General features: G+C 53.9%; 1 protein-coding gene across 2 annotated transcripts; it reads right to left on the reverse strand.

Annotated features, from left to right (window-relative positions):
* Positions 1-2,585: 2,585 nt before the first annotated feature.
* On the reverse strand, positions 2,586-13,991 carry CCNQ (cyclin Q). Of its 2 annotated transcripts, XM_063084074.1 has the most exons (6): positions 13,874-13,922; positions 12,225-12,357; positions 11,013-11,196; positions 9,341-9,473; positions 7,121-7,348; positions 2,586-3,230 (listed from the first exon to the last, which is right to left on the reverse strand). In XM_063084074.1, the coding sequence occupies exons 3-6, from the start codon at positions 11,180-11,182 to the stop codon at positions 3,141-3,143; spliced, it is 621 nt and encodes a 206-aa protein (XP_062940144.1). In that variant the 5' UTR covers positions 11,183-11,196; positions 12,225-12,357; positions 13,874-13,922; the 3' UTR covers positions 2,586-3,140. The 2 variants fall into 2 exon arrangements, with proteins under 2 accessions (XP_062940144.1, XP_062940143.1); XM_063084073.1 differs by lacking the exon at positions 12,225-12,357 and having other exon boundaries at positions 13,874-13,991.
* Positions 13,992-59,019: the final 45,028 nt, after the last annotated feature.

Raw genomic sequence — 59,019 nt, forward strand, 5'->3', positions numbered from 1 at the left:
GGCTATGTTCCAGGCCCTTCTCTTAGCTTCTGGTGTGGCCAGCACTCCTGGGCACTCCTTGGCTTGCAGATGCATCACTGCAATTGCTGCCTCTGTCATCACGTGGCCTTCTCCCCTATGTCTGTATCTTCACATGGCATTCTCCCTCCATGCATGTCTGTCTCTGTGTCTCCTCCCCTCTTCTTAAAAGTCACTGCATCAGGGCCTACCCTAATGTCCTCACCTTCACTTGATTACACCTGCAAAGACCCTATTTCCAAACAAGATCATATTCACAGGGTCCAGGGGTTAGGACACAGACAGATCTTTTGGGGGACACAATTCAATCCATTATGGCCAAGAAGGAAGAGAGACGTGCCGGGTCCCTCCCAGAACCCAGTTGCCCTCCTCCTCCTTCCACTGGGTTTATAGGCCAAGTAAGGCTCAGCCACTTGTCACTTTATGGTAATTAAGACATGCTCTGGACTAAAAGCTCCTGGAAACTTCAGGTTCTAGAAAACCTTATCTCAACCTTTTATTGCTGACCTTTTTTAAACCTAAAATAAAAGAGATGGAAGGATGTATATCCTTAATCTCCATTATTTTTTGCAAAAGCCTTGGTAATAGGAAGCAAAAAACAATAAAAAAAAAAAAAAAAAAAAAAACACCTGTCACACTAACTTTAATTTCACGATGCAGAGGAACACCGAAATAGAACAAGGCTTCATCCACGCTGTTCCAAAAGTGAAACATCTGTCTGAATTCAAGTTGCCAATAAGCACATGGCCAAGGGCAGTGCATGGTCAACGCCAAAGAGCAGGACAGGAGAGGTGCTTTTAAACAGCAGAAGACGGGAAGGAAGGCGAGAGAGCACAGCTGCCCTCGGAGGCTTGCTGGCTGGCCCCTCAACATCTACACTCCACACTCGCAGCCCCTGCCCTGGGCCACCGTCCCCATCCTCAAAGGGCTCTGGTTGAACTGGGTGGACAGGTGTGGGAACAACACAGTGGAATAGGGGAACTCTGGGGGTGGTGGGGCCCAGGGGAGGTGCCATCAGCCCAGTCCAGGGCAACCTCTCATTCCCCACTAGAGATAAGTAGGAACAGATGAAGGAAACTTAGGGGCAGGAGGGCCAGGGCAGCAAGCACGCAGCCTGCAAACGGCACAGACTCCTCAAGGAGCGACAGGGACAAGGATACCACCACAAGGGTGGAGCGCTCAGCAGAGGCAGTGGCTTTCCATCTGCGTTCCTCCCTTTCACCTTTTCTGGCTTATCTGGAAGAACCACCCACGCCTCCCGAAGCAGGTCCATGGTGTATCACCAAACCGACGGCCCCAGTCACAGTGAGCACACCGAGAGAAAGTTCCAGGGGCCTTGCCCTCTCACAGTGCCTCTCAGGGCTCTAGTAGCCCGTGACAAGGCAGCAAAGGAGGCCGCCTTTGTATCCAGAACAATCCAGAATGACTCTCTTAACCAAACGTGCAGAGGCCTGGCCCCAGCTCCAGGCTGTGCTTGGCGTCCTGGGTGCCTTCTTTTCTCCTCGGCAGTTGTCACTACCACACTGTGGGTCTGCTCATTCTGTCTTGTCTCTCCCTCCTCCCAGGGAGAGTAAGGGGCTTCGTCTGCTTGCTTCGCTGCTATGCCCCCAGCTTAGACCAGGACCCACTGCATGGCAGCTGCTCAATAAATGTGGCTCCGTGACTGATTGGTCTCAAAAAGCTTACAACCATACAGCTGACACGAGCCCATGCTAAGTTTATAATCGAAACCCACAGAAGAGTTCCACTAAACAGAGGCCAGGCTGGCGAGGACAGGCCTGACCGCCAGCAGGGCTGGGACACTGGCTCGGAGTCCTTACACTGAGGACAGGTAACACAGTCCCTTTGTAATGTCCAGCGAGCCTGCTGCCTGACTCGTCACCAATGTGTGACTGCTCCGTCCACCCCCACCAGGGATGACAAATGAGACCCATGTGATGTGAAGCGCTCACCCAAAGCTCCGGGGACAACTCCCCCATACCTGTGGGTGTCAGAGCCCACTCTCCTGTGCTAGCAACACGGAGAAAGGTACAGAAGTTGCTGGGACAGTCCCTGGACACTGCACATCTTGTGCTGAATGTGTCAGGCCCAGTGGAGGAACCCGGGAGCACAGCCGGACTGTGTTTTCTCACACGCCCAGGAGAGGTCCTTTCCGAAGAAGTGGCTTTGGAGCAGGTTCAGAAGGGGTGCCACAGTTTTGACTCTCTCCAGACTCCCCTTCTAGATTGGCTACCTTGACATTAAAAACCCCCTCTTACTACTCTTAGTCGCACTTTGATCAGGTCTCCCCAGGCTTGCCACCTGATGGCAGTGTTCTTCCCAAAACCGATGCTCACCTGCGAGCAGGCCAGCTCCTCAGCCCTGCCATGTTCCAGTGCCACCCTGCCAGGCGCTGCAAGCCAGGAGGAGTGCGGAGCGTCCTGGGTCACAAGGGAAATCGAGTCTCTGCCGCTGCCCATAAACCCCCAATGGGCAGCACTGTCTACCAAGCAAAGACAGGGGTCTCCGCTGATTTATATCTTTTATTTATTTATTTATTTATTTTTTTTTTTAAAGATAACCGGTAAGGGGATGTTAACCCTTGACTTGGTGTTGTCAGCACCACACTCCCCCAAGTAAGCTAACTGGCCATCCCTATATAGGATCCGAACCCGTGGCCTTGGTGTTATCAGCAACACTCTCTCCCACTTGAGCCACGGGCCGGCCCTGATTTACATCTTTAATTACAGAAAACAAAATTCCATCTTTGTTGCACATCCATACTTTCTATAAATCTGGCTTTTAAAAAATCCTTAGGGGTGCAGTCCCAGCTGTTCTTTGATTTTCCTTTCAACAGCATCATGCCTCAACTGCAGTCAGAGTCCTCCCAAAGGACAAAAGCAGATGTGGCCACCTCGGCTCGGCTGCAGACAGTGCACTCCTGGCCCGCCTGCTGGAGGCACAGCTCCTGTCATCATCTGGACCGCGGCTGCTGGGAACAGTCAAAGCGGAAGCATCTCCGGCAGCACAACCGGTCCTCCCAGCCGGTCCTCTGGGAACCAGCCATTACAGCAACATGGTGGCACCATCCCCAGGCAGCCAACCATCCTGGGCTTCTCTTTGGACAGGCCTGGGCCAGGGCCTTAGGGGATCTCTGTGTCTATGGTATAAATCTGAATGAGATCAGACACAATATTACCAATGATTGGCTTGGTAAGGTCGTCACTAAACACCTAGAAAGAAGGAAAACAGGTTCCAATTAGACATCCTCTGTGCTCAACAAGGCACCAGCCACTATGTGCAGAATCACATTTCACGGGTGGGGAAGGGGGCATGGGGACTCAGCTATCCATGACAATGGTGGCTCTCCTGCAAAGCCTGTTCAGTTCCAGCCTGTTGAGGGTGATCAAAGACTTTATACTAAGAAGAGAACATTCCAGATGGAAGAGGCCTTGGTGATTGCCCAACCCAGGCAAGAGAGGAGATTTGTCCAAGGTCACACAGTGAGTTGGTGACAGAGCTGGGCCCAGAGCACAGGCTTCTGCCTCCTGCCTGGGGCTCTCTCAGGTCCAGGGTCTCTGGGGATGTTGGTGAGAGGAGAGGGCAGGGGTCCCATTTCCAGAAAGAGGCAGGCTTGTTAGCCAGGACCCCACCCCCACCCTAGCCAGCCCCTGAGGAACACTGGGACCTGCTCTACAGCCTAGACATCCAGACCAGGACAAGCAGCTAAATCCTCAGGGGCCCAAACCAACAGGGGTATGCAGCACGGGGCCAACTCACAGGCCTGGGGGCCACACCCTGCTCTTTGGCAGGCAGGTCTGGCCCCTGGGGGTAACCTCTGAGCCCCTGGAAAATCCTGCCTAAAGAGAGCATCTTCTGCACCTGGGGCCTCAGGCCTAACCAAGTAGTCTGCACCAACGACATAACTCAGGGTGGGGGCCTTGGGCCACGTGGTACCACCTGGACGCGTGGTTGGCTGGAGCCTGAGTGACCAAGGTCAGCCATACAGGCGCTCCACACCTACACAACTGGCCCCAGTAAAAACCCTGGACAACCCTGCCTGGATGAGGGTCCCTGGCTGGCAGTGCTCCACACATGATGTCATACACTGCTGCTCCGTTGCTGGGAGAGGAAAGCACTGTCCAGGCGACCCCCCAGAGAGGACACCTGGAAGCTCACACCGATCTCTCCTGGAGCCCGCCTCACGCACCCTGTGCCTTTGCTGATTTCCACCCGTGCCCTTTCACTGTAATGAGCCACAACGAGTGTGACAGCCGTCCTCAGTTCTGAGAGTCCTCCCAGAGAATCACCGAGCCTGAGGGTGCTCTTGGGGACCCCTGGCCACAAGAGAGATAAAAGCAAAGCAACAAGCCCCTGGTTGTAGCCACCCTGTACCAGGGAGACTGCCGCCTGGGGAACCAAGACACCAATCAGGTCAAGGTCTTGGGCCAAGCCAAGGCAAGTTCTGGACCTGAGTCTATTGCCCCAAACCTCTCAAAGAAAGCTAGGCCCCTCCACAGACTACAAACTCAGGTGGGAGACGGTGACCTGGCAACCCTCCGAGCCGTGGCTGGGGAATCACAGCCGTCTCACACTAGGCTCTGGGTGGAAACAAATCTTTCCGAAAAACAGGCTTGCTCATCAGGGTCCACTATCTGTGTGCTCCTAGAGACCCCAAGCCAAGAAATAACCATTAAAAAGAGTCTAGGGCCAAAAGGTGGAAGCAACGCCAAGTAGCCATCAATGGAGGAACAGAGAGAGAATGTGGTGCTGTACAGCCCTGCAACGGGGTATTACTCAACCGTAAGACAGAAGGAAACCCCAAAACACGCTACAGCACAGATGACCCTTGAGGACACTGCTCAGTGAAAGAAGCCAGTCAGAAAAGGACAAATCCTGTATGGTTCCACACTTATGAGTCCAATTCATAGAGACACGCAGTAGAAGGGTGGGAGCCAGGGACTGGGGGAGGGGCTGGGGAGTCATTGTTGGGGACAGAGGTTTGGTCTGGGAAGATGAACAAGTTCTGGAGATGGATGGCGGTGACGGCTGCACAATGTGAACATGCTTAATGCCACTGAGCTGTGCACTTAAACATGGTTAGCGTGCTACATTTTATGTAAGTTATATGTCACCACAATTAAAAACAAAAAGTCCAAGGCAAGTGACAACCCTGGAACACCTGGTAGCAGAAGGGACACAGCACCAAATCCTAGGAGGAGACACTGCTTGCCTCTGGGACCAAGAGCAGCTCAATCCGCCTGCTTGGGGACATCAACTTCCTATGCACGGATGGCACCTGTGCTTGTAGGACAAAGAGTAACTAACAGTGGCTGGAAGCAAGCAAATTCTCCCTAGCTGCAGGGAAAAGGCTACGGAGAGCACCTGGTGCAGCTCCAGCCATGGAAGTCTCAGCCACAACATGTGACAGCCTGCGACACTTCTGACCCCGCTGCCTTCCCACTGGTCTTGAAAGTCAGAGGCAATGCCTCATGTGCTTGGCACGAGTGCCCTCGGGTACAGGTGGGCTTCTCGCAAAGAAGTGCATCCAGGTCTTGTGCTGCGCCCATGGCAGACAAGGGACAAGAGAGGCTGTCGCTACAAGGGGTAACCAAGAGCACAAGAGGAGGAAAAGGGTTTCGAAAATCAGCTGTAAGCTTCCCAGCGCCTGGGCAGGTAGGCCTCCCCGGGAGCCACTCATTGCAAGGCATGTTGCCTTGCCTCACCAGCCAAGGGCACACCCAGACCCAGAAGCTCCCGGTACACACAGCCTGAGCCATCCAGGAAAGGCGAAGTCACGTGGGACAGGTTTTACGAAGAGCTCGGTGAACATGCATTTGCCACCCCAAAAAGTGCAACTTCTTCGCAATCTGAGCAATTGCTGGGCGAGTCTGTGCTGTCCAGAAAAGAGCCCCATGCTGGAGCCACTCCCCGGCTGCGCTCGGCCAGTCTGGCTCAGGCTCCCCTTGGGAGGGCTGAGCATGGGGCACAGAGGCGACGCCGGCACACCAAGTGAAGTCTCTGAGCATGTGAAGGAAGACAGAGCCAAAAGAGAAAGGGAGGTGAGCCAGCAGAGACAACAGGAAACAGGTGACGACACAGGAGATCCATGCGGCTCAGGGACCAGGACCACCACGCCTACCAGATGTCCTCAGAAAACAGAGCCAGGAAGTGGCAGCCCCTTCTGCTGCCACCTGATCCCAACTGACAGGGACACCGCAGTCATGCTATCTGAAAGTCCCTGAGCAGCTAAGCATGGAACAACACTTCCTGTCCACATGGATACCCTTTTACCCCCACACCCTGGAGGGGTTAACCTGGCCCAAGACTGGGACTATAAGCACCTACTGTGCGCAAGGTCTAGGCACTGGAGATGTGGCAGTAAACAACACAGACAAGATCCCCGGCCTCGGGCACTTACAGTCTGGTGGGGTGCAGGATCGGCCAGACAATTATCAAGAGAAACCAGGAAAGGCTGTGGTCTGCCACAGAGGGCAAGCAGGCCAGCGAAGAGGGCAGCTCTTCCACCGGGCAGATCTTAACACGCTCTCTACAAACTGCACTTCAGATTCAGTGGGTCTGAGGGAGGCGGAGAATTTACCAGTCATCTCACATCCACATATCTTCCTTATACATCTACCGCCTACCTCACCCGTCTTCTATCTCTCAACTATCTACCCAGCCATCCACCTGTCTCTATCATCTACCTGCCTACCAACCACCCAGCCACCTTTGGAGAGCAGCCCATGTGCTTCCAACAGGCAGCCAACTCTATGAACCTCTGACCCATGACAAACTCCCACTCAATTCAGTAGAAGTATCTGATGATCCGGGCTTAGCTCAGTGGTTCTCAACTAGGGCAACCCCATGCTGGGACATTTGGCAATGCCTGGATGGGGGCCAGGGCTGCTGCTCAATATCGGACAGCCCTGACACAAAAAATGATCCAAGGTGGGGAGCCCCTGCCTCAGATATCACAACGATATTTTCAAGCTTCCATATTCCCAAGTAGCCCATATCTTTCTTCACGGATAATTAATAAAAAGAAACTGCTGAGCACCCAGTGACAGGGACTTCTGAAGGGAAATGGGGTACAGTCCGGTGCCCCGAGCAGCCACCTCACCTGCCACCAGGGCTTCTCGGCCTCGGCCTCAGCGGGCACCTCAACTCCGTAGACCTGCAGGGCCAGGTAGAGCACTGCCACGGCTATGTGCTGAGCCTGGAAGCGGAGGCACAGCCCCCCATGGTAGCTGTCCCGCAGCAGGGCCCAGGCTGTGATGGCGATGGGGGTCCGCTGCCAGCTGTAGCGGTTCAGCCAGTTCTTCAGAGAAATCAGGTAGTGCAGCAGGTACTGCAAAGACACATGGCACATCAGCCCGTCTGCCTTCCAGTCTGCCTTCAGTCTCCCTGCCACACTGCTCCCTCTGCTTGCCAGCCACTCTCCCTCCCCATGCTGTCGCAATCAGGTCACCTCCTTGTTTGAACCCTCCAAAGGTTTCCATGTCACTTAGGGAAAAGCCCCAATGCCATATGCTGGCCACCAAGCCCTGCCTCCCTTCTCAGTCCCATTCCCCTCCGCCCCAGCCCCACCCTTGCGTGTCTGCACGCACCAAGCACACTGCACCTCGGGGCCTTTGCACCCGCCACTCCATCTGCCTGTGATCATCTCACCCCCATCCCAGCCCCCACCTGCCTGCCCACTCTCACCCTCTGGGTCCAGCTCCGGTGTAAGCCACTCAGGCTATTCCCAATGGCCACCCCCACTGCAATTCCTCTCCATCACAGGACTCTGCTCCAGCCACCATGGGAAATCATTCAGGGTATGGTGCTCTAGAGAGCAATGCCCTTATGTATAGAACAGAGGGCACTGCATCCCACATGCCCAGCCGTCTGCAAGGGCATATGCTTTCAGGAGTAGAGGCTGGTGACGGCATTTTTCCACTTAGTGCCAAGACCCTGATAAAGTAGTGCCATTCTCAGCTACGTCTTAACAACCTTCGGGCTGAGCTGTCGGCTCCTGCTCTCAACAGACAGACGCCCTACCCAAACCTCATGCAATACAGAGATGCTGGGGAGCGCACCCTGGAGAAGGGATTCAGGCATTACTTCTTACCCCATCCTGAGACTCTTGCCCTGACTAGAGGAAGGGGAGGGGCTGGCAGGCTCCCAGTAAGGCCGAGCCCCCAATTCCTGACCCCAGCACAGACCACGTATCCTCCGTGGCCGAGCACTGCTCTTTGCTAAGCCCCATCAACTTGACAACTCCAGCCCACAGCCACCAGTGCAGTGCCCACCTTCCTCCCACACACCAATCAAGCACTGTGCTGACTAAAACACCACTGAGTAGAAATCCAAGACCAGAGGTGTCCAGGGATTAGAGAGTGAGTGTGGAAAGGTGGGGTGAGATCAGAAAAGGGCAGATGGAATTGTTTTGTACCTTGACTATGATTGTGGATGCATGAAAGTAGACATGGGATAAAATTGTGGAGAACTAAACACACACACGAGTACAAGTAAAACTGGGGAAACTGGTAGACTGTGTCAGTGCCAACATCCTGGCTACGATACTGCAGTAGAATAGAATTTCAGAGGGTTTCCACTGGGGGAGCCTAGGCAAAGGGCACATGGGACTACTCTATGTTATTCCTTACAAGTGTGTGGGAATCGACAATTATCTCAATAAAAAGTTCCATTAAAATGAACAGAAATCGTAGTCCAGCGCCCCAAACCATGACTCCCCTCATCTTTCTCGGCAGGCCATCCTTCTGAACTGCCTGTGGATCTGAGGTATCCGAAGTACCACATCCAAGTGTTCCTAAAGTTGGACTTTTGCCTTTTGCTGATGTTTGAAATGGTTCTTCTGTTGAGACTTATATGTCCCTAGAAGTTGAGAGTGTGTCACTTAACTTGAGCAACTTGGCTTTTCTCATGGGTTTCTAAGCATGGCTGAGCTGGATGCGAGCTCCAAGGCAGAACAGCCACATATGGTGAGAGGGACATTGGCAGGTCACAAAACCAGCTCTACTTCCCCGAAGCTCAGCAAGCACACGCTTTATACAGGCCACGGGATTCAGGGGGCCGCTCAGATCCCAGCCTGTGGCCACAGGCGAGCAGGCAAAAAGGCAGAAGCTGAAATTAGAACAGCTGAGAAAACCCATGGGAGCCAGCCAGAGAGGCCAGCCTACCCAATCACTGCATGCAGAGGCAGGAGGCCAGTTCCCAGGTATAGCCTGCTCTCACTGAAGTGTTGTGCTCCCGGTATTAGCTGGGTTGCACTTTCATGATAAAGAACAGAGACCACAGTTCAAGCCTCTCAAAACAGTCACCAATTCCCAACACGTACCTTGTGTGGGTGCTGGAAGGAGACCTGGAAGCGCAGGACCCTTAGCATGAGGAGCTCACACTGCACAATGCTGTCTCGGAGCTCCCAGAAGCGGGAGTCCAGCTCCAAGGGCTCGCTACCTGGGTTAAAATACCTGGGCAGAGAAACGGCATGCTTACCGCGGCTGTCAGGTTTCCCCTGAGAAATGCGTGGCTCCAATTGGTCAAGCTCTTAAGTCACGTGATGGCCAGACACAAACTACAGTGTCCTCCTGCTGTAGATTAACACAGGGTCATTTTATTTATGCTTTATAAAATAATTCTTCATCTACACGTCTAGAGTACAGAATGAAAACAGTAGCCAACAGAAGACAGAAACTGGCTCCCAGTTTTTGCCCGATGGGCCATCATCCCCTGTCATTCAGCAAGGTGTCACGTGCAGAGATGGGCCCTTTGCAATGGTGCTGGAGGGACCAAAGCTCTAGCACTCCGAGGTAGCTGTGCTTCCTGTCACAGCCAGCCTAATGGTGGGGAGAGTCTTCATTGCCTGGGGTGGCAAATCCCAGGGCTCTCACTCCAGGCCCAGGAACAGATTGAAACATATCACGAGAATGAGGTACTCAGAAAAGTAAGCGCTTTTCAGTTTTATACTTCCAACACTGTCTTTCCTTCATTCCTTCCAGATCTTTCTGTCCTTACTTATACTGCATACGTCCACAACAGCCCCTCACCTCCACAAGATCCCCAAGATGGACATGAACAGGACTCACACTCAAGTGATCAAAACTCTCTGCCAATGATTCATCCTTCCAAGCTGCTTGCTCACTTTCCAGTGTCCCCACAGAAGCCCCTCTCCCTACCAACATATAATTAGGGCTGCACACAATTTCCCCTTCTGCTGTTCCTCCCTGCTGGGGACCAGACAATGACGGGTAGACTTCAGCCGCCCTCCCTAAGCTCCTTGCCTGTTTTTGTCTTAGTCTCTCCCTGTACACTGTGAACCTGTCATGCTTAGGGGGTGGGAAGTGCTCTTCCGTTACCTGCTTATTAAAAAAAGAACAAAATTGTTTTCTTTCCTAATGATCGAAGTTCCTGGAAAGACCCATGACTCACAGCTAGTTAGTAACTTTCCATAAATCCTGTCCCCCCACCCACATCCCAGGCCTTGTCAAAGCCCGCCCAACTGGCTGGGCCCGTGTCCTTCCCCGGCAGGAACATGACATGCCCACAGCAGGGCGAGAGAGGTTCATGAGCAACTAGGACTCAGTTTCTCACACCAGCTAAATAAGACACTGGGTCCACACCCTCCCCCTGTGGGACACATGGGACAACCCAACTGGGAAGGAGGTGCTCTCTCATGCCCTTCTGCCCCCAGCCATCCCTGTCCAAGACTCCAGATGAATCTTCTTTGACATGCCTCTCCAAGCTCCCTCTGCTCAACCTGCCTCTGCTCTCCATCTGGCCTTCAAGGCTTCCCATAATCTGGCCCAAGCTCCCCTGGGGCTCTTGACACCAGGCTCCTTCCACCTTTGCAGCTAGCGCTTCCGGCACTCATTCAATGCCATCCCAGTGGTTCCTTCCAAGCCTGACTGCTGGCAGCTGGAGGGCAGGGCTCAGTGGGAGCCTTCTCTGCCCTCCCCTCCAGGGTGGACACCAGGAAGTACTCCTAAATGCCTCAGCCCAGAAGCCATTACCTGTTGGACACATTGATGATGTCACGAGTACGCAGGTGCTGCTCCTCCACTTTGCCAGCCAAATAAATGGAAGACATGGCAACCAGGTAAGGGTCATAGGCGCCCAGGTTGATCTCACAAAAGAACTTATGGTAAATGGTGCAGGCGGTAGCAATGGGAATGGACTGCATCCCTAGCTTGATACCTGCAAAGGAAAGCAGACAGGAGAGTACTTCAATCAAATGCTCACCCACTGCTCAAATGAAGGAAGATGAGGGGTTAGGGGTGCACACCCACATATGCCTGCTCAAACAAGACCAAGAACTTTCAGCATAGCTGATAGCTGCTGCTGGGTCTTTCACTGGGTCCCCAGGCTTCTCAGACTCTAATGGGCTATTGAAGCCCCTGGGGATGGTGTTCAAAGGCAGACTCTCCTTCAGTAGGTCTGAGGCTCTGAGATTCTGCACTTCTGACAAGCCCCCAGTCACTTCCATGTTACAATCTGCAGGCCACACTCTGAGAAGCAAGGGGCCCGACTACTGCACAGTTAGCAACTGGCATATCAGCTTCTGCACAATTCTTGGAAAGGACCACACACTGCCGTGCATCTGTTGTCACCGCAGCAAGCATTTAACTACAGGTTGCCCACCACACAGCTTACCTAACCAAACCCTGCTAACATGACAGAAGGGAAAAGGCCTCTGAGCCATCAAACGGATGCCACAAATCCCCATGTTACAGTTAAAGATTATACTCAGCACTGGTTTCCTAGTCCAGAGATTAAAAAAGGCGAGAAAGGCAAGCAAGGCAACTGCTAAGGGCAACCACAGGCAGAGCAGAACAAAAGCAGCATTTATAGCCACAGCCAGGCACCAAGGAAGGAGACCTAACACGCTGAAAAGTGAACAGAACTCAAAAACCAGAGCACATTGGAATGGATTTATTTAGGGGTTAAAGCCCTTCCTCACCCTACCCCTGGACAGCTCCTAAGGAAATCACTGCACTGGGTCACAGAACCCAAAGTCACAATGACCAGGGTTAACAAGAAAAGGTTAAATGACATCCAATAGACTGATAGAAGAAGGTGGAGAACAACCAACAATCAATCGTCAAGATTATGTTCAGCATCCTCTACCTAACAAGGTGGATTAGTTCCCTATGGCTGCTGTAACAAATCACCACAAACTCAGTGGCTTAAAACAACACACATTTAAGGGCCAGCCCGTGGCTCACTTGGGAGAGTGTGGTGCTGATGGCACCAAGGCCGCGGGTTCAGATCCCTGTATAGGGATGGCCGGTTGGCTCACTTGGGGGAGCATGGTGTTGACAATGCCGAGTCGGGGGTTGGAATCCCCTTACCAGTCATCTTTTTAAAAAAAAAAAACACACACACATTTATACTCTTAGAATCCTGGAAGTGAGAAGTCCAAAATAAGCCTTAGGGGCTAAGATCAAGGTCTCAGCAGAGCTGGTTCCTCTTGGAGGCTCAGGGGGAGAATGCGTTTCCTTGCATTTTCTATCTTCCAGACGCCACCTGCAACCCTGGGCTCCTGGCCCCTTCCTCCACCTTCAAAGCTAGAAACACAGCATCTCTTATGTCTGCTTCTGCATCATGTGGCCTTCTCCTCTGACTTTGACTACTCCTGTTTCTCTCTTATAAGGACAGGTGTGGTTACTTCAGGCCCACCCAGTTAATCTAGGATAAACTCGCCATCTCCAGGTCCTTAATCCCATCGCAGAGTCCCTTTTGCTATATAAAATGACATTCACAGGTTCCAAGGATTAGGACAAGGGACATCTTCAGGGGACCAGTATTTAGCCACCTACAAAGGGCAAGAGTATATGCAGTATGTCTTATAAAAATGTCCTTTGAAAATATACCTAAAGAGCTTTTAGCATTTCAAGGTCCAAACTTCATTTGTACAAACAGTCCCTACATGAGACCCCTCATTCCAGGAGATGCCACATAAGTGGTGTTGCTGACATGAGCCTCCAAGCCTTGTTTTACATAGCAAACCCTGGTTTATTTACATGGACCCTTGAAGCAGATGGATGGTAGCAGATGAGGAGACACTGCCATCCTTAATATATTTTGCAACTTTTCTTGTAAGTTATATTTACAAATTACTGGGGTTAACGGTCCTGCACCATTTCCTCAGACCCTCTGCCCCCTTTGACTGGAAAGCGCACTCCTACGACCCCACAGGGTGCACACGAAGCAATAAAGGCAGGAGATAAACGGCCCGCCAGCTGAACGAGACACCACTGGCGGAGAAAGAGTGCTGCCACAGGAGTCGCAGAGGGTCACTGCCTCCCTTGGAAGCACGGCACCCAGCACCACTGTGGACGCCCTGGCAAGGTTCAGAACTCCTGCGTCCTCGGAGTGACGGGACCTCCCCAACAGCGTGCTCCAGAAGGCTCCGTGCGACCAACTGCCATACAGTCTCCCAGCAAGCAGGGACACAGGGGTGGCAGAAGGCATGGCACACTCCAGAGCCGTGGGAGCCCGGGCTCGGCCCCGCCTAGTCCCAGTCGTGTCCCTGCCCACGTCCTCTCTTTGGGCCTGCGCGCCCGTCTGTGCACAGGCGACACCGGAGTCCACCTGGCGGCTCAATGCCTAGCACACCGCGCGTGGCAGAGAAGGAGAGGCACGGGCCCTCGGCCCTCAGCCGGGCCTCCCAGCCTCCGCTGCGGCGGGCCACATCCGGAAGGCCCGGCCTTTTCCCTCTGCCCAGCCGCGCCTGCCCCGCGAAGCGGGCCCCGCACCGCCGGCCCGGCCCGCCGGCCCGGCCCGCCAGCTCGGCTCTGAACGCGTGGCTTCGCGGCCCCTAGCCTCCACGTGCCGGCCGCTCGGGGCCCGCCCTCGCCCTGGCCGCGGTTACCTGCCTCCATGATGAACCTTGTCACTCGGAAGTGCACTCTGGCCTCAGGCGCCGGCCGCCCCTCGGCCCCCCGCGCCGTAGCCCCTCCCCCGCAGCTCTCCTGGCCAACAGCTTCCATGAGACCCTACCCCGCGGCCCCACCACCCCCCACCGGAAGGAGAAGCGCCCCCAGTGCGCCGACGCCGGATCCAGGCGTCCTCGCGGCAGGCACGGCCGCCCCGCCCCGCTCCGCCCCTCAGGCCCCGCCCCGGCCCGCCCCGCCCCGGCCCCCCCGGGTGAGCGCGCAGCTGCGCCTCAGAAGGCGGCCCTGCCGAGCGCGCAGGCGCAAGCGCAGGCGCACAAAGCGACGCCGCCGAGAGGCTGGCGTGTACCCGCCCGCATTCGGATGCCGCGCACCCCGTCCCGGGAGGCGCACGCACCGCCTTCGGAAGGCACCCCAAGTCCACACGCCACATGCCCGCCCCCGGGGTGCCCACGCCCCGCCCTGAAGGCTCATGCCCCCTCCCCGGACGCCTCAAGCCGGGTCCCTGGGAGACTCAAGCTCTGCCTCCCGGACCCGGGAGCAGCGGAGCTGCCGGGAGGGCGCGGTTTAATCACAGGCTGATGGCCGGGTACGAGGGCACCTCCAGGCACCAGGGCCGCAAGTCCCCGCGGTCCGACTCAGGTGTCGCTCTGGGCTGGTGGCCCAGTGGAACTTAGGACGGGGAGAGCTGGCAGCGTCTGCCAAGACCTGGGCGAGGGGCGCTTATGGGAGTTCTCACTGAGACATCAGGGTCTGGGTAGGCAGGACCACTAACGGGAGAAGGTGCCGGTATCGTAAAACCCGTATCCAGATGAGACCCGAAGGAAGGGCCGTGCACAAAATGTGAGAAGGGCCTTTCCTCTTGGAGGCATTATGGGCGTCTGTGTCTGGATTTTCCACCGCCCCGGATCTGTGGGGGATCGAGTTTCTCTTGCCTTTCCATTCTAGCACACAGTAGGAGCTTAATAACTGTTTGTTGAGTGAATGTTGAATATCGAACTCATACAATCCCGTATTTCATTCGTGTGTTCCACCAGCAGGAAATTGTGCATCAGGCATTAAGGACATAGAGCGTCAAAGGAATTCCCAAGCTAGTGGCCATCCCTAGGATCATTCTGATACATCTGGATAATTGCTATGGTTTGAGACAGCTGGGAACGTCAAGGGGAAAAGCCACTGCTCCTTAAGCTCTCCTGCCCAGGTGACTTGTTGCCAGGATGATGTGGAATTCTCCACCTCCGACCCAACCCCCACCCACCCACACCAGCCTCATTCTCCTGCCTCAGCACCGCCTGCCTCCACCGAGCTCCCCACGTCCTCTCTCCATACCAGCTGGGTTAATTTTCTGGGGCTGCTGTAACAAATGGCCATAGATGGGGTGGCTCAAAACAGAAGAAATATGTCCTCTCACAATACTGGAGGCCAGAAGTCTGAAATCAAGGTGTCCACAGGACTGTGCTCCCTCCAGAGGCTCTAGCAGAGGACCCTCCCCTGCCTCTTCCAGCTTCTGGTAGCCTGAGGTGTTCCTGGGCTTGTTGCCACATCACTCCAGTCTCTGCTTCCATCTCCACGCAGACTCCTTCCCGTGTGTGTCTGTCTGTCTCTTCTAAAAGCACCTGTCATTGGATTAGGGACCACCGGATAATCCAGCATGGGCTCATCTCCACACCCACACCTTTTGCCAAATGAGGTCACATTCATAGAGTCTGGAGATTAGGACATGGGACATAGACATATCTTTTAGGGGGCTGCCATTCAGCCCACAACACCAGCTGCCAGAGTGACCTTCCTAAAATGCAAGGCTGACAGGCCCTACCCTGCCTAACACCCTCTAGGGCCCTTCACCTCCAGGAAAAAGCCGGAGGCCTCAGCCTGACATGCCAATCACTGTGGAGTCACCCTGTCCACAGGCCAACCTCGGGTCTCACCACCTTGCCACTCATGGTAGGGGCCTTGGGCAGCTCTCACAAAGGTTATGGTCTCCCAGCTCTGTGTCTTTGCACATCTGCCTGGTGAAGGAATTCCTGCCCCACATGCTTCTCCCCAGCTTGCTCTTGGCCGTAAGTGCATAGGTGTGCATGCGTGTGTGCATGTGGACAGGGGCTCAGGGCTCCCAGCCGCCTGTGCTGCTAACACCTGTTAGCTGTCTGTGCCCAGGCTGTGAGCAGCCTCCATCCACCTACCCAGCCTGAGGCTGAAAGCTGGGCAATCAGCATGCCCACCTCCCCTCAGTCCAGTGGGTCAAGGCCGGGTCCTGAGATCCACCAGACAGTGCCCTGGGCCAAGCCAGCTGCTGCTAGATCCGGTAGGTTCGAGTCCATGCCCCCTAAAGGGGCTATGAGCCTTAGGGATCAGGCTCCTGCCTCCCAGCTTCCCACCCCACCTCCCCCACATGTCCACACACACTGTACATGGCCCCTGTGCACGCACACACAGGAGCATCATGCATTCCCCCCATATACACACGCGCACGCACGCGCAGACACACTCCAAATCATCCCGCGCTTCCCTCTGGCCCCCAGCCCGGTGGCCCACCCATCCCCTCCACACCACACTATTTTCCGGTTAAACAACACAGCTTGAACCTCTCCTTCTCCGCTGGGCCTTTTGTGGTGTGAAGAGTCTGGGCTCAGCAAGCGATAGGTGCCTGTGAATGTGGGTCGAGGGAATGACTCAATGGACACATAAATCTTTAAAGCCCTGGGCCATGAGGCTCTCTCCTGGCATGCAGCCTCAGCGTGGTGGTTGATAAATGAATAATTCACTAGCCACCAACTGGAGCCAGCAAACCTCTAGGCAGTGCCTCCTCTCCCACTGGCAAGCCTGTCACCACTGTCCCAAGCGTGGCATTCCTCCCTCATGCTCCTGGTGCCCTAGTCCCCGGTTCAGCGAGTGAGCTCCTTGAGGGCCGAGGCCTGAGTCCCAGCAGCACAGAGTGATGCTCATGACGGCGGGGCGGCCACTCATGCTCAGAAGAGTGACAGTGTAACTTTGGCCAAGGCCTCCTCGCGCGGCCTCACCACGCACCCTCCACGTTAGAGCACAGCCCCTCCTGCAGCCGCGCTGCTACCAAGGGAGGGTCGCTCGAGCTGAGCTTACAGGCGATGCAGAGAAAGAGGGAAGCGACATCTGGGGGCGCAGAGGAAAGTCTGTTCACAGGCAGGGCCGCACAAGGCCTGGGTGAGCTTCAAAAGGTGCTCAGCCCTGCCCTAGCTTCCTTCCCAGCCTCGCCGAAGTCCATCATCTCCCCTTCTTTCCCACCTCTCCCCCTCTCCTCTGGCAACTTCTGGAAGCCACTCGAGCCTTCTCTCTCTCACCACCGGCCAGCCCAGCAGCCTCCATCTCCATTTGCCATCCACACTGCCTGCGGCCCACCCGCCCTTCTCGAAGCCACCTCTCTGAGGCTGCTGTGGCCCCTCCTTGCAGCTGACCGCAGAGTCTGATGTCTGCCTGCGGGTAGCCTTGAAGCCTCTCCCTCCTCTTCCCCTCGTGCCACCTCTGGGGGAGCAGATAAGAAAGCCTGGCCCGGCCTGCCCCCAACTGTGAGACTGCCCCACCGGTCTCCTGTTTGTGCCCTCTCAAGCCATTTGCAGACCAGCTTGGGAGGCCTGCCCTTCACCCCCCACCCCTGGAAAGACTCATTATGTGAGTCATTCTTGGGGTGGGGTGGCGCCATCCATCTCCACATCCAAGGCAAGTTTTGGATGGGAGTTCATCACGTTTCTGCAGAGTGACCACAACACACTCCCTCCTGACCTCAACACGTTCCTCTCATGGATTTTGAGACCCTGCTCTCCTGGCTTGCCTCCTACCCCCTGGCTACTCCTTCTCAGGACAGGTCTCCCCCTGCCCAGCTCCTACCCAGCCCCTGCCCATTGGAGAATGTACTCTGTGGCTACAAGGCTCTCGTACGGGCATGATCCCTAAACTTGCCCAGCCCCCAAGCCAGGCCTCACACCTGCGCCCCGGACCCACGCATCCCAGTCTCCGTGCCCATTCAGCCCGCCTGTGCTGACTGCTGCCCGCTTGCCAGGCTCGGGGCCTGGTGCTGGGAACGCAGCGGTGAACAAGCAGGCAGGGTCCCTTCCGCAGCCTCGCCCTCCTCCCGCACCCCCACGCTCCACACAGAGCAACCTTTGTCAAACCCCAGTCTGAGCATGGCCACGGCGGCTAGTAGAGCGCAGGTCTATTTACCTGGCACTTTGGCTTTGTTAAAGAAGGCGAAGTTTCCCCACAAGGGGTGGTGCTCATGGATTGTAACTCTGGTGAACCTACTGGCTTGGACTATCTCCTTTGTCAGAGATTTGAGTAAAAAGGGGCTCAATAGAGAGAATAATAGAGCAAGCTCTGAGCACACACGGGATCTTGCGTGTGGCCAAGATGGACCTAAGAAGAAGCTCTGAAAGCCGGGCATGAGAGTGAGAAAATCCGCCCCAGCAAGAGATCCGCAAGAGTGCTGCTACGCATCCACAGAGGCAGAAAGGAGGCTGGTACACGCCAGGGCCGCGGGAGGGGAAGGCATGCGTGACTGCTGATGGGTGTGCGGTTTTGGGGTGATGAGGGTGTTCTGGAATTAGATTGTGGTGATGGCTGCACAACTCTGTGAGTATACAGAAAACCGCTGAATCGCACCGTTTAAATGGATACATTTTATGGTATATGAATTATATCTCAACAGCTGTTATTTTTCAAAAGTTGCCATGGACAATTGTGCCATCAAAGACAAAACATTGCTGTGGGGGGAAGCGGTTTCACAAGGAAGAGCTGGAAGACTGGCCCGCAAAGAAAGTCAGAGGGCAGAGCAGCTGGGAGAGGGGTGGGCAAGTCGCCTGCAGAGCCAGAAAGAGGTTTGAAGGGCTAAGGCTGTGTGGACAAGCGAGCTCAAAGCCCTGAGAAGCTGGGGGGACTGGCAGGAGGACAGCTGCAGTCAGGGTGCAATGCTGTAAAAGCCCAGGAACTCTCAATGGCAAGGAGGTGGGGCACGAGGGACCAGTCGGGGGGCGGGGGTGGCCTCGAAGTCCTGAAACGAAGCGAAGCGAAAGATTTCGACTCTGAAACAAGGCTCCACTGTGCAAGGCCCCTTGAGGAGAGAGCTGGGGTGGATCACTGGAGGTGGGGGATGCCAGGCGTGGGTGTGCTGGTGGAGGACTCCGCTCCGTGGTTCTGCACACCCGGAGCTCACCAGCCAGAGCAGGAGCTGATGGGGACATTTTGACCTGCGTCAGTGTCACAGGTGGCCCCCTGACCCCATCCTGTGATTACTTCCCTAGCTCCATAGTGTATGTTCCAATGGATCTACTGGGCAGCTGACAGCATCCGCACAGTGTCTCCTTGGCTCAGGCAGTGAAGGCTCCTGCCATAGGAGGGGCCTCATGGAAGCGATTGTCCCACAGCCCCATGGTGACTCCACTCGCAGCTACTGATCCCACTGTGATCCTCCAGATGGATCAAAGTAGGAAAGCCCCTGGCAAATGACTCGCAGTTCCATTCTGATAAAAAGAGAGTTCCAGAAGCTTCTACCTACCCCAGAGAGCAGCAATTATGCCTTTACTATATTCCCCCCAAGGATACTGCAGCTCCCCGACTCCATACCACCATTCTGTCCCTAGGGACCTTGATCTCGCTGTCCGCCACGGTATCGCACCGGTCCACTCTATTCATGACAGCATCCTGACAGGATCTGGGGACCAGGAGACCCCAGGTCCCCTGGTGCCTTGATAAGACATTCGAGTACCAGTGGGTAGACCAGCTCCGCAAGCCGGGGAGACAGAAGATGGTGGTCAGAGAAGGGGACCCGTGACATTGAGACTCCGAGGGCAGTGCTTGTTGGTAACAGCGAGGCCTCGGGCGTGCCCAGGAGCGAGTGGCTGCGGAAGGGTGGCGGACACGGTATCCAGAAGAGAGGAAGGAGGACCGTCTGCGTGTGTCACATAGTGAATTTCCGGACGTTACTGTGGCCCCACAAGCCTTACCCTCACGTGGGTGTCGGTGCGAAGCTGTCAAAGCGCAAGTGGATTCATTCCTGTACGGCTTTCCTGTGGCTGTCGTGAAACTACAGAAATTTGTTCTCACAGTTCCAGAGGCTAGAAGCCTGAAATGAAGGTGTAGCAGGACCACGCTCCCTCTCACGTCTCTAGAGGAGGATCCTTCCTGCCTCTTCCAGCTTCTGGTGGCTCCAGGATTCATTAGCTTGAGGTCAAAACACTAATCTCTGCTTCCCTCTGCACGTGGCTTCTCCTCTGCGTCTCTGTCTACTCCCCTTCTTGTAAGGACACTTGTCATTGGATGTAGGGCTCTAGTCCAGGATGACCTCATCTGAAGATCTTTAACAAATTCACATCTGCAAAGACCCCTTTTCCAAATAATGTCCCGTTCTCAGAGTCCAGAGGGTCAGGACCTGATGTCTCTGGGGGCTCATTATTCTGCCTCCTACAGGTGTCTTACCTGAAGCGAGCCTGACCTCAGCCAGAGCAGTGCACAGACCGCACCCTCGGCTCTGTGTCTGTCCAAGGGTACAAAGGGTGTGGGAGAAGAAACAGCCACTCCTTGAGAGGCCGCTGGTGAAGAGAGACCTTCAGGGGACGTCCAGGTCTCCGTTAGTGCAAGAAGGCAAAGTAGACGTCCAAAGCAGAGGTTGAGGGTGCAGGTAAGACACCTGTAGGACTTGGGGTGGGTCGGACAGTGGATCAGACAAGGGGATGTGCCGAGCCATTCAGGGCTAGAGGGTGAGAGGCGGGGAGAGATAGGGAGGCAAGAACTTGCGTGATAACGTAGACAGGGGTAAATGGTGTCACAGGGTTAGTCCTGCTAGAGAATGCATTGAATTGGGGGTGTTTAGAATGAGTGGCATCCCCCCCAAATAGAACTGTCCACATCCTAGTTTCTGGAGCCAGTGTGACCTTAGTTGGAAAAAGGCTCTTTGCAGTCATGGAGTTAAAGATCTCAAGATGAGATCGTCCTGGATTACCTGAATGGCCCCTAAATCCAGTTCCAAAGCATCTTCATGAGAGACAGAGAGAGAAGAGGAGATGGGTCAAGAGTGATGAGGCCACAAGCCAAGGAATACGTGGAGCCACCAGAAGCTGGAGGAGGCAGGAAGGATCCTCCCCTAGAGCCTCCAGAGGGAGCACGGCCCTGCCACGCCTTGATTTCAGACTACCGGCCTCCAGAACCAGGAGAGACTAAATTTCTGTGTTTTAAGCCACCCAATTTTGATCCTTTGTTACGACAGCTGTAGGAAAGTCACACAGGGGGGTAAGCGAGGGCGTGTCTGAGCCTTCCCCTCCATGTCTGTTGATGAACTCAAGGCTGTCTAGGGAAATGGGTGTCACTTCCAATGCACGAGCCCCTCTTAGACCTGTGGGTGGAGGGAAGAAGTCCTGAGCAGACAGTCTTTATCCCAGAGCACTGGGAAGTAAAACAGGTGAGAAAACAGATGAAGAAATCAGGCCCAAGATCAGGTGGCTTCCTGAGGTTACCCAGTATGTCGTTACTACTTTGAACGTAAGGGTTTTAGCTCCTGTCCCAGTGCTTCCCTTGTTATCCCAAACGCCCTCCTATTGAGGTCGGAAAGTGAAGTCCTCGCCAGTTTCACAGTCCTTGCCAGGCCCCTTTCTCCTGTGGATTGTGCCACCCCTACTTCCTGAACTGCAGCCACTCGGTTGCTCCCACCTCCCTGGGTTCCTGTTGTTTGCATGGCTGAGGCTCAGGGCTAAACCCACTGCCTTCCCCACCCCTTCCAGCTTCCCCACTCCTGTGTCTTTGGCCATGGGACCAGCACATCCCAGACTTTTACTCGTGTGCTCACCATCACATGACTGACTCTGTATCAAAGGTTCTAGGTCCAGAGTGAGAATTTGATTGGATAAGCCTAGTTTATGAACACATCCCCCTGAAACAGGAAGCCAACTTTAATCCAATTAGCTGGGGCAGGGTCCCATGTATGAACCAAACGAGCATGGCTGTGACCAGGGATGTTCTTGTGGAAGGGAATGTGGGGAGGGAGGCAGTGACCTGCCATTCCAGTCCAGGAACCCAGGGACACCCACTTGGCAGGGCCACTCCAAGGGCACAGTGGGTCAGCTCATTGCTTCAGGTGTCACACTTTGTGCACTACCCTCCCTAGAAAGGGACATGGGGAAAAGGATGGGTGGGATCAGTCAGAGATCTTGTCTTTGCTCTTTGTTTGATGAGCAAGGGAGTTAACTCCTCTGTTCTCTAGGCAGGCAGGCAGGCAGTAGAGAAGGCCCAAACTGATAGCTGCAGAAGTAGCTGTGAAAACCGGTGTCTGGTGATATGGGGGTAACCATCAAAAGACTTATGATGTTAGGGTGAAGGCAAGCAAATGAATATAAACAAAATGCATCCAGATTGCAAAGGGAGAGATAAAACTATCTCCATTTGCAGATGACACAATCTTGTATGGAGAAAACCCTAAGGAACACATAAACCTGCGGTAATAAACGAGTTCAGCAAATTTGAAGCATATAAGGTCAATACCCAAAAGTCAATTGTATTTCTTTTTTTTTTTTAAGTTGACTGGTAAGGGGATCTTAACCCTTGACTTGGTGTTGTCAGCACCACGCTCACCCAGTGAGCTAACCGGCCATCCCTATATGGGATCCAAACCCGTGGCCTTGGTGTTATCAGCACCACACTCTCCCAAATGAGCCACGGGCCGGCCCCCAAAAGTCAATTGTATTTCTATACACTAGCAATGAACAACCCAGAATGAAATTAAGAAAATAGTTCTGTTTACAATAGCATCAAAAAGAATTAAATACTTACAAATAAATCTTTTTAAAAGGGGGCAAGACTTATGCAACAATATACTATCTAAAGAGACTAAAGAAGATGTAAACAAATGGAAAGACATTTCATGTATGTAGATCAAAAGACAATACCACTCAGACAATACTCCATAAACTGACCTATAAATTTAATGTAATCCCTATCAAAATCCTAGCTGGATTGTTTTGTAAAAAATGTCAAGCTGATCCCAAAATTCATATGGAAATGCAAGAAACCCAGAATAGCCAAAACAATCTTGAAAAAAACCAAAGTTGGAAGGCTCACACTTCCTGATTTCAGAACTTACCACAAAACTACAGGAATCAAGACTATGTGGTACTGGTGCAAAGCTAGACATACTGATCAATGGAGCAGAATCTAGAGTCCAGAAATAAACCCACACATCTACAGTCAATTGGTTTTTGACAAGGGTGCCAAGACCATCCAATGGGAGAAACAATAGTCTCTTTAACAAATGGTGCTGGAGGGCTGAACCCATGGCTCATTCGGGAGAGTGCGGCGCTGGGAGCGCAGCGGCACCAGCGCTGAGGCCGCAGGTTCGGATCCTATATAGGGATGGCCAGTGCGCTCACTGGCTGAGTGCGGTGCGGATGACACCAAGCCAAGGGTTCCGATCCCCTTACCGGTCACAAAAAAAAAAAAAAAAAAAAATGGTGCTGGAATAACTGGATATCCACATGCAGAAAAAATGAAATTGGACCCCAACCTCACACCATGCATGAAAACTAACTCAAAATGGATCATAGACCTAAATGTAAGAGATAAAAGTATAAAACTCTTGGAATAACACAAATATTCTTCATGACCTTGGATGAGACTATGGTTTCTTAGATATGATACCAAAAGAACAAGTGGCAAAAGAGAAAAAGATTGGACTTCATCAGAATTAAACAGTTCTGTGTTTCAAAGGACGCCATCAAGAAAGAGACAATCCACAGAATAGGAAAACCTATTTACAAATCATATAGCCGATGACTGACATATCTAGAACATGTTAAAGAACCATTACAAAACAATAATAAAAAGACAACCAAATTAAAAAGCCATCTGTTAAAAAACTATATGAGATGTGCCATGAACACATGAAAATGATCTTCAACATCACTAGTCATTATAGAAATGCAAATCAAAACCACGAGATATCACTTCACACCTGCTAGGATGACTATATAATGCAATAAAAATGGAAAATAACAAGTGCTGGAGAAGATGTGCAGAAATTAGAACTCTCCTGCATCGCTGGTGGGAATGTAAAATGGTCACAGTCACTTTGGAAAATAGTCTGGCGGTTCCTCAAAAGGTTAAAGGTAGAGTTACCATATGACCCAGCAATTCCACTCCTAGGTATAGACCCAAGAGAATTGAAAACATATGTCCACACAACATCTTGCACGTGAATGTTCATAGAAGATTTATTCATAATAGTGAAAAAGCAGAAACAACCCAAATGTCCATCAGTAGATGAATAGAATAAACAAAACGTGGCATATCCATGCAATGAAATATCATTCAGCTGTAAAAAGCAATGAAATACTGATCCGGCTGCTGTGTGGGTGAACCTTGAAAACATTACATGAAGACAAAGAAGCCAGACACAAAACACCATATATCGTATTATTCCATTTACGTGAAAGATCAGAACAGGCAAATCCAGAGAGACAGAAAGGAGATTAACGGTTGCCAGGGCTTCGGGGAGGGGGAGGGGGAGTGACTGCTTAGTGGGTACAGAGTTTCTCTAGGGGGGTGATGAGAATATTCTGGAACAAGACAGTGTGATGGCTGCACGACTCTGTGAGTGTTCTAAAAACTATTGAATTGTACACTTTAAATGGGTGGATTGTGAGGCATATAAATTATATCTCAATAAAACTGTGTTTTTTTAAATGAAAGCCAGATGGGAACCCCTAAATTGTGAGCACCCCATGGCCACTCTAGCCTGGAAGGTAGCGTGTGAAGACACAAAACGATGACCCCGGGAGCCGGTTATGACATTGTACTATAGTTAGGTAAGATGTCACTGTTGGGGAAAACTGGGTGAAGGGCCCATGGAACCTCACGGCACTGTCTGTGGAATTTCCTATGAATCTATAATAATTTCAAAATGGAAACAAACAATGTAAAAGGCGTCAGGTGGGCTGGGCTCCATCTCCAGGCTTTGAAAGATTCTGCGTCCAAACTCATTGAGCTGTTGGCAGAATCCGGCTCCTTGAAGCTGTGGACCGAGGTCCTGTTTCCTTCCCTTCTCCATCGTCAGCCAGAAATGGCGGAGCGGGCCCTTCCCCTCATCTCCATCTTTCCAACGTCCCCTCTGGCCCCAGCCAGTGGAGCTCTGCTTGTACAGGTTCGTCTCACCATATTGAATCCACAAGTGGATTGTTTAAAAGCTATTTAGGATGTAAAACCCCCAGGATGGGTGAGGAGTTAGATGTTGGGGACAACAAAGAGGGGACATCAAGGAGTTCTCCCAAGTTTGAGGCAACTGGGTGGGTGGAGATGCCAGTTTCTGAGATGAGGGGCAGGTGTGGGAAGAAGATGAGTTCGATTTTGACACGGGGAGTTTGACGGGCCAATGTCTCGCTTGGGGTTGTCTCCAAGGGGAAAGGTCTGGGCAGTCACGAGAGGGACTGAAGTCACCCAAGGAGAGTGTGGCGGGTGAAAAGAAGAGCTGCCCAGGCAGCCAGCAGCTGCGTGCCCTTCCTGGGATCTTCCAGCCCAAGCTTAGCCTGCGGTTTTCTCCTTGGACCCAGCATGAAGAAGACCCCAGTGTCCTGTCTCCTTCATCTCCAAAGACCCCCTGAGCCCTGCATGCTGGCTGTAGTCTGCCACTAGGGGGCAGAGTCGTCTACACCAAAAGCCAGCCCGCTGAAGTGTATGTGTGTGCGTGCGTGTGCGTGTGCGGGCATGTGCAGGTGCGCGTGTGCGTGTGCATGCACAGTGGGGACGTGCTCGTCACAAGGTTGGAACAGTATGCTGACTCACGGGAACGCGGCTCATCTCACACACACACACACACACACACACACACACGCGCGCGCGCGCGCATGCTGCAGGGAGCCCCAGCAGCCCCCTGGCCAGTACCGCACAAAGGTCTCCTCTGCTGGAAACAGGGAAGCAGCAGCCCCAGAATGGGAAGAGGTCATGCGGTGAGGGGGATCCCCAGTGGGCCGTGGCCCTACCGCAGTCACCTCCAAAGCGCCCATCCTCCCCTGTCTGCCTGAAGGGGCATCAGATTGGGAGCTAGAGATTGGGTCCTGCAGCGGCGGCAGCACAAGTGGCCTTGGAGGTTGAGCCAGGAGTTGAATCTTCTTCAGAGAAAGGGGGAGCAGGTCACTTACTCACCCGCCCAACGTCAGGCCCAGCACCATCTCTCCCGAACTGAAATTCACAGCAAAATACACAACTAGCGAATAACTGGGCTCAGGTCCCAGAAATAGGCTGCCCTTTCTGAGGGGTGACGGGAATATCCTCCCTGCTTCCCGTTGCCATGGTTTCCACTCGGCTACCAGGCAGCCTGTTGCGGTGGAAGCCATTTTCCGCAATGGGATGCTGGAGCCAGCTGGGTGTGCAGCTCATAGCTGCCAAAAGAGATAGGACAGGGGAGACACCCGGTCCCAGAGACCCACCCGGCCACGGAGTAATTGGCAGGGCTTCCCATACTCCTTGGGTTCACAGATCGGAAGGCCCTGAGGACAGACCAAAAAGCCAGCACAGCTCGGCAGGGCGTGGGTTACCGGGACTGCGGAGGCCACCGTCCCTTCCAACCAGAGAAACCAAGTAGAGGGGTCTCTTCTTGGGAGGTCCCAGCAGCACAACAGGCGCTGAGGAGCCTAGAAGATCGCAGCCTCACAGCTGCAGCTTCCCGTTAGGCCATGTGCTCGGTACGGGCCAGGGGACTCCCAGTAGGCCTGCCCACCCCTGGCAGCCAGCCACCCTCCCAGGAGAGCAGGGGGCAAGCGTCTGAGCCCCTCTGGCCCACAATTCTTGTGCCGGGGATTTCTGTCCACACGGGGGCTGTCATGGCCCCACCACCCAGCCTCAGGTAGTGGACAATGTCCCCTGGGGTCGGGGGAGGGGACCATGAGCCAGCCTGGCTCCACTTTTGAAAGGAGAGCACCACCTGGGGTGCTGCCCACCTGCCCTGGGCCCTGTCCTTGTTCGGCTGATGCCCGCTCTGTCCCATCTGGAGGGGAGGGGGCGAGGAGGTGGCCCCAGAGGCCTGGCCCCAGGCTGGGCAGGCTCCAGAGCTCGGGAGCGTGAATCACGCCTGAGCCTGCAGCCCCTCCAGCACTTCCTGGGGCTTTGCCGGCCATTCCAGCCCTTTCCTGCTGGGGTAACTCATGACAGGGTTTGTTTATGCCACCGTGTGTCCTGGCACCTCCCCCACCTCCGACCATTAACTTTTCTGGTCCTTTCAGTGATTAAAATTCAGCCCAGACTCAGACCCCATTGGCAGCTTCCGCTCCCCATCCGCAGGGCTGGAATGAACTGGAATAGAGAGGGGGTGCCCTGAGCTCCGTCCCTCCCTCCCAACCTCCCTCCTAGGGCTGAGGCAGGCGGGGTGGGGAGGTGAATGGTGCCTCATCTGTGCCTGGGTTTGATGACGCCCGCCAGTTGGGTCACCCCTTTCCCAGGGCGGGCTCAGCCCCGTCCTTACTAAGGACCCTTGGGGGCTGGGCAGCCCTGTCCTCTTTGGGCCCCTCCAGGCCCCCATGCTTTGTGCTCCTGGGAGAAAAGGGAGCTGGGATAAGGGTGCCCGTCCTTTCCTTGCCAGCACACGCCCTCATTCCCCCGCCCCCGGCCCTGCAAGCCTCCTGTCTTTAGAAACCCCAACGGGCAGATGCAGGTGCTCACCCAGGAGTCCAGGGTGCACCCCCATTCCCAGGGGACACCACAGCTCTCCCCACACCTCACTGCCTGCTCGGAAGGCAGCCCAGAGCAGGGCCCGAGAGGGCGAGGGGCCTTCTCCCCAGGTGATCTGGCTGGGGGTGACCCCTCTCCCCACTAAACCATTCACAGAACATCTCTGAGGGACAGTGGGGAGGTTGGCAGAGCCTCAGGGGAGGTGGCGGGGGAGCCAGGTGCTGAAGGGAGGGAGGCGTTTTAGACAGAGATTGTGGCTCAGGCTCTCCAGGCCAAGGGCATGGGCAACCACACACCGGCAGGGGCTGCACGTGGGAGCTACGAGCTGCTGGCGCGGGTCCCATCGCAGGGAGCCGGCGAGGCGAGCCGGACAGAGCCCCGAGCAGCCCCGGGGGCCGCGGGCTGTGTCCACACCTACACTGGGGACTTGTTTTCTCCCCACTTTGATGCATTTTCTGGATTAAAAAACAAAACAAAGCATTTCTCTCGGCCGGTCCCCAGCAGGCAGGAATGGATTGACTCCCGCTCCACCCTCCCGCCTGAGGGAAGTCGAATTCTTGCCCCAGTGACAGCGGAGCCTCTGGGTCCAGAGGCCAAGACAAGCCGGAAGGGCACGTAGCACATTTGCGACATCTCACCCTTGTCCTTTCCTATTTTCTTTTCTCCAGAATGCTTAAGGGCTTTTTGCCTTTGGTATAAAAAACATTTTCCAAAGATTGCTTTGTCCTAGGAATGAGTGTATTTTAAGACATTTTGTACTTTGTTTTGTGTGTCCGCAGTTGTCCCTTGTGAATGACATACAGTGAGCCAGAAAATGCGGCCACCTCGCCCCCTCTCCACCCAGCACAGGCGGGTACTGCCAGAGGGGCGACACCAAGCCTGGAGCGCATGGGCGACACTGCAGCATGGGGACATGTTGACAATGAGCCACGTCCACTTTTGAAGGGAGAAGAAAAAGAGACCCCAGGAGAGGAAGCAGCTGCTAACCCAGCTGAGACACACTCCTTGGAAATTTGAGGTACTTCAAAAAGTTCGTGGAAAAATAGAATCAAAAGATAATACGAATCTTTCCAGCAACTTTTCGAAGTACCCTCGCACAACACCGAGACAGATGGGCTCCAGTGAATTGGTTTCAAAATACTTAATTTTTTTTTAATCAGGCAAATTGATCATTAGAGAACTGATTAAGCTAGAGCCGCTGTTAGAATAAAAGGTGACCATAAACTCCTTCATTTGAATTCCAAATTCGGGCTTGGAGGTCACCTGGTCATGAGCTGAGCCGGTTGTTAGGCAAACTGGCTGCGGGTGGACGAGGCAGCACATGCAGCCGGTGGGCAAACGTAACCTTGAGTCTTTCTCCTCCAAGAGTGTGGGTGCTGGGCCCTGACGCAGACCAGGGACCCCGTGGGGGTGGCACAAGTGTTCCCAGCACTTAACAGCAGGGTGGCCCAGGCACAGAGGCCACTCAGGGGTTGGAGCAGTTTCTCCAAGGGCCGCTGCTATGCCCAGCCAAGCCACTAGATCAGGATCAGGGCTAACTGGGGTGGGGGCAGAGGAGACACCGGTGTGATCGGCAGGAGCGGAGCATTTGAGGTTTGGCAGCAGCTGCAATTTACCAAGGAGTGGAAAAATACTTCGACACTTTAATCATGGGCCTGGCCCCACCAGTGTCTGCTGTGACCAGAGACTACAGGGGTCAGGGCCAAGTCTCGGGACCTGTTTCTCTCCTTATCTGTTACCTGGGGGAGTCACCAGGACCCAATGAAGACTTCTGAGGTTTCTTGGCCATGACACAATCACGGTGCCTCTCCATCTGTAACTCAACAGAACACTTACTTTTCAAAATTGTCTATATTAGATATGAAATAGACACAAAAGAACATTTACAAACTATGTATAAGTATAAAGAGCAACACAATGGGTCCCTGTGTACTCACCACCCAGCTGGGAAGAAAAAAGGGTAATATTATCTTTGAAGGGCCTTGGTGGACCCTTCTCGCTGCCCCCACGGCCCCCACCCCCACTCTGCATTTACCACTCCTGGGTTTTTCTTAATAGCTTCACTGTCCTTTTATATATCCCCAAACAATGTATCTTTTAGTTTTGCCTGTTTTGAACTTTATGTAAATAGAATCACACTGTCTGTTCTCCTGCAAACTGCTTTGCCACTGAACATGGCTTTCCCAAGACTGTAACAGCTGCCATCCGTCCATCCTCCGAGCATTCTGTTGTCGTGGGACTAGACTGCGTTGTCTGCTGGGTGGACGGTTGGGTTGTTTCCACTTTTTGTGCACTTGCCCACATCCCATGCCCAGCACATGCTTCTCTAGTGACATACATGTCCAGGGGGGAAATCCCTGGGCCACAGGAATTGTGCACCTTCAACTTTTGCTGAGGAACGACAAATTGTTTGCCCAAGTGATGGTACCAGTTCATATGCCTTCCTGTAGTATCTGAGCTTTCTAGTGATTCCACGTCCTTGCCAGCACTTGATGCTGTCAGACCTTATTTTCTGTATGGATAAGCAATTGTCCCAGAATTATTTATTGAAGGACCTCTCCTTCCCCCACTGACCTGCAATGCCAGCTTGTCATAAATCGAGTTTCTAGGCATGTCTGCTCTGTTTCTGGATTCTCTTTTCTGTCCCATTGGTCTATTTGCCCATCCTCGTGCCAATACTGCACTGTCGTAAGTATGGGACCTTTACAATAATTCTTAGAATCTGTTAAGGCAACTCCCTCCACCTCCTCCTCCTTTAGGGGTGTCTTAGCTATGGCCATTTACTGTTCCATGTACATTTAAGGACCACCTTGTCAAACTCCATTTTTAAAATGTCATTTAGATTATGATTACATTCAATCTATAAATCAAATTGGGAAGAATTGGCATGTTCAAAACATTGATTTCTCAGAGAATTCTGGGTAACCAAGGTAACGGCAGCCACATTAATCTGGAACTCTCAGCATAGCTTCCAAACAAAAATCAATTTTAAAAAGCAAGAACAAATAAAGCCACACAAAACCCATGCTCTCAGCACAACCAGAAGACAGAGAGCATCCAAACTTCAAAGTACCTAAGACAGATGAAATCACAAGGATGGGGGAATACACCCTCACATGAAACACACACAGAAACAAATAACCGAGCCATATATCAAACAATATCACAACCACCCCGAAAGGGAAAAAAAAGAATGAACTTGGGTAACTTGAACGCAGTACTTGAAATATATGCTCTCAGGCTAAAGACAAAAAAAGCTAGAAACAAATCTTGAACACTAGGGAGTAGTTTTCTTCTTTGCAGAGACGAGTTGACAATTCTGAAACTATCCTCTGGGTAGTCTAAGATGGAGCAAACACGTAAAATATATTGTGGACAATGAGAGCCAACTTTCTCAGTGAAAGGGAAGGAAGTTACAAATAAGCAAGTGGGAAGAAGACTGGAATAAACCTGGTGGTGTTGGAATTAGAGGTGTCAGTATGAACTCACGGTCATAGATGGATGGATGGATGGATAGATACGGGAGGGTGGGAGTGTATATACATGCATACAAGTATATGTGTATGTAGTGTGTGTGTGTGTGTGTGTGTGTGTGTGTGTGTGTGTGTGTGTGTGTGTGTGTGTGTGTGTGATTTCCCAGTAGATTTTAAGTGCCATTATCCACTAAAAATGAATTAGGTTTCCTAGGAAAAATGGCTGATTCCAAGAATGGGGGACCAAAAAAAAAATGGGGTACAGGGAATGTCAAGATGAACCTTGAACATCATGTTCTTCCAGAAAGTAAGGAATCCATGAGTTGACACTGATATTAACAAGTAAATGCAAGAGAAGGAAAGCTCTACCTCACAGTAGAAAGCCAAATAATAAATATAGAAGGAATGATGGAATTACAAAATCACCATTTGGCAACCATGAGAGTAATGATTGATTCAAGCAAAAATAATCAATGGATGAAAAAATTAGTGGGTGACAGTTTGTTGAGGAACAGAAGATTCATGTCGTCTCAGAATGTCTCCCCAACAGTAGAGACACCTGGCAGGCACCATCTTAACCAAGTGATCTAAGTGACCATCACCAGTAATGGGACAAATGGAACTGACACTGTGTGCCTCCTGAAATGAGGCACTGAAAAGGACGCAGCACTTCCATGCTATTCCTACCTAAAGTGCAAAACCTGAATGGAGTCATGAGAAAAGGCCAGACAAACCCCAACTGAGGGAAATGCTACAAGGAATAAAGAACTGCTCCAGATTTAAGGAGACTAAAGAGATAGGTCAACTGAATACAATGTATGATTGGATATGCTCCTTTTCTAGAAAGGAAATTATTGGGACAATCGGCCAACTCTGAATAAGGTCTGTAGGTTATAGCATTGTAACAATGCTGATTTCCTGATTTTAACACTGTACGAATATATGTAGAGATACAGAAACATAATGTCTCAATCAACTCAAAAAATTCAGAAGATGTGTGTGTGTGTGTGTGTGTGTGTGTGTGTGTGTGTGTGTGTGTGTGTGTGTAGATACAGAGACAAGAATAAAGCAAACATAGTAAAATGTCAACATCTGGGGAATCCAGACGAAGATATAGAAGGATTCTATCTTTTTTAACAGTCATGTTGAGATAAAATTCATATGTCACACAATTCACCTGCTGGGTATACATCTATAAGAGAAATTGCTGGATCATATGGTAACTCTGTTTAACATTTTGAGAAACTGCTAAATTTTTCCAAAGCAGCTGCACCATGTTACATTCCCATCAACAGTGAATGAGGGTTTCAATTTCTCTACATCCTCACCAACACTTGGTATTGTCTGTCTTTTTTATTACGCTGTCTTAGTGGTATCTCCTGGTACTTTGCATGTGAATATCCAGTTGTCCCAGCACCGTTTGTTAAAGAGACTGTTCTTTCTCCCATTGAATGGTTTTGGCACTCTTGTCAAAAATCAATTGACCACAGATGCATGGGTTTATTTCTGAACTCTCAATTCTATTCCATTGATCTACGAATCTATCCTTGTGCCAATACCACACAGTCTGTTTGGCTATTCTGGGTCCTTTGCATTCCCATTTGAATTTGGGGATCAGCTTGTCAATTTCTGCAAAAATGTTAGCTGAGATTCGGATAGGGATTAAACTTAGTCTGTAGATCAATTTGGAGAGTACTGCCGTCTTAACACTATTAAGTCTTTTGATCTATGAACCTGAAATGTCTTCTATTTATTTAGATCTTCTCTACTGTCTTTCAATGATATATTGTTGTACAAGTCTTGTCCTTTTTTTTTTTCAATTTGTACATACAGACAAATTGCCCTACTTTTTAAAATTTCATTCTTGAGAATTTTATTCTTTTTGATGCTATATAAATAGAATAGTTTTGTTAATTTCGTTTTGGACTGTTCATTGCTAGTTTATAGAAATACAATTAATTTTTGTATATCAATCTTATATCCTGCAAGTTTGCTGAACTTGTTTATTAGTTCTAATAATTTTTTAGTAAATTGCTTAGGATTTTCTATATATACGATCATGTCATCCGTGAATAAAGACATTTTTACTTCTTTCTTTCCAGTGTGAATACCTTTTATTTCGTTTTCTTGCCTAATTGCCCTGGCTAAAGCCTTCAGTACAGTGTTGATTGCAAGTGATGAGAGCAGATGTTTTTGTTTTGTTCCTCATCTTAGGGGGAAGCTTCCAGATGTTAGCTGTGGGTTTTTCATAAGTGTCCTTTATCAAGTTGAAGATGTTTCCTTCCATTTATTTCTACTATTCTTGTAACCCTTCTGTAAATTTGAAATTGTTTTTTAAAAAGTTAAAAAGAAAAGGTATTATGTCTTCCAATCCATGACCATAGCCTATATTTATATTGTTTTTTAATCTTTCCTTTAATGTCTTTCAAGCTATTATAAGTTTCTACACAATGGTCTTGCATATCTTTTTTAGATTTATTCCTAGATTGCCATATATTTTATGCTATTGTAAACGTTATCTTCCTTTTACTTACTAATTCTGTTTCTGTTGATTTCCATGTATTGATTCTATGTCTAGAAACCTTGTCGAATTTTCATATTAATTTGAATAGTTTATCTATAGATTCTTCAGGATTTTTTTGACATAAACTATTAGACCATCTGCAAATCATTTCTAAATCTTTTTATCATTATTATTATTATTCTTATTTGCTTTGCCTTACTGCACTGGCCAGGAACCTCAAGGACAATGTCCAATAGAATTGATGTTAGATAGTACAGGAAAGCTTTCAACATTTCACAGTTGAGTAATTTGGTTTTCAGCAATTTTACCCTGATATTCCTAGGTGTGCATTTCTCTTCGTTTGTTCTGCATGGAGTTTCTAAGCCTTTTTAAATCTGTGGTCTGATGTTTTCCCCGTTTTGGAAAGTTCTCAGCCATTACGTCTCCTAATATTGCTTGTGCCCCATTCTTTCTCTCTCCTCTTTCTGGGACTACACTTACACATATTTCAAACCTCAGTGTACCCTCTGTTTCTTCTTCTCCCTCTTTTTTATTTTCCATCCTTTGGTCTCTCCATGCTTTGTTCTTGGTAGTTTCTTCTGACTTATCTTCCGATTCACTGATCCTCTCTTCAGCTGCACACATTCTGCTATTACACCCATTCATTACTTTCTTAATTTTGCTCACTGTCACTTTTAGTTCTAGAGTCTTCAAATGATTCCTTTTACAGTTTCAATTATCTTCCAAAGTTATATATGGCAATTTATATCTTTGAGTGTTGTGTGCTTAGGTATTTAAAAGTTTGTATTTGATAATTCTGATGCCTGGAGCCACTGTGGGTCTTTTTCTATTGTCTGTGATTTCTGCTGCTTTTTATTCATATTGCCTTCTCTCCTCACATGCCTAATTCTTTTTATTGTCTGCTAAACATTGTAATTGCAAAAAAAATTTGTAGTGATAACTTGAAGGTGAGGATGATGTTATCTTCCTCCAGAAAAAAATTCCACTTGGCTTTGCCAGTTTCTAAGGACACTAGCAATCTAAGGTCACTCTAATCCAGTTTTGGATACTGAGAGGATAAAACACTAGCTAAAGTACTAGGAGACTCATTCTATTTATGGATCACTTTTACTCCTAGGGAGCAGCCCTACAGGGTCCCAACCAAAATGAGGGAGATTCACCAGGGCACTCCTTCAGCAGGCCCTGGATCCCAGTGTCTGTCATTATAGCCTCATGTAGCTGTCAAATGCCCTATAACCTGTAGCCTGTCACCCACTCATTCTAGAATCTACAAACACACCCAGGGGATAAGTAGCTCTGGATCCTAGTGTGGAGATTCCTCATCTTTTTTCTCTATGATATCTTCAAGCAGATGAGTTTTCTGTTTTTCTAGCTTTTCTGATTGTCCTCATTAGGAAGTAGGCATGAATTAATTTATCATTACGAGAAATGGAAGTCCTTCACTGAATTTTTTAATTTAATTATCTTATTTTTCACTTTCAATAGTATTATTGGGCTCATTTCCATAAATACTTAGTTGTTTTTATTGAATGCTGTTCTTTATGGTATGTTCAATCCCCTCTTGGATTTCTCTTAACATATTACACATACTGGTTTTATACTCTGTGTCTGATCATTCCAACACTTGCCATCTGTGGGAGTCTTATTCTGCTGGCACTCACTCATGGGGCTTTTTCCTTTTTAACTTGTGTGTTTGCATTTTGGGTCTGGATATGTTTTCTTGGAACTTCATAGTGGGAATGACTGGAGTCCTGGTTGCATTGCAGGTGGGTCCCTCCAGAGAAGATTTGCATCGCTTTATGACAGTTTTCTGGGGGCACTCCAATCCAGAACCATTTTAAACTAACTTCCCAGTTTGAGGAGTTTATGGACTATCTGGGTATTGTAAATCCCAGCTGCAAACCCATGCGGTGCTGCCTTGTGAATGCAAATACCCAGAGTAGATAGTTTCCCTCCCCCTTGCACCAGGCCACCACCCTCTGAACACACCTCTTGCTGTAAGTAGCAGTTCATAGGAAATGCTGAGAACAGAGGAGCACAGTGGATGGCACCACAAGGACACCATCAGCCACGTCCAGCTGTGGGACATGCTACAGGAGGAAAGGCACGGAAGGGGGAAGGGGAGCTGTTCTAGATTTTAAAAGACATACAAGACGTATGAGGCCAGTGCTAAGTGTGTACCTCGCCCACATCCATATCTGAATAAACCAGCCACAAAAAAGGCATCTTTGAGAAAATCAGGGAAAGTGTGTATTAGGTGACATTAAGCAATTAGTTTTGGCATTTTTAGGTATGATAATGATGTTGTGGGGTTGTTTCCACAAGTCCATGGCTGTTGGAAATCTACAGTTCAGTATTTCTGTGGGAAACAACATGATGTCTAGCATTTACTTTAAAATACTCCAGACCGAAAGTGCAGTGGGATCCTGAAACAGAAAAAGGGCACTAGTAGAACTGGGGAAACGGGAATAAAGTCTGGAGTTTAGTTGATAGTACGTATCAACGTCCATTTCTCAGATGTGACGAGGGCACCACGGTAATGCCAGAGGTTAACAACAGAGGAGACCGGGTCGCGGTCCATGGGAACTCTCAGGACAATCTTTACAACTTTCCCATACAAGGAAAATTATTCCACAACCGAAAGTTTACTTTTGAAATATTGTAGGGAAAAGGAGGACTATAAATGCCAAGAATGGGGGAAAACTCAGCAGTAAAAAGGCAAACGGTCCACTTAGAAAATGGGCAAAATGGTGGGACTGCAAAATGGTGCAGCCTCTATGGAAAATGGTATGGAGGTTCCTTAAACAATTGCAAATAGATCTACCATACGACCCAGCCATCCCACTGTTGGGAATATACCCAGAGGAATGGAAATCATCAAGTCAAAGGTATACCTGTTCCCCAATGTTCATCGCAGCACTCTTTACAATAGCCAAGAGTTGGAACCAGCCCAAATGCTCATCATCAGATGAGTGGATACGGAAAATGTGGTACATCTACACAATGGAATACTACTCAGCTATAAAAACGAATGAAATACTGCCATTTGCAACAACATGGATGGACCTCGAGAGAATTATATTAAGTGAAACAAGTCAGGCACAGAAAGAGAAATACCACATGTTCTCACTTATTGGTGGGAGCTAAAAATTAATATATAAATTCACACACACACACACACACACACACACACACACACACACACAAACCGGGGGGAGGGGAAGAAGATATAACAACCACAATTATTTGAAGTTGATACGACAAGCAAACAGAAAGGACATTGTTGGGGGGGAGGGGGGGAGGGAGAAGGGAGGGAGGTTTTGGTGATGGGGAGCAATAATCAGCTACAATGTATATCGACAAAATAAAATTAAAAAAAAAAAAAAAAGAAAATGGGCAAAAGCCATTTCAGCGAAGAGGCTGCGTGGGTGCAAGTAGGCACGTTAACCCACAGGGAAGTGTGACTGAAGCCACCACGCTGTGCCCCAACACGTCTAGCAGAAGGGCTACATGCAAAATGGTGACGGCAGCAAATGCTGGAGCCGATGCGGAGAAACCGGATGTCTCAGCCATTGCTGGTGGGCACGTAAAAGGGGGCAGCCTCCTGGAAAACAGTTTGGTGGTTCCTTATAAAAATACACATCGGTCTTTGTGAGCACAAGGGTCTTTGTGAAGAGAAAAAATATAGGCAAATTATTGATAATTGTTGACACTGGCTAATCGATCCGCAGGGCTTCGTTAATTATTCTCTCTGCTTTTGTTTATATTTGAACTTTTCTATGATAAACTGTTTTCTTAAGACTCACCACTAAACAAATGTCTGTTGAATGAATAAGTGAAGGGTTAATGAATAACCGCAGTCCAAACCTGTCGTTCTATAGATAACAGGAGGGGACTGCTCAAGGTCACACTGAACAGTTGGGGCCTAGCTCTTTCTAAATATGTTGGAAACTTGACCCAAGTGGTACATGTTTTTTAAAGCAGGAAAATTGCCCACAAGCTGAGTGCTCTAACATAGTAGGGCAGCCGGGCCACCCGGGGCGGGGCAGAGGCTCGGCCACCAGAGTCTCCCCGCGAGCGCAGCACCTCCCGAGGACGCCTGGCATGTGTGAAGGTCTCCAGAGAACCTGTGCACACCCGGACGAGAGTTTAGGGCGAATTAGTGATGAGTGCGTGGGAAGCTAAGCAAACAGCAGCCCAAGGGACAATTATTAACTCCTGAGAAAACAAAACGCTACACAGGGAAGGAAGGTAGCGGCGACCAGGAGGGGCCGCGCAGGGGAGGGCACCGCGCTGCAGCGCCTTGAGGCAGCCTCGTGAGCCGCAGCCCAGGGGCCCCCAGGACGTGGCCGGGCCCTGCGCTGGGCACACTCCTTCCTCCCATCACTCGTGCTTCAGATTCCCCTGGGAGAACAGGACCTGCCGCCCCAGCTGTGTCCCCATCCCCTCTGCTTCCTTCTGTCCCTCCGCATGGCATGTCCTTGCTCCCTTCTGAGGCCAGCACCTCCACAAGGGCAGGGGCCCCTCCCCTCTGGGCCAGTCAAGTCAAGGATTTGGCTCCTCCGACGCCCACCCCCACTCAGTCACACCCAGGGACACCTCAGACGCCAACTTGTACAGGAGCTCAGCCACGGACACACCCAGGCCACTCTGGGGGGGACTCCTGTCAGGCTGGGTGCTGGACAACAGCTAGGTGACAGAGGGAAGGAGGACCCTCTGCTCCCCATAGCCAGAGTGGACAAGGGCCACAGAAGCTGTGACTTTGGTGGCTGGGCAAGGATGAAGGAGGGTCTCCACTGCAGGGCTCAGCTCCCACAAGCTGTTGTCCTCAGAAATGGGTGCCTGAGGGCGTGAAGCACAGTAGGTGTGGTCGTGGAATAGTGCCAAGAGATCTGTCCATGTCCTGGAGCCTGCGAATGCGACCTTATTAGGAAAAAGGGTGTTCGCGGACGTAATGAAGTTAAGGAGCTCGAGGTGAGATCACCCTGGATTACCTGGGCAGGCCCCAAATCCAATGACAGTGTGAGGCCATGTGAGGACAGAGGCAGAGATTAGGGTGACGCGGCCGCAAGCCAAGGAAGGCCTGGACCCTCCCCGAGAGACCTGAGAGGAAGCACAGTCCTGATGACACCTTGATTTCAGATTTCAATTCGAGAATTGTGAGAATACATTTCCACTGCTTTAAGCTCCCGCAACCTCCCTGCCGCCCTCATTCATGGTCACTTGTTACAGCAGCCGCAGGACACTCGTCCAGATGTGGAGACAGGGAGACTAAGAAAGAGCTCCTCTAAGCACAGGGGCAGTAAGTGCCATGGATTGAGGACCCAAACCATGGTCAACCCCACGCAGGGGCCCCTAGCCAGACAGCCCAGACCCACACAAGCGAAGCCACATGGAACCCTCTGAACCAGGACAGGCCCCTCCAGACCTCGTCCAGTAAGAGCCGCCCAGGCCCCGTTCTCCCCAACTGCGAGGGCCAGGCCAGGCCACAGAGAAGGAGGACTGGGGACACAGCTGCTGTGGAGCACACACAGGAGCCCCCTCAGCCACCACCCTCTCGCTCACAGGCTTCCTAGCCAGACTTCTGGAAAGAATTGTTCACACTTGCTGGCTCCACTGCCTCAGTGGCCACTCGGTAGTAACCCACCCCCACCCACTGTGACCTTTGGTCCGTCGTCTCTCTTGGCCATGACCCTCCTCCAGGGCCTGCTGCAGCTTCACTCCATAATCTCTGGCTTTGACTGGGGGGAGAGGGCAGAGAGACCCGGGACTGCCTGGCAGCCCGTTCTTGGAGATGTCCTTGATGTCAAGACAGGGAGCCGAATGTCCACGTATGTTAACTCGGAGGAACGAGGGGAGGGGAGGGCCGTGTGGACAGGTGGAGCCAGCAGAGGGGATCGGGCTGCCACGTGCAGCCTGCACCGCAGAGGGGTGCCTGCTAGCCTGCACCCCAGCACCTCGCCTTGGAGGCAGGCACACTTCGGGGAGCCCAGGCTCACCACGAAGCCCAGGGGCCAGGGCTTCCGGGCCCCAGGATGGCCTCACGGCTGCGTGGGCCCTGCCACCCGGGACCCACCAAGTGCCAGAAGGCAAGATGTTGGCAAGTATGGGAACTGCCACAGCCGTACTAGCTCCAAGGGGCTCAGACAGCCTGGGCCCAGGTGCACCCTGGCTCTGGACAACCTGACCTTCATCTGGGTAACCATCTGCTCCCCTGCTAGAATGTCAGTGCACTGCTACCATCAGTTGGTTTTGTTCATTATTCTGTCCCCAGCACCCGGCACTACACATGGCACATCATAGATGCTCCAATACTTGTATTTGCTGGATGAATGAGTGAGTGAGTGAGTGAGTGAGTGAGTGAGTGAGTGAGTGAGTGAATGAATGAATGAAGAGGCCCTACACTCTCTGCAAGAGCAGGGAGCAGAGGGTGGTCTGGGCAGCCCCTGCAACGGGCCCATGTCACCAAGGTTTGACTGGTGTGTGCCCTATCCCTCTTTGAGGTGTGGCTGGGGACCAGGGGTATGGCTGACAGTGCCCCAGGGTCAAGAGACCTCCTGCTCAAAGCCATTCAGCCTGGAGCTCTGGCTCCTCGCTGCCTTAGGGTCCAAGTCTCTTCCTCATGGTCAGGCTTCTCAGACCACACTTCGGGGCACTGACCCCTCAGCTGGTGCTCACCAGGCATGGAAGCCACATGTAAAGTGGCCACTGCCTCACAGGCTGGCAGTCCAGAGGGTGAGGCAGACCCTGGCTGAGCCAAGGGAGAGTTGGGGAAGGTGGGGGAGGAGGGGCTGGGGAGGAGGAGCGGGGGCTGGGGGTGGGGAGGCCTCCCTCTCCTGCTCTGGCGGGCCTGCTGCTCCCCAGCTCCGTTCTCCCCCTGTCCGAGGCTGGCCCAGGAGGGGCGGGCACAGTAGCTGGGGTGCAGGGCAGTGCGGCTGTCCCGGGGCCGTGGTTCTGCCCACTGTCCTGGGGACGCTGGCAGGGCCAGAGGCAGCTGCCTCCTGGGGGCAGGTCAACAGCAAGGCACCAGCTCTACAGCAGGTCCCCAGGGACCCTGGCGGGGAGGGATCTAGCGAAGGAGTCCAGGGTGAAGCCAAGCCACCTGTGCAAAGTGAGGGACCCCTTCGAGAGGGTCTAAGCCAGTGGGGGAAAGGTCAGGCCAAAGGAGGCCATGGGCCACCTTTGCAGTGGGGCAGAGGCCAGGGCGGCCCCTCCCCCTGGGCCAGCTATGGGAGCCACACAGGCTGGGGCAGGTAGAAGGCGGGCAGGAGGATCTCCTGTGTCTTGGGCTTGCTTGGCTGGCTGGGCTGGCTGTGGGACCCTGGGGGCAGAGGCCTTTCTCAGACGTGCATCTAGTTGAAAAAATAGGCTCAACAGTCCAAGTGTCCTGGTCTGGAGGACAGGGGGCTCTGCATTCACGGGTGCTGGTGTTCCCCTCAGACACTGAAGGCGCAGGACTCCCATGTCCCAGCCTTGCCCACCCAGGCTTAGAGGAAGGGCTGGAACGCCACTCGGGGAGCTTCTGGCCTCAGAGAGCAGGGCTCGCCGGGGGCCAAGTGCAGGCACCGCTTCAGGGCCCTCCCTGGAGCGGAGGCAGGAGGCCCCTGGTGGCCGTCGGCTGTGAGTCCTGAGGCCTGAGCTGAGCTTGTCCCCTCGCTGGGGCTCTGGCCGTGCAGGCCCAGGCCGAGGCTCTCGAGGTGTAGTGGGGTGAATAGTGGCCCCCAAAAGATATGTCCACATCCTAACACCAGGGCCCTGTGAATGTGACCTTATGTGGAAAAAAGGTCTTTGCAGATGTAATTGAATGAAGTGTGTCAAGATGAGATCCGGGAGGGTCCTAAATCCAATGACAGGTGTCCTTATGAGAGACAGAAGAGAGACACACAGAGGAAAGGCCGTGTGACGACGGGGACAGAGACTGGAGTGATGCAGCCACAAGCCAAGGAAGGCCTGGAGTCCCCCGGAGCAGGGAAGGCAACGAAGGACCCTCCCCTCAAGTCTCCGGAGGGAGCTGGGCCCTGCCACACCTTGACTTTGGACCTTGGCCTCCAGAGCTGCGAGAGCCAATTCCTGCTGTTTCGAGTCCCCCGGTGGGAGGTCATGTGCTGGGGCAGCCCCGGGACACTCTCACGCGACGGATGGGCCGAGCCCAGAGTTGGGGGTGGCAGCTGGGCCTTGGTACCCACGTCACCCAGTAGCTGGCTGGGGGCCGGGGCAGCCTTGGGAAGGCAGCTCTTTTCGGCCTTGGCTCCCTTCGGCTGCCCCGCGGCACGAGGAACGGCTGTGCGCGGCGCGTGCCCGACACAGCTCCAGGAATGGGGGACCGGGGACGCGTGTGCACGACCGGCTTCCACCGCGCGGTCGGTGCTGGTGGCTTCACTAGGGTCAGTCTGAGGAGCATCCACGTACCTAAAGCGAAATGAAGGAGGAAGTGACGAAACCACACTTCCCTCCAGCACGGGATTTTTTCTAGGTTGTTTTTCAACGTTTTTTTCTGGAGAATTTCGGACACACGCCCAACCTAGAGAGCATGAAAGTGCACGGAGCCACCCGCCGGCACCACCCACGATCCTGCGTGGCCGAGCTGCATCCTCTCTCCTCTCGTCCACCTCCCCTAGTGAGGCCAGGAGGCCCGGGACCTTCTCTGCGACAGGCGACCTCAGCCGGCAGGCAGGGCCGGGGCCTCCCGCGCTGCAGACGTGGATTCAGAACCGTGGCCCTCCTCATTGGTGCCAGCCAGGGCGAGACGCTGGCCTACTCGGCCTGGGGACCCGCCGTGGTGCCCCAAGCTCCATGAATCAGCCCCTGGTCCCCCACGGGGCCAGGTCAAAACCAGTGCAGGTGGGAGGTGTCTGCAAGGCCACGTGCAGGAAGCAAGGTCCTGGGGTGGGGGCAGGCCCAGACAGCAACTGCCCCAGGCCTTTGCCCACATGCGGAGGCAGAGTCAAGGGAAAGCAAGGTCGTCACCAGAAAACAAGGAATGCAAGTCAACATGGTACAAAGGTCAGGAGTGGCTGGAGGCTCAAGGGGCAGGCGGGAGGCCCAGGTGACTGGGCTGCCAGGAAGGAGGCCGCCGCTGACCCTGGGGCGCTCTCCCCCTGCCTGCCCCCTCCACAGCCCGGCCGTCCAGCCTCCCGCCCGGGCCTGCCTCCCTCACAGGGAGCCGTCAGCACTGCGGCACTGGGCACCACGCTGCGCACCAATGTCGCCCAGGCGCACAGGCCAAGCACTGAGCCACTTCTGCTGCCCTGCTCCCTGCCCGCCACATCTTATGTGGCCCGCAGTGCAGTGGCTGCTTCTCTGCCTGTCCACTGCTTGTCACCACCCCTCCCTCGAGCACATCAGTCCTCCTGCTCTCCTCTGCACGTGTGCAAGCTGCTGGAGGGGTTCCGGAAGGTTCTGGCCCTTTCCCCTCCAGCAACCCACTGAGGGGCTGGGTGAGGTTGGGCTACACACACACATATGCACACATGTACACATGCACGTCCACACCACATACACACTCAAAGGCATATACACACTTCCACATGCACACCCCCCACACATGCACGCACTCACATACACACACCCCACATCCACATCTATGCACACACACACCTTCCTGCACAACCCAGCCACACATACCACACACGTGCACACACACGTAACCACCACATATACATACACACATGCACACCCACACCCACCACACACACACATAGACACACATACACATACATACGCACATGCATGCACACCCACCACACACACACATAGACACACATACACATACATACGCACATGCATGCACACACACCACACACACACTGGCCTCTGCCTTTCACGTACACGTGAAAGCTATTTGACCCCCAGCACGGGCAGGAGGAAAGGCTGGGCCCCACAGCACTGAGGCGCTCTGCACAACCTGTCAGCCTGTGGCTGAGTACATGGTCACCGTCTTGTTGGCCCAAGGAAGTGGCTGATCCCAGAGTTGAGCTTCCCTGTGTGGACTGTGCCAGCAGGACCAGCAACAGGGGCTGGGCACTTGTCACCTGGCCGTGGGTTGGTGGGAGCCTTCCTCCCTCCTCCAGCAGGCCCAACCCCCAGGACCAAGCCTGCTGGGCCCCCCTCGCCTAGCCCACCCCTTGGAGGGTACAAAGGGCCAGGAGCCAACGTGAGGGGACAAGGGAAGGGGTCGGCCTGAGGCGGCCAGGAGAGGGGGCCCAGGGGAGAGACGTGAGGCTGCATGTCAGAGTGTGTGGCCGTGTGACTGTAGGCAGGAGCGTGCAGGAGGCCCCGTGAGAGCCTGGGAAGGAATGTGCCCGTGTGTGTGTGCGTGTGAGTGTGTGTGTGTTGGTGTGTCTGTGTGTGTGTCTGCGTGCACATGTGCATAAGCCAGCAAGCAAGCACACTCCACCCCAGGGACTCTAGGAGCCGAGCTGGCTGGCATTTAGGATGCATCTTCGGGCTCTTGAACAAAGAGGGCAGCCTCTGCCATCTCCCTCCCTGTGATCCCTCCTCTGAGGTAGTGACAGTGTGGCAGTAATGTCCAGGCTCTTCTACATCTCCAGCCTCACTCTTATCTTGAATACCACACTTGTGCGTGCATGTGTGCAAGCACACACACACTCATGCACATGCACACATGCCCTGTGGCATAGTACCCTCTTTCTAGGTCCCGGGGCAGGTTAAGCATTTCGATGACTCTATGCTCTTGCCCACGCTGTCCCCCCTGAGCCATCCGGTAAACCCCTTCTTCAAGAGGGGTGGCCCTCTCTCTGTGGCACTTTCCCTGGTCCTGACCTACCTGTGCATCTTGTGAGCTACTTGTCAAAGGTGGTTCACTTCCTCCTGGGTCCTCAGCTGCCATCCCAGGAACTATCCCCAGACCTAGATTGTCCCCAGAAACTGTCAAACAGTTCATTCATTCATTCCACAAACGTTTCGGACGGATGCCTTCTATATTATGCTTCCTCCCTAAAGATAAGCTCTTAGTTAACATAACTAATCACCGATTACTAGATTGAGATGTATATGTAGGAAAAGCTATAATTTAGAGCAGAGTTTAAAGAAATGCCATTAACTAAGAATAAACTAAGGACTTTGTTTCAATCTCAATTATGAAGTGCCATTTGCTTATTAAATCTGGGTCTGTCTCAGAGGTAGAATAAGCAATTCACCAAAACACCTCTTCGTGGAATTACAAGTTTCTTATCAACACCTCCAGCCCTATCCATGCCTCTGTTGTGTTGAAGTTTCTAAGTGGATGAGGTGGCTTTACCCTTTTTCCATGGTGAGAGGCAGAGGGGGGTGCAGGCTGTCCTTCTTTTCCCTGAGTCTGGGTCTGGAATAAACCAAAGAAAGCAAAATCACCTCCTATGAGGTGAATTCCCTTTTCCTCTGAGACCTTCGCATGTCACCACGCCCCCAACATCATGAAAACTGTAACTGGTAAGAAAAAAAAATCAACTGCATAAAAATCTTAAAAATTCTTTTGAACAACAACAAAAACTTATCATGATAAAGGGTCATTCCACCAAGAAAACATTGCAATCCTAAATGAATGTGCATCAAAGAAAAGAGTTGCAAAATATGTGAAGAAAAACAGATAAAACCGAAAGGAAAAATAGACAAGTCCAAAATTATGGCCAGAGTTCAACACACCTCTCTTAAGTATTGATAAAACAATTAGAAAATCAGCAACCATATAAAAGAACTCAACACTACCGTCAACAAACAGGATCTGATAAACTCTCTATCCTTTCCTTCCAGGTGCCCATAGGGCACATGCCAATGTAGACCGTACCCCAGGCAAACCTCAACAAATTTAAAAGAACTGATATCACACAGAGAGTGTTCTCTGGCCACAATGGAATCAAACTAGAAATCAATAACAGAAAGATAACAGAAAAATCTCGAGACACCAGGAAACTAAACAACACACTTCTTTTTTTTTTTTTTTTTTCTAAACAACACACTTCTAAATAATCCATGGGTCCAAGAGGAAGTTGAAGGAAAAATCTTTTAAGTGCACTGAAATGAATAAAAATAAAACTGCAACTACAACATAGCAAAATTTGCAGGATGCAGCTAAAGCACTTCTGAGAGGGACATTTATAGCACAAAAAGAAAGATAGACTGTTTCACTCCCTACAAAGGACTCAGTTTTCCAAGGCAGGCTGGTGCATGGAGGAGGCCTGGCAACTCGCCTGCCCCACTCAGTTGACAATATCTGCCAGGCCAAAGCTTGAGTACCATGCACTTTAAATGAACATGAAAACCGGAATATATCAGGATGCTGGGAGACTTTAAAGCTCTTACGTTCCACTGGATCTAGATTTAAAGTCAGAAGAGTTGAACTGAGCTCTGGGTCTACCTCAAACTGACCAAACTACTCTGAGCAATTCATTCCAGTGTTTTGAATCTTAGTTTCCTTATCTGTGATATACTAGGACCATATACCTTATAGGGATATGTTAGAATTAAGTGATATAACACATGAGAACATATTTTGAGAATCGTAAAGCTCTGTATTAGTTTGCTAGAGCTGCTATAACAAAATACCACACACGGGGTGGCTTAAAATAACAGACATTTATTCTCTCCCAGTTCTGGAGGCCAGAATTTTGAGATCAAGGTGTCGGCAGGGCTGTGCCCCTTCTGAAGGCTCATGGGAAGGATCTGCTCCATACCTCTGCCCTGGCTTCTGCTGGTTTGCTGGCGAGCTTTGGTCTTCTTTGGCCTGTACACCTTTCTCTCCCTCTTACATGGAATTCTCCCTGTGTGTGTTGGTGTCCAAATTCCCCCTTTTTGTAAGGACACCAGTCATATTGCATCAGGGGCCACCCTACACCAGTATGACTTTATCTTAATTAATTACCTCTGTAAATACCCTATTTCCAAATAAAGTCACATTCACAGGTACTGGGAGTTAGGATTTTGCCATATGAATTGGTTGGGGGGGGACACAATCGAACTCATAACAAGCTCTATTCAGCACCGATGTTGTGTTAGAGAATTTGAGTCTTTTTTGCTATTGCCCCTTTTGTACAGCCGTATAAGCCGTACACAGCTCAACCTCGGCAGCTTACTCGCCAGCCTGCCTAGATGGCTCAGGAGGCACATTGCTGTCCCCGTGAAGGTGTGCACACACACATGTGGACATAGGGTGACAGCTCTGGCTTCAGGCCTGGGTGCCAGCCTTGCCCCCTGGTCTGCAGCGTGCATAGCAAGCCCGGGCCCCTGAACAGAAGCAGCTTGAGCACCACATCCAGCCCCGTCCCATGCAGGGTGCCCACAGCCCTGGGAGTCAGCCAGGCCCTTGGTGCACACCTCTGGATCTGTCCACCATGCATCTGGGCTTCTGTGCCGTCGCCCAGGCACCCTGTCCCTCACAGAGGCATGCTCTGCCTGTCTCCCTCCTCCCAGATGACAAGCACTCATACAAGGCTTTGGTTTCCTCAGTAACCAAGGCCTGCAGCCGCCTGGTTGCGGAATCTGCAGCAGAGGTGTCCCAGGAACACCAATGTGGTGACATGGCAGCTCGTCCTCCTCCAGCATATGCCCAGCAAGTACGTAGCAGTGGCTGGACCAGCTGAGGGAGGAAGACAGGGGAGGCTCTCGGGGACAGTGCACAGCCATCTGGAGCACCGTGAGGCCATGAGGGGTGCCCAGGCACCGGCTGAAGGGGGTGGAAGGTGATGCTAAGGGCTGGGGAGGCCGAGTCTGGGCCAGGGAGGGCGGAGGGGTCTCTGAAAGAGGTCTGGGGCACATTCTGGGAAGGGAAGTGGCAGAAACAAAAGCTGGGATAGGGACAGCAACAGGACCCAGCGGGCTGCCTCAAGCGGAAGTGGGGATCAGGAGGCTGGGGGGGGCCTGGGGAGGGCGGGGCCAGAGAGTCTCCGGCGTCCACGCTGCTAGATGGTGTCCTCAGGCTTTGGGGTACACCAGAGCACAGGAGGAAGGGATTCAAAGGCAGGTATCTGGGCCCAACCCCAGGAATTCGAAGCCCTAAACTGGAGGGGGAGGGGGAGCCCCGAGCAAGGAGGGGCACTGGCAAAAAGCAGTGGCCGCAGGAGCCAGTGGGATGTGCCATGAGTGCAGGGGTCTTCCGGAGGCAGGCCCAGTTCTCAGTCGTCTCTGGACCCCGAAGGCCTAGTTGGGGGCCAGGCACAAGGTGGGACACTGAAGGTCCCTGGAGTAACGCAGCTGCCCCCACTGGACATCACAGCGTCCACCGCTCACCAGCCAGCCCCGTACAGGAGGCAGACAGGGAAGCCCCGACGACACAGGGGAGGGGAACAGGGCGACACCTGAGGAAGCCGCCCAGGGCTGTGGGGCCACAGGGGAGGAGGGCAGGGTACTGCAGGCAAGAAGTGACCTGTGAGGGAAGGAAAGGACACGCCCAGTGCAGGCCCAGGGGGCTGCCTGCAGGGAGTGGGGGTCCTGCAGAGGCGGGAGGACCCCTCTCACGTCAGGATGTGACCACGGCACCGACATGGGGTTCTGCGTCCTCCCCCTCAGCATATCCCACAGCCCATCGGAGACCCAGCCTGGCCCCTCCCCTGGGCTCCCGACCCCCTCACCGTCATCAGCGGTGGACTCCCCCCGACCCAGTGCTCATGGACAGATGTCCACTGGGGCCAAGGGCTGGGGAGGGGGCGGTGGGCGGTGGGGGGTGGCTGCAAAAGGCTCCCCGCTGGGAAGGTGGGGGGAGAGTGCGTCTGGGGCTGGGGACCAGGAGGGATTTCACCCCCTCTGCTCTTCCCCAGGGGGAGACCCCGACCCCACCTGGAGACAAGACCCTGGCACCACCTTCGCTGATGGTGCTGTAGCGCTGCTTCCTCTTCCAGGGAGGGAACGGGGGCAGGGGACCAGCTGCAGGCCTGGGAACCCTCACCCTGCCCAGAACCACCCACCTGCCTGCCACCTGTCCCACCTACAGACACAGCCACGAGGGCCTCTCTGGGGGACACCAGGGCAGGGGCCCCGGGCTCTTGAATTGATTCGTTCCTGGGTCTACACACACCACTAGAGCCCCATCACGCAGCTGGGCTGGGTGCAAAGTGCTGGAGACAGACACCAATAAGGCCCGGCCTCTCTCCTCCAAAAGATGGGCTGGGCTGGCAGGACACAGCCATCCTGTGCTGGGTGATCCCAGCGAAGGGAAGAAAGGATTCATGAAGCCACTGTAGTGGGGCTGAGGTTGGCAGGTAAGTGTGCTGTTGCCAGGCAGACGTCAGAGGTGGTGTGTATGATAAGAGATAAAGATTTGGGGGGATGTTGGGATAGGGTGAATGCATTTTGCACATGGAATGGGTATAAATTGGGGGGACAAAGGGAAGACGGTAGTCAGCTAAATAGTGGCTCCCAAAATATTTGTCCACCTGGAGCCTTAGAACGTGACCTTATTTAGAATAAGGCAGAGGGACACAAGACATCCTGGTGCATTCTGGCAAGAGCAGGGAGTGAGTCGGGGCTGGAATGAGGGCTTGGAGGAGGTGGGGGTGAGGGGCTGAGAGCTGAGCAGGAGCTGGATCACTCAAAGTCATACGGCCTGGACTTTGTCCTCGAGGCTGCAAGGGGCCATTGAACGGCATTGGGAGGAGTAGCTGAGGCCTCTGTTAGGGGCCTTGATGTGGAACGTGGCCAGGAGTTGTAGGCCTGGGAGCAGGCGACAGTGAGGAGGGGGCTGGTGCAGCCGTCCAGGCGAGAGTGGACAGGGCCTGGACAGGGACCGCGGGGAAGCATGAGCAAGCTCTTTAGTGGTGGCGAGGGTGCCCGCCGAGTTTGGGGTGTGGAGGGAAGACGGTGAGCTCACTTTTGGACACATTGCATCTGAAGTGCTGTGGGGCATCCAGGTGGCAGTGGCCAGCTGGCAGTTGGAGCTATGGGCAAAGCAACAGGAGACACTGATGTCACAGTTGTCACAGGAGAGGAGCTGAGGTCATTCAGTCGGGACATGGTAGAGGGAGATGAGAAGAGGACGCAGAGCCTGGGAAAGAGACTTAAGACAAATGGCTAGAGTGGTGGAAGGAAAAGCAGGAGTGTGGGAAGTGGTGCAAGGTAGGGAAGGGGAGTGTTCCAGAGGGAGGCTGTGCTCATCCATCTTCTGTTCTTATAACAGAATGCCTGAAACTGGGTAATGCAGAAGGAAAAGAGGTTTATTTCTTAGTGTTGGAGGCTGGGAAGTCCACAGTCCAGGGGGCACATCTGGTGAGGGCCTTCTATGTGGGAACTCTCCCCAGGGTCCCGTGGCGACCAGGGTGCCACCTGGTGAGAATGGGCTGAGCAGGAGAGAGCCGACCTGCTCACTCTTTGTTCTTATAAAGCCATTGGAGCCACGCCCATTTCTCCATAAACGACCCATCCATTCACGAGGGCACAGTCCTCACAATCTAATCACCTCTTAAAGGCCCCACCTTTCAATTACCATAGTTGGATTCCCCACCCTCTTAGCACTGTTACAGGGGGGTCGAGGTTCCAATACGTGAACTTTTGGGGGACACATTTGACCCACGGCAGAGGGAGCAGGCTACTGTGGCTGAGGCTTGAGTAAGAGCAAGACTGAAAAGGGCCCGTCACCCTTAGCTGTGGCGCTCTGACAGGAGGCTCTGGTGGAGCTCGGGCCCTCCAGGCTGCACATGCAGACAACTCCTTCCATGAGTGCGGTGGGGAAGGCAGAGCACGGGGACAGGAACCAACACAGGGAGGCGTGCTGAGAGGACGCGGGTCAGCCCTCCCGGCTCCCTGGCCCTCCTGCCCACACCAGTCACAGTCATAGACCATCTTGCGGCTGGGGGCTGGTGTGGGGGAGGACAGCCGTGAGCCCAGAGCCAAAGCCTGAGGAGTGGCCCCAGCAGCCAGGGGTCAGTAGCAGGAAGAGCCTCGAAGGCCCTGGAGTTTGACAAGAGGGTGGATGAGTCACGTCTGGAAGCCACCATCTTGGGAAGCAAGACAATGTCAACAGCACCCACAGGCCAGAGCTCAGGAGAAAGCCAGGCCAAGGCACTCTCTACTCAGGAGGCAGAAGGACTGTGAGATGCTCAGGAGCTATTTAGAGAGCCAATTAGGGAGGTCAGGAGGGACAGGACTTGGGCAGACTCAAGGCTGGTGGCCGGAGGACGGGGCCAGCAGTGTGGATGGACAGGGAGGACATGGCGACGGGAGTCATGGTGGAGGGGCAGCCTTGGCTAAGAAGGAGAGGATATTCTGGGCGTCACAAGCCCCCCTTTCCTGAAAGCGACCCCTGGATCCTTTCTCTCCCCCACAGCCTACAGAAGCTTCCCAGGCGGACCACCGGTAGAGGGACTATTGCTGAGACGCCGAGCACATGCATTCCAGGACACGGTGAGTTTGAGAAGCCTGGAGATCAGCCAAGGAAAGCCACCCAGGGGGCACTGGGTGCAGGAGCCTTGAGGTGGAGACCTGGGGCCGTGGGTCAGCACACGGCCATGGGTCGATGACGTGGGCAGAGAGGGGCCCGCATGTGGCAAGGCGGGGCCTGCTCTAGGGCCTCACTGGGTAACAGTGACATCAGCAAGATGGCCCCAATGCTCATCCCTCCCACGAAACAACAACAACGAGTGAGCAACTACAGCTCCACAGAAACAGGGCACTGGTGGGCTGAAGACCTCTAGCCTCTGTTCCTCCAGGTCTGTGCGCAAAATAAGAAGTGACAAAGGACAGGGAGTACCCACCCAAGCTATGAGGACACGAAAGAACCTCGGGAGTTTCTGGCCTCCTCCTGGGAACCGGGCCCTCTGCTCTCTGTCGGGCCCCTGGAGGGAGGGCTGGGTGGGCACAGAGAGGCACCTGCCAGTGGCCCACGTGGGCCTCCACCTGCGGGCTCGTGCGTGTGCAGGGAGGGCTCCCACAGCCAGCCAGGACGTGGGGACAGGAGAGCAGAGGACACGGCAACAGCCCTGTCAAGCCACTGCAGGCTGGCCCGGCACTGGGCTGGGCCCAGACCCATCCTCGGATGTCGGGGGCAAAGCCATAGTGCTGAGCCCTCTGCGACACCTTGCTCTGGCAGGGCGCACCGCTGGAGAGGGTAGCAAAAAGCCGTGGTTCTACGGCTCCTGCTTGGGTCCCTCTAGCGACCGGGCCCTCACTGCTCCAGCGGCCCACCCCGGGTTGGTTGCTCTGATGATCGGGAAGTCTTCCTAGGCTGATTGCCTTGGGGATCCCATCCTCAACGCCCCCCCTTTTCCCTCTGGGGCTTTGAAGAACAGGCAGCAAGAACAGCAGCTCAGGCCTTAGGGGCTATGAGGAGGCCATGGTCCCCGTGGCTCTGGCCAACTCTCCAACTATGTGTCCCAAGAGATGAGACTTGCAAGTTGACAAACTGGACCCTGTTTTGCCCTCATGGTCTCCCATCCCATGTCAGCCACAGCAGCTCTCCCTGGAGCTTGGGGTGCATTAAAGAGATGCTTCCACCGCTAGGAGAACAAGTCTCAGGCCACTGCTCCAAGTGGTGACAGCAGCGTAGCCAGCACTAACTCCCAGAGTCCCAAGCGCACCCCCCGTTTCTCTCTGTGATGATGAGATGGCACTGGGCATGCAGTGGTGGTGGTGGAAGGGAAACAGCTCTGAAGATGGTTACCCCGTTGTCCACAGACAGCACAGTAAGGGGCTGGAAGAGGCTCAGTGACCCATCGCAGCCCCCATTGGGAGGGCCAGTGTCAAGGCCAGGCTGTGTGCCCGATCCTGAGCAGGAGGCCTTGGCTGTCCCCTTCCCCACCCGTGGCGTCTCTTGGACAGGGGCTCACTGGCCCTCGACACCATGTGGAAGCGAGTGGTCCCTGGCCTTCCCCTCCACTCCTGCCTTCTCTCTGCCCAGGGCTGGCCCCGAGGGGCGGACAGGTCACGTGGTGCTGGTGTCTGCGCTGCTCTCCTGGCTGGTGCTCTCGGGATGCAAATCAGTTACCAATGTGGGAAGCAGGTACTGAGGGGTAATAGCTACTCTCTAAATTTAGATCGGAAAAATCCCCATAGAGTTGGCAGAAATATCCTGAGCCTTCCTAGTGGCAAGCCTCTCCAGCAGGAAGGTGGGGAGGGGACAGCAAGGGTGGGGGGGAGGGGGGCTCTGCGGGCTGAGAGAGGGTGACAGAGGAGGAGACCCTCATCTGGGCTGGGGGACCCGTGCTGTAGGGGCCAGTCTCTGTCAGCCTAGAGTCACAGCCTGGGACACCCCCCCATGGGTGTGGCCCACACTCAAAGGTCAAGCAGGCCCACGCTGCAGTTGGGTTTTCTTCTGGATTCAGGTTGCGTTCACGGCTCTCTGGGGCCCTCTGTGACCAGGGGCAGAAGAGAGCTGCCTCCTCTCTTGTTCCAGTTGGGTGAGTGTCCTTGCCAGGGGACTGAGGCCTGGGCCAGTGGCTCCCCTCCTGCATGCCCCCAAGGCTATGAGAAAGAACAACCCAAGACCCCAAGGGCAGAAGCAGTCCCCTCTGTGCAGGCTGTGGCCTGGCTGGTAGAGGGTGTTGCTCTGGCCTTGGCTCTTTACCTGCTAGTTGCGGGACTCTGAGCACGCTGCCTCTCTCTCTGTGCCTCAGTTTCCTTCATCCATAACGTTCATCAGGAGCTTCCAGGAGAATTCAGTAGCAGCACAGGGCAGCCAGTGTGCCACCAGCAAATGCTGCTGCTCTTCTTCATGGCCACGGTGCCAGTGCTGGGAATAAGGAGACCCTTGTCTGTTCCCCAGAGCTATCCAAGGGGCCTGCAAGAAGAGTCCTCCTTGCAGGCAAGGAGGGTGAATTCTGAAGTTTGTGAGCTGTAAGTTGGAAACCTCAAAGACAGTAGTGCTTCAGAGGGTGCCCGGGCTGGATGCGTGCCTCTGATCACTGCAGGGCCTTGGACAAGTCACGGCAGTGCAGGCAGACAGGTGGGCAGACGAGCCAGCAGGCAGGACAGCTGGGGTGCTCAGAGCTGTGACACAGGGAGGCAGAGGCAGGGGCCCCCTGAGGAGCAAGGTGAGACAAGCCCACAGCCTCCCCAGGATCCCCTCCCCACCCCCACAGACATCTGAGCCAGAGCAAGAGGTCGCAGGGAGCCCCTGCCTGGGCCCAGCCGTGGCTGCCTGTCTTGGATATTGTCTTGTTCCCCGTGATGAGGCAGCCTGACTGGAGAGGCACGCTCCTGGCGGGGGGATGCAGAGACGTGGCCTGAAAGGCAGGCAGGCCACTCACAGAGGCCCTCCTCTCAGGCCCGGCGGCGGGGTAGGGGGGGTCCCCAGCAGGGAAGCTAAGCAGTCCGTGCACACACACCATCAGTGGCCCCAATCTCTCTGGCCCTGTCCTTCCACCCTTGGTGGCTCCCCTCTCTCCTGACCCCATTCAGCCCTCGACTTTCCTCGGGCAAGGTGGAAAGTCACCCGCTTCCCTCTCTCCCCTTCCACCGCCATCCTGCCCTCACCTCCCTTTGCCTGTCCAGCCAGTGGGCGTGGGCGGCTGGCTCTCTCCCGGTAAAAGGATTATATCATCTGTAATGTATATCCAGACACACGCGCACTGCTTCTCAGGAGGACAGGACAAGGAGAGGGAGCCCGCGCAGCTCGCTGGAGGGGGGTTATAACCGGGTTATTGAACCTGAACCTGAGCCCTCCTGGAATGGGGGTGTTAATGGCTCCTGAGGTCCTGGCCCCCAGAAATCAATCCCTGTGCAGGCTGTATCTCTGCCCTGCCCTCCCCTCCCTCCTCTCTTCTTGCCTCCCTCATGTCCCTGCCTGGTGCTCATGCCCCTGGGGGCTCGGCTGCCCGGCTGGCCTGTCTTTGACCTCATCTGCAATTGCAGATTTGGGAGCTGCCACGAGGCCATTTTGTTTAAACTGTCTGGGCATGGCCCCATTGGGAGCTGCCACATGGCGCTTCTGAACAAGGTCTAGAATGTGCTCCTGAAGGCATGGCAACTGGTAGTGAGATGCATCTAGAAAATTCTGTCTGAAGCGCTTCAGATGGGGAAGGGTACAAATGGAGGGGTGGGGCTGAGCATGGAGCAGAGACTGTTTATCCAGTGGTGGAGCGATGGCGGCCAGGGGGCGGTTGCCATGTGAGCAGATGGCTTCAGCTGCAGATGTTTCTCTCGGTAGGACCCAAGGGTTGCCCAGAAGGAAAGCCTCAGGTGTGCGTGTACCCAAGTGCCCAGCCCCCAGATGTGTGCACGGTTCCACGCAGGGCATGGGCGAGGTGGGCCTGGTGTCAGAGCACAGCACCACTGGGCACCGTGAGCTGAAATGAGCCTGGAGAAGGGCGAACTCATCTGGCAGCTAAGTGGTGGGGCAGATAGGAACCTTCGTCACTGACCAGCTCGGAGACCTTGAGCAAGACCAGAGGGTTTGAAGGCCACCACCTTTCCCATGGCCTCTCCCCAAAGCCTCACTTGCCTGGAGAGTGGCCCAGAATCGGGACCTGAAAAGAGTGCCTTCACAGGGGCAGATACCCTCGGCCAAAATCCTGCCACATCACAGTCAGAGCTGGCCAGCCGTCATGGCTCTGCTGGGCTAAAGACCTCTCCACCCCACAAGCAAGGCCCAGCTTCCTGGCCCCTCCGCCCTGCCCAGGGCTGGCAGTCCCTCCCTGGGGCCACTTTTGGGGTCTTTGGGGGAGCACTTTAGGGGTTCAGTAGGGCACAGGGTCTGTGTAGGAAACAAGATGACCACTTCTCAAGGGCCACCCCCAAGATGGGAAGGGAAGGGAGCAGCCTGCTGGTGGCCGGCCCTGGGCTAGTGCTGAGTGCCTTGGGGTTCCAAGTGGAAAGCGGGCCCTGGAATGGATTCAGGGGTGGGGCACAGAGGAGTGGGTGAGGGCTGCAACTGACCAGTCACCCCACTGAGACTTCTGTCAGGAGCAAACAGGACCTGGCCAGGCAGACCTGGCCACTTCGGAGATGGAGGCCCAGCTGTGCCCTCGATTCTGTGACAGGAACTTGGACTCACTCAAGTCCCTTCGAGAAGGTGCTGCATTTTATTCCCCAGCCCCCAGCAGGGCACAGGCCAGACCCTGCTAGTCAAGAAAAGTCCCTGGGGATGAGGATGGAGGCCCTATCTCCAGAGGCCGAGCAGGCCTGTGCCTTTAAAGCTCCCAGGAGTCTTCGGACCAGCCTGGCCATTTGCTTTCTTCTCGCTTCTCTTCCAGCAATGGGTGGGTCTTGTTGCCTGGAGAGCAGAGACACTGTGGGAGGGCTGGGGTGGGAGCTGGGCAGGGGTGGGGGGCAGCATTATTCAGTCTAAATGTTCCTCCCCCAGCCTTTCTGCCCTGAGTCACGGGGGTGGGGAGTGGGGGGTGGGGGGCGTTTATCCAACCCCTTTCTAGAAACTCCTCTGAGTCAGCTCACTGAGCCTTTGCTGGGGGCCAGCCGAGTGCCCAGTCCATGGGCATAGCTGCCACATGTCCTCTCCAAACAGGAGACAACCTGGGGCTGAAAGCCAGCCCCATCTTTTTTGTCTCTGTGTATTTTCATGTTTCGACTAATGGTCCTATTGTTGTAGGGCACAGCTTTTAACATATGTCCATTTCCAAGAAAAGGCCCCACAACTTCAGAACCACCAGCAGTAGGGACCGTCAGAGAAACACCAGGTCCAGCGGCAGGGAGCCCACTCATGCTGTCATCTGCTCACCGATGTGGTGTCGTCTGGGCGGGCGCAAGCTCCAGCCCTGAGCAGCTCAGTTCCCTTATGCTGAAGGGGAGGACCCCCGAAGGTGCAGTCCGCAGTGCAGACGCCAAAGTCCCAGCGTCCAGAGCAGGCACAGGGTTGGAGGGCTGGTGTCCACCTGGGAGGGGCTGAGCTGCCACTGAGGCCGAAAAGGTGAAGAGGTGCAGTCGGGGCCAAAGGGCAGGGTGGGCATGCCAGGCTGGTGGCAGCAGGGCCCTGCCCCGGCTCACACATCACAGCTTGAAACTGCAGCAAAGCGAGGGGGGCCCTTGGCCATCTTATGGTCCCATATCTTGGCCCAAAAGTGCAGGCCAGGAAACTGAGGCCAAGAGATGGGACAGGGGCTTGAACTCCAGAGGCAAAGCTGCCGCCCTCTGTTTTCCAGGGCTAATGACTCAGGGGAATTCGGCACTGCCGCAGATGGAGCCAGGCGGCCAGGCCTCCCTTGGCTGCCCCTTATCCATGGAGTTGCTGGCATCTAGGCCTTGCCTGGCCTCACCTTATCTGCCCTCCCAGCTGAGAAGCCAGCCCTTGACAGCCCGCAGCCGCATTCTCCACCTCTCCCATTGCAGGTGTGAGCCCTGGCTCACCCACTACTGGCCTGGGAGCCCCACGAAGGCCAGGTCCATGCCTCTGTGTGCCGCTTTCTGCCTCCTGCTCCCCACGGCAGTGAGCCAGGCCTGGAGCCCCATGGGTCTTCTGAGGCTCTAGGCTTCTGAAGTCAGCCAGCCTGAGCCAAGTCAGGCTCTGCCATAACATTGCTAGACCACCGGGAACCACTGCCTCAGTTTCCCCGCTGTAGCATGGGAACAGTCTCCTCTGACTTCCAGAACTGGTATAAGGATAAAATGAGGTCCTCGATGAGAATGCTTGTGACCTTTGGTGCAGGGCAAGCAAACGGACCTGGTAACAACACCCCGTCCCCACTCGTTTCCAGCCCTTCCCCCAACGTACTGGCTCCACCCCTTCCAGGCACTGAGGCTCAAATGCTATTACTATTAGCCAGAATCTGACACATGAGAATGAAACAAGGCAGTGCAGGGGGACCTAGGGGGTGGGGGCACTTGCAGCGCTGTCAGCCCGACCTTATATCCTCTCCATTGTGGGAGCAGGAGGTGGCCCTGGGGGCCGTCCTGGATGGGCCCCTTCGCTAGGGTGCCAGTGTGGACTGTGTGGTGCAAACCCCCGGGCGCAGCCTAGATCAGGGCCTCCCACCGCACTCCCGCGTCCCAAGCTCGGGGCCCCCATTCAGCAGCGTACTGGGGACCCCGGGCCACAGGACGCGTCGGGCAGGACGGGCGGAGCGGGCAGAGGCTCGCAGGTGGGAGGAAGGCAGGCAGAGGTGCGGGAGGCGGAGGGAGACGCCAGGCAGGCCGCGGCCCCTCCCCACTCCCTCCCTGCGTGCCGCCGGCGACATTGCCCCTCCTGGGCAGGGGGCGGAGAAGACGGCGACAGGCGGGGAGGAGGCGGCGAAGGCGGTGGTGGAGGCGGGATTTGGAGTTTCCCTCCGCAGCGGCGGCGGTGGCAGCCCCACAGCTCCAGGAGAGGCCGCCGCCCGGGGCTCCGGTGGCGTTCGGCGGTGGCAGTGGCGCTTCCCGCCGCCCGAGCTTCAGAAACTTCCCGGCCGCGACGCACGGAGCCGGCGCAGGGAGCCGAGCGGAGCGGAGGTGAGTAGAGCATGCGGCGTCCCGGGGGCCCCCGATGCCACACCCCACCCCCACCAGCACCCTACTTGGCTGCCCTCGACGTGCTGTCCTCCACCCTGCACCCCCAAAGTCCTGCCAGCGCGCAGCCCACGGAGCCGATGCACGCTCCTCTGTGAGAGCCGTTCGGTGCTGCCACCGCACACCCCCACGCCCAGCCCGTGTGCCTCCCGTGTTCTCTGCCACTTACGCCGGCTGCACGCTCGCGCGCGCACGAACCACGCACCACGGACCCGGGTCCCTGTAGTTAACACAGCAGCTAGTCCCTGACCCACCACTCGCCATGGTCCCCCAACTCACGCCAACAGCCATCCCAGACCGTGCCACGCCCCAGTACACACCCAGGCGCACACACACGCTTCCAACACATTCCTGCGATATCTGCACCAACATAGCTCCTCGCACCATGCCCCCACCATCTCAAACTCCCCATATGCCCATTACAGACACCCACCCACGTTCCCAGCCCAGACCCACTGCAGTCCACCCACCCTCGAGCGAAGTCCCAGCACAAACCCATACCCCAGCGGCGACACTCCCCACTCCCGGGACGCACACCTCCAGCATCCCCACCACGCACTCGCATACACCCCAACGTGCACGCACACCTGCTCGATTGCACGCTCTCCAGCACCCTACCCAGCCCCCATCGCAAATAGCCCTCAACACCCTCCAGCACATCCCTCAGGTCCCTCCCACCACTCCCCCCACCAACACCTGGCACGCGGGCTCTAGAGGCTGCAGCATTTGGTGGCATCCCTGCCAGGCACCTCTGGCTCTCCTTCGGCAGCGGCTCACCAGCCTGAGGCTCCCCAGGTGCCTCCCTAAACAGACCTTGAGACTCCCCAGCGACTGGCTTAGCCTCTTCCCTGAGAGCTAAAGAAGGCGCTTGGGGACCGAGGTACGGTGCTTAGATGTGGAGGGTAGGGTCCGCGGGGAGGGGGCGGGGAGGACGCAGAGACAGGCAGGCACTGAAATGGAGGCGGCCCAGCTGGGCCCAAAGGGGCGCCAATTGCCCGGTCCGCACGTAGTAGGAGGGTTCCGTGCGGGCTGGAGTCCGCGTGCACTGTTCGTGTGCCTGTGTGCGTGTGTTGGGGGCAGGTTGTGTGTGCACGTGTGCTTG

This window comes from Cynocephalus volans, chromosome X (assembly GCF_027409185.1).
Source record: "Cynocephalus volans isolate mCynVol1 chromosome X, mCynVol1.pri, whole genome shotgun sequence".
In the NCBI taxonomy this organism is placed as follows: domain Eukaryota; kingdom Metazoa; phylum Chordata; class Mammalia; order Dermoptera; family Cynocephalidae; genus Cynocephalus; species Cynocephalus volans.

What these genes read in the sequence shown, in the direction of transcription:
- CCNQ (XM_063084073.1), bottom strand. Translation starts at nt 13,991, where the DNA reads ATGGAAGCTGTTGGCCAGGAGAGCTGCGGGGGAGGGGCTACGGCGCGG. An exon ending in AAGGTTCATCATGGAGGCAG is followed by an intron (nt 11,197 to 13,873) that starts GTAACCGCGGCC and finishes TTTCCTTTGCAG; the next exon opens with GTATCAAGCTAGGGATGCAG. An exon ending in CCGAGAAGCCCTGGTGGCAG is followed by an intron (nt 3,231 to 7,120) that starts GTGAGGTGGCTG and finishes CCTTCTTTCTAG; the next exon opens with GTGTTTAGTGACGACCTTAC.